The 71,821-nt window shown below is 40.1% G+C and overlaps 14 non-coding genes and 1 pseudogene across 14 annotated transcripts; 7 read left to right on the top strand and 8 right to left on the bottom strand.

The window, feature by feature from the left end:
- The first annotated feature begins 1,355 nt into the window (after positions 1 to 1,355).
- Positions 1,356 to 1,462, top strand: LOC123638978. Its single transcript, XR_006735548.1, has one exon. It is a non-coding gene; the product is annotated as a U6 spliceosomal RNA (small nuclear RNA).
- A 2,110-nt stretch (positions 1,463 to 3,572) lies between these two features.
- TRNAA-UGC lies at positions 3,573 to 3,644 on the top strand. The gene has a single exon. It is a non-coding gene; the product is annotated as a tRNA-Ala (tRNA).
- A 4,150-nt stretch (positions 3,645 to 7,794) lies between these two features.
- TRNAK-UUU lies at positions 7,795 to 7,867 on the bottom strand. Its single transcript has one exon. It is a non-coding gene; the product is annotated as a tRNA-Lys (tRNA).
- Positions 7,868 to 15,822: 7,955 nt separating this feature from the next.
- Positions 15,823 to 15,894, bottom strand: TRNAA-CGC. Its single transcript has one exon. It is a non-coding gene; the product is annotated as a tRNA-Ala (tRNA).
- Positions 15,895 to 16,942: 1,048 nt separating this feature from the next.
- TRNAA-AGC lies at positions 16,943 to 17,014 on the top strand. Its single transcript has one exon. It is a non-coding gene; the product is annotated as a tRNA-Ala (tRNA).
- A 2,026-nt stretch (positions 17,015 to 19,040) lies between these two features.
- On the bottom strand, positions 19,041 to 19,112 carry TRNAA-CGC. Its single transcript has one exon. It is a non-coding gene; the product is annotated as a tRNA-Ala (tRNA).
- Positions 19,113 to 22,425: 3,313 nt separating this feature from the next.
- Positions 22,426 to 22,497, bottom strand: TRNAA-UGC. Its single transcript has one exon. It is a non-coding gene; the product is annotated as a tRNA-Ala (tRNA).
- Positions 22,498 to 26,695: 4,198 nt separating this feature from the next.
- TRNAT-AGU lies at positions 26,696 to 26,769 on the bottom strand. Its single transcript has one exon. It is a non-coding gene; the product is annotated as a tRNA-Thr (tRNA).
- Positions 26,770 to 27,710: 941 nt separating this feature from the next.
- Positions 27,711 to 27,810, bottom strand: LOC123639026 (annotated as a pseudogene).
- Positions 27,811 to 36,312: 8,502 nt separating this feature from the next.
- Positions 36,313 to 36,384, bottom strand: TRNAA-AGC. Its single transcript has one exon. It is a non-coding gene; the product is annotated as a tRNA-Ala (tRNA).
- Positions 36,385 to 40,738: 4,354 nt separating this feature from the next.
- Positions 40,739 to 40,811, top strand: TRNAK-UUU. The gene has a single exon. It is a non-coding gene; the product is annotated as a tRNA-Lys (tRNA).
- A 7,579-nt stretch (positions 40,812 to 48,390) lies between these two features.
- Positions 48,391 to 48,462, top strand: TRNAA-CGC. Its single transcript has one exon. It is a non-coding gene; the product is annotated as a tRNA-Ala (tRNA).
- Positions 48,463 to 56,752: 8,290 nt separating this feature from the next.
- Positions 56,753 to 56,824, top strand: TRNAA-AGC. Its single transcript has one exon. It is a non-coding gene; the product is annotated as a tRNA-Ala (tRNA).
- A 3,747-nt stretch (positions 56,825 to 60,571) lies between these two features.
- TRNAT-CGU lies at positions 60,572 to 60,645 on the top strand. The gene has a single exon. It is a non-coding gene; the product is annotated as a tRNA-Thr (tRNA).
- A 711-nt stretch (positions 60,646 to 61,356) lies between these two features.
- TRNAA-UGC lies at positions 61,357 to 61,428 on the bottom strand. The gene has a single exon. It is a non-coding gene; the product is annotated as a tRNA-Ala (tRNA).
- Positions 61,429 to 71,821: the final 10,393 nt, after the last annotated feature.

Genomic DNA, 71,821 nt, shown 5'->3' with positions numbered 1-71,821 from the left:
TTTTTATTTCGGTATCCAAGAAAGAACAAAAACAAGCACTTCTATATGTATTATTCTGTCAAGCATTCATGAAGGGACCTAGAATACTGAAAACGGAAAGCAAATGGACAGTAAAGTCATCAAGACTTAGGTGCTTATACCCCATTTTTCCTCATTAACTTCAACTCCTCACTTGAAATTCTGTGTTGGGGATAAGAGATTTGTGTGTGTGTGATTTTGAATATTTTTTTCTTTTCAAATTACTGTTTCAGTTTCACAGTGTCTGTTTTCCACAGACAACTCCTGGACACTATGTGAAGAGACAATAATCTACAATGCTCCAACCTCAGAACTGCATCAAGCTGCAAAATGAAAATTGGTACAAAATGAGAAGCAACATCAGGGTAGGGACATTGATTGTACAAGAACTGGGCATCAGACACTTTATCCACTGGGTCACCTAGACTTCCTCAACTCAGAAGTTTGTGTTTTATTTTATTAAGAAATATTTCACTGGACAAACAGTATCATTGAGTGCTTTGTTGCCAACAGAGTAACAATTCCTTTACATTCTATTGAGGTAGGAGGCGTAGGGTAATTACCAAGCATGATTTCTCTCCCATTCAATAGCTAAAAAATGAGGCCAATAATGACAATCTAAAAAGCAATGTTGTAAAGATCAAAGGAGATCATGCATATAAAGGCATTCTATCAAGTCCATTCATGGCATTGATCTTAATTACTAAGAGACAAATGCTCCATGTTCTCTGGCTCCGGGATTCTCCCAGAACAGCACCTAAATAGATAATGTCTTCTCTAGACAGTGTTGTTCAATGGAAAGATAATACAAGTCATAAATGAGAAACATTTTTGTAATTATACATTTTCAAGTAATCACATTAAAAAAGAAAAAGATAAGGCCGGGCACGGTGGCTCACGCTTGTAATCCTAGTACTCTGGGAGTGCAAGGCAGAAAGATCCTTTGAGCTCAGGAGTTCAAAACCAGCAAGAGCGAGACACCCCCCTCCCCCCGTCTCTACTAAAAAATAGAAGTAAATTAGCTGGAGAACTAAAAATATATAGAAAAAATTAGGCATGGTGGTCTATGCCTGTAGTCCCAGGTACTTGGAGGCTGAGACAGAAGGATTGCTTGAGCCCAGGAGTGTGAGGTTGCTGTGATGTGAGTTAGGCTGACGCCACGGCACCCTAGCCAAGGTGACAGAGCGGGACTCTGTCTCAAAAAAATAAATAAATAAAAAGGTAATATTAATTTTAACAATATATTTAAATCACTTCGTATTTCCAAAACATTATTTCAATAAATAATCAATCTTAAAATTATTAGTGAGATATTTTACATTTAAAAAGTCATATTAGTGCTCACTTCGGCACCACATATACTAAAATTGGAACGATACAAAGAAGATTAGCATGGCCCCTGCGCAAGGATGACACATAAGTTTGTGAAGTGTTCCATAAAAAATAAAAAGTCATATTACATCTTTGAAATCTGTTGTGTATTTTACACTTAGGCACATCTCAATTTGGACTAGGCAATTTCAAGGATTCAATAGCCAATATGGCTAATGGCAAATATATGGGGCAATGTGTGTTTAAACATGTACTTTATATATTTTTAGGTTTTCTGAACTGAGTCGGTATGAGATGAGTGTGTTCTGTCACCAAAATTAAATGATTAATTCCTCAGAGGAATCCTATGTTAAATGAACTCATCTTACAGCTTATGCACAAAAAGATGTTCCAATAGTATTGCTGGTAGATAGTCTAAATATTGCTACAGATATTTAATTTTTTTTTAATTCCCATTTTTATGAGGCAAAGAAGTATACCTTCTTATCATGAATTCCCAAGAATCCAATAGACATCCAGGTTTCTCCGAGTGTAACATAACATGATGGAGTGTTCTGCAAACTGTCCTAATATTGCTTTTACAGCATCAAATGGTTAAGATAATCATTCCCAGCATTAAGACGTGCACATGGATAGACAAGCAAGGGCACCCCATACGTAGAAAAATCGTCTTCCATGAAACCGGTGTCTGGTGCCAAAAAAGTTGGAGACCGCTGCTGTATAGGACTTGAAATGGAGGGCAAAAGATTGAAAATAAAGGCCAGATTTGTGTGTGACATTTCTCTAAGTCTCTCCTTCAGTGAAACCTATCACTCATTGTTTCCCATTTTTATTCTAAAAATCCCATGAGCCAATTGAAAGGACAAGTCTGCCATACAACTCATATTCTGCCAATTTCAAAAGGGATCAATGTTATTTTATGAATGTTGGCAAAGGTTCATATATGGGCAAACCAGAATGAGAAAAGAGTCAATGGCCACTAGGAATCTGGTGCCAGGAAATGGGTTTTCTTTTAATTTTCTTACGAGGTTCAAAGAACCCAGTCTTAATCATGATAAAAACCAGGGTTCAAGAACTGTGTAGGAGCAAACTTATTTGCTTGTTTTCTACAAGTAACACAAATTTAGTTTGTAATCTCAATCTCAAAGCATACCTTTTGGCCTTTATCCACTCTCTACGTATATGCCTGCTGATTACTCACAAATCCCAGGTTGGAGACCAGAGTAATTGCCTGAGTTGCCTATGTAACATCCTCACACAACTGTGCTACACTGATGTGCTGAATTTAACATGAGCAGAGCTAGCTCATTTTCTTTATCTCCCAATCTTTTTCTTTATCTCCCAATCTTCTTCTCATTCCCAAAAGAGTTGATAAAAAACCTCCCCATTTTTGCATGTCCTTCTGTTTGGTAATAGCATGTTTGTTTGTTTTTCTAAATAAATGCTTCAACCACTTATTTTTCCTTATCCCTTAAATCCTATTTATCTTCAGCCTCACTGTCATAATTCAACTCTTCTCTCTATCCCTGAAGCTGTTGTTCATTCACACCTTATGAATTTCTCTTTACAACGATTAGCACGGCTTCCTAAATTAGATAACTTAATCTGAGTGCCTAGATTAGAAAGAAAAGACCCTTATAATGAAATGCTGAATGTATCCTTCTCAGGTTTTCTTCTGACTTTGGCTGTCCTCCAAATCTGGCCTTTATTTTCAATCTTTTGCCCTCCGTTTCAAGTCCTATACAGCAGCGGTCTCCAACTTTTTTGGCACCAGACACCGGTTTCATGGAAGACGATTTTTCCACGTACGGGGTGGGAGGGAGGCGTGAGGGGGGAGGGCGGACCTCAGGCGGTGATGCCAGCGATGGGGAGCGGCTGTAAAGACAGATGAAGCTTTGCTTGCTCCCCCGCCGGTCACCTACTGCTATGCGCCCCCCCGCCCCCCCCACGGAGTTTCATGGAAAACAATTTTTCCACGGCGGAGGGGACGAGGGGCGGCGGCGCTCTGTGGCTTGGCCCCTGACAAGTCTGCGGCCAGGAGGTTGTGACCGCAGCTACACAGTACTCTAAAGAATCTGTATTTCCCATTGGTACCTGAACATCTGCCCAAAGTGTCTGCTGATGCTCCTTAATACTGACCAGTAGTGCCAGAAAGCTGACAGACCCAAAGCCTCAGAAAATAAGATTTCCACACAAATGCTAAAGTAAATGCCTTCAAGGAGGGGGGTGTAGCTCAGTGGTAGAGCGCATGCTTTGCATGCATGAGGCCCTGGGTTCGATCCCCAGCACCTCCAGGATTTTTTCACTTCGACTGTACTTGAGCCTATTTCTCGAGAAATATATATTTAGCTCTCCCGAATTTTTTCAATTTCTGCTCATATAGAAAGTAAAACTATAACCCAATGGATTGCCTTGAATTCTCTCCCATCTCCATGTTATGAGCCTCGACAACATCTAAGGTAATTAAGAAGGCAGATGGAAGAAGAAAAGGCGAGGGACTGGTGTGGGGGAGGAGACAGGGTCTCTTGAATCCAAACAAAAGCGTGCACATCCACAGTTCACGCTGGTTCTCATTTTGTACTACTATTAAAGAGACTGAAAGACAAAGAAAAAGAAGGGGGGAAAGTGCTCCGCGGACAGGTTCCTTTAGTTCTTTTTGTTTTCTGGGCCGAAGAACAGAGCGAAAGCATATGTCCACTGATTCTCCACCAGCCTCTCTCTGTCCACCTGCGCAGAGAGCGCAGCCGAAAGTTTGATCCGGCACTGAACAAGGACTCCTGTGGATCTTTAGTCGTTTTAGATGAGTGAGTGGCAGGACGCTGGACAACCGGACGAAGACTGTCGGGGAATTAGAGGTCTTTCAATACGAAAGTAGAAGAGATAAATACGGATCAACACATTCCTGATTGATATTCCATAAGATTTATTTCCTCAGTCACTTCATTTTCATCGTTAAAATGAAACATTGTCTGGAAACCTCTGTCAACAGCAAATGGAGGCCCCCATATGAAGAAGCAGGAAGAGAGTTTTCTGTCCCAACGGAAAACAGATGTAAATTAAAAGGTGAGTGGATTGCAGGTGTTTGGGGCACTTTCAACGGTAAAACAAACGAACAAACATTTCCTCTTTTGTTTCTTGCTTAAACCCATTATGTCTGCATTGTATGACAAGAAAGTGCTAGGAATTTCCGAACCACTGATGGCACCTTTTAAGGATTTACAATACTCTATGGTTTCAAAACTGCTGTTGTCTATGTACATATTTCCTGTTAAATCAGTGTCTTTTGGAGGCAACAGAATACAGTGATTGTTCCCTGTCCTCCGGTCTAACACTCTTTATCAGGCTGGGATGTCCTTATTTCTTGATTCCCTTGTCCAGTGAAAATATCCACAAAAGGCATTCAGAGGGATAATGTCTGGTGAAATCTGCTTAGGTGAAGATTGGCTATGTGCCCCGAAGCCAATTATGTATTTGTTTCAGGATGCATTTTTTTTTGAGGGAGGTAATGCAAATATTCCACGTATTTTCTATTTATTTTTTTCCTATTATCCACTTGTTCTCTCCAGGCACTTTAAGCAAACATTGTCATGTCAGCCAGAGTGGACACTGCACAGGAGACTAAGGGGTGGGAGGATTAGGGTGCTGTAAGCAGAATGCCAAATTCCAGATCCAACCTCAGATCTATTGAATCAGAATATCTGAGTGTGGGGCCCAGAGACCTGTTTTAATAAGTCCTCAGTGATGCTGTTGCTAAAGTTGAGAAGCACTAGTCTAAAAGTTTCAGGATATGCTCAGCTCCAGGTGTGTGCTGAGAAGGAAGCGTTGCTCCCAGGGTTCCCTGCCCATTCTCAATCAAGGACTCAAACCACCGAGGAAAGTGAGCAAGGTCTGTATTTGCCTTACATCAGGGATGGAGGTAGATTTCTCACCTCTTTGAGACCTGCAATATTTCAGGCAACTTTGGAGGTCACACAAAAGAGTCCTTGATTTTTCTGTGCAAGAACTCATAATGGACAACAGGAAACTCCTTCCAGCCTAAATACCTGAGGTCACATCAAGCTATTAATATTTGGTCCTTTCAATTTGAAACCCAGACTTGGAAGTTTCCAAGGCTCACCACAGATACTATATAGTCATTCTCTTTCTATCTGATGGGACCCTGACCTTGGCTGCCTCTCCAGCTCCCACCAATTCTGACAATTTTCTGGTCTAACATTAAGTTGTTAAAATCTACTCTATACATGCAATGCAATTAAAATATCTTCCCAGCATTAAGACAGGCTCATGCTACTGAAAGAGACTTCTTTGCAGTTAACAGACCATTCCTCTCCTTCCTTGGAAGAAAAATCCTGTCTAACCACCTTCTATGATACCTTTTCACATTTTTATCTTTCTCTCCACCTAAGCCCCTGCTGTATTTCCACTTCCAACTCTTGTAAGGGTCTTATATTGTATGGTAATCTTGGCTTTTCCCAATTCTTCATGCTTCCAAGAGCTGGATGTAGGCAATATAGAAACCCACTGCAAAAGCACTAGCGAGGTTCTCTAGAAAGAAATCTGAATTCCAGAGGCTTGCTCATGTGGAAGAAAGCCTAAGGTATTAGACTCATAGAGGTTCTGTTCCCAGCCCTGTAGGTTGAAATCCTGATACCCTACCGATTGACCTACTTATTATAAAAACAACGGAGTAGTCCTTCTGAAAACGACTTCAAGTTTAAAATATTCTGTTCCTGCCTTACCTTTCTTATTTTTCACGTGTTGTATTACAAGCTCAACAAGCTAAAAACACTCTCTCCTACCTATATTTGAGGTGCTGAAACCCAAAGACTCACGTGGATCCTGCTTTGGCGTTCAACACTTTCCCTCTTAAAAACACGTGGGGATTGGAAATACGTGGCTTCCCTGCCGGTCCCTCAGAAGCCACAACACCACCAGCATGAACTGAAAACTTAAACTTCACCGTACGCGTGCTCTCCAGTGCCCCAGCGACGAAAGGAGCAGCGAGACGCTTTCAGAGCCTCGGCAGTCTCGGGCAAAACGAAGGCTATCTTCTTGCGGGAAAGCGCTTTCAGCTCACTTCTTTTACAGGGAATGGGCCCACGTACTTACTGCGTACACAGGGTAAGCCCACGAGAGGGACACCCCGGCCGCTCCCCGTCTCTCCGCCACCCAAATCTCAGGCCAACGTTAAGCGCTCGCCCGCCCCCTCCTCCTGCTCCACGTCCCCCCCGGCCGCGGCAGCCACGCCCCCCGCCGCGTCTCAGCTTCCCTCTCCTTAGCGCTCGCCACGTCGTGATCCTTCTTTCCACTTTACCTACTAACTCCTCCCCTGGTATTAAAGGTCCCAAGTATCTCAGCTTATTTACGTGCGCGTCTCTAAGGCCCTGTCAAATCTGGCTGATTTTCAGCATCAACGGAAGGGTGTGAGAGGGGTGAGGAGCTTTTAAACAATGTCAATTCCTGGCTCTCCCGATCGGAGGTGATGTGCGTTTCCCTCCACGCTAGACCTGAGCTGGCTGTCTCACCAAGCCCTTTCCTTCCAGAGACAATGGGGTCTGAAGAACTGACTTGGTAAACAGTGAGTTCGTTTCGCAGGTGGTACTTGTTCTCCTGCCCCATCCTTCGTTTTCTGAGTCTCAGAACTAGAGCCACAGCGTCCCCGAGACGAAAATCTGCGCTTGCCCAGGCGTCGGCGACGCTAACCACTGGGGGCGACTCATACTCAAGGGTCTTCACTTGTAAGTACTGTGAATCCCACCTCTTTCTTATTCCTAGCCTAGACCTACATCCCCTGAGGCTGCGCTCACACTTCTGTTTTTGTATCCACCTACATTACTTTCTGTGTGACAGCCTTGGAAGGCAGAGGGAAAAGAAGTTGAAGGAAGGAGCAAATTCTCTTAGTTTGCTTTTCTCTGAGAATGTCTTGCTTTCTTCTTCAGTCCTCAAGGACATTTTCTCTGGATAGAATATTCTCAATCAACAACTCTTTTCTTTCAGTACTTGAAAAATGTGCCCTTCTTTCTGACCCGTATGGTTTCTGATGAGATTATCTACTGTCATTCAAATTGTTTTTCCTTATAGGCATGGTGTTGTATCTCTTTTGCTACTTTCAAGATCTTTTTCTTTGTTTTTAGAGTACAGAAGTTTTGACTGACTTTTTCAGTCAATATCCTTCACTGATGAAGGAGAATTTCTTCCAAAAACTACATAAAAATCCAAATCTCCATGTCAGCGGTCTGTACCGAGTTCCAGACTTGAGTAGTCTGCTGTTTGGAAAACAACTTCCCCAGGGTTTCCCTACGAGTTGGTAACTTCATCACGGAAATCAATCCAAGTGCCTAAGGTGCAAAGTAAGAATAGTTTCAATCCTTGTACAAGCAACTATATGAACTTCCTGTAGTTAATCAGTGAAAATTATCTGGGATAAAAAGCCACTCTTCTAACTGCCTTAACAGGGGCTTGAACCCTGGACCCTCAGATTAAAAGTCTGATGCTCTACCGACTGAGCTATCCAGACCTCCGTTTTAAAGTGTTTGTTGAGATTTCTAGGTTCCTGCATTCGGCCAATTCGTTTTATGTTTAATGTTCTGCTTTGCAAATCGCATCCCTTGAATTCTCACTGCGAACAGGATTTTGTTTGAAAGAGATATTATAACTACTAGGAATATTTTCCTTCCCTCTTCCTTGTCTCCCTTCTCTAGGTTTTCAGAACGAGAGGTGCAATGTCTCCTAGACCAAGCATTGCAGAGTTACTTAAGATACACCGGGTTTCATTCCCGCCAAGTACCTGCACCTAAGTTTCTTGAGTCAACATTTGAGCTACTTCTGTGGCATCCCTCAGTATTGCCTTGTACGTTTTTCTGGCAGCATTTGTAGGAAGAGGGGAAGAGAGATGAAGGAGGAAGAAGTTGAAGACGCAAGAGAACTTCCATAATGGGTTCCTTTCTGTTGGCATTCCTTTGACAAGCGGACCTCAGAGCTGGCTGACCAGAGACGGAAAGCCATGCGGGAACAATGTCTTTTGGTCTAGTATTCTGTGTCGCTTTTGCTACTATTACCACAGTCTGAAGGTTTCAGAAAGAGTGTTGTTAAACACAGCAAACCTTGTTCTGCCAGATATTTATTCTCCACAGACAAGGCGATAATTCCTCACCGACCTTTTCTTAATAACTATGCAAGGGATTGCAGCAGAGTGGACTTAGCAAGAAACGGGACCTGGGTTTAATTTTCTGCATCTCCGTGTTTGCTCTCCTGAAAGATGTAACTCCACAATCAAGTCTGAACCACTCCTTCATTTTCTCTCTTCTGCTCCTCCTGTTCTTCCTCCTCATTCTCCTTTTTCTCTTTCTCCTTCATGTCTTTACTCACTGTTCATCGCTCACATCCAAAGGAAAAGTGGTGCTTTTAGTACTCAGCCATTCCAATTCCATGGGCCAGCACAGGAACTATTAGATAGAATGAGGCAACAAAGATGTATTTTACTGAATCTCTCCTCAACCAGTGGCAACAAATATAACAACTCCATATTACCAGCATATGCTCTTTCAATTCCAATTAAAGTATTATTAAGGAGTAAGTAAGAAAAAAGGGACAAAAAGAAAGAAAAAACAAAAAAGTGGACCACAGATAATTTTCTATCCCTGTTTTCTCAGCTGTGCTTGTATCAAAGAGCAAGCAAGTGACAGGCTGAGTAGAAAACCTGTACTCACTGATTTTTCTTTATCCTTTCCTTTCATTGTAGCCCTCCCCAAACACACACACACACACACGTACGGGCACTCTCGAGTGCCAATAACCATACTATGAGGGCTGCAGATCTCAGTTCTTCCTGTGTGAGTAAATGTTTTCTATCACATTTCATGGGAAATGCTGTGTTTTCCAAATTACAAAGTTGAGAATAGTATTAGGGTCATGCATTATAGTTTTTTGTATAAAGTGGCTAAAATAGGTAAACTGGGAGATTCTTCATCTGAAGGTCTACAACATCTCCCAATTTGATCAAGGGCTTGGCAGGTCCTCTGGTTTAGTCAAAATGAATGAATGAATGAATGAATGAATACTATTCCTTCAAAGCTCAATTACAGAAGCCTCTCACTATAGACACCCTCCTTCCTCCATTTCCTCAAGTAAAATTATCTAGATAGACTGATGTAGGGAGAATAAGAATGTCATGCTTTCAAATCTTCCTTGGATTCCTCACAAAATACTTTTGTTCAAAATATTTAAACATTTTAAAGAAATCTTGCCTAGAACACATCAGATAAAAATTAAAAAAGAAGCCACTGGAGAAAGCATTAAATGGCTTTGGAGAAAAACAGCATCATCAGTATAAACAAAAGTTTATATGATGTTTAAAAGCTATTTAATAGCTATTTAGTATTATACTTTCAAAGCTCTCTGCCAGTTCTTCCTGTTGAATCATAGCATTCTTCCCAAGAAAAAAATTTTGATGGTTTTGCTCAGTTCGCCAATCTTATTAACTGCTGCCTATCTCAGCCGGTGAGCTTTTTCCTCTCCCAAACGGAACAAAAAATACCAGCTTATTTGAATTTGATGGCTTTTGAGGTTTTGATCTTCTATTTTGCGGGCATATAATCCACTAGTAAGGAGGTGTGGAACCAAAACTGAGAACAATCTCAAAACACATAAATAAGCTTGAGATTCTGTTGAAACATTAGCCCTAGTGGGGCACCCCCAACTGGAGGCATTCCACCCAATGTGGAATTTGATTCTTCAGCATTGACTAGAGCCGATAGTCTCCCCAAACTGGATCAAACCAGGGACTGTTATTCAATCTAATGCTTCTCATATAACCCACTTCAGAAAAGGAAGGGACTTAACTAAATCAGTTTCATAGGAAACAGCAGAAGGCATTTCCTTGGTCTAACCAGACTCATTTGGTCCAGCCCCAGCACTAGCCTCCGGTGATCTCAAACATGGATAATTATCTTGATAAATTAAAGTCACATTAGGATATACCATCCAGAATATGGCCTAAAACAGTTCTTGAGTTTTGACCTAAACCTGGAGAAAATCCTGTGCAGGGGATTCAGGAACAAATGGAGAAGTTCGGGTGTGAAGGAAAGATTAATTTCTCTGGGGAAAGAAGACAGTGCTGGGCACAGGCACGGGGGAAAAAAAGTATTGTTTTTTTCTTCCCAGTAACTCATCACTTCCAAGAAACCAAGACGATGGGAAAACTGAGAGAATCTGCAATTGGTTAACTTTAGGAATTTGTGAATTTCTTATCTTTCTTATACTACCAATATACGGGGCTTAGTTAGGAGGAGAGTGCCACAAAACATCACCCTGGGTTGTCTTGTGGATCATTCCAAAGGCTATCTTAGGGCACATGACATTTAGGCAAAATACCTGAGATTTTTTTGGACAAGGGGGAGGTTTTGTGTGAGCTTACAGACTTTTCACCCTAAAAGAATCACCATCATATCTTTGGGATGGAAAAGATCAAAACATATCAAACTCCAATGCTCCCTCACACTGACACGCCCACTCCTTCATTGCAGACTTTGGCTCATATTCCTCTACCTGAACTTGTGTCATCATTATTAGAGACTCAGACAAGAGAGGCTTCAAAGAATTACTCACTTCTGATCATTTCATAGTTTATTAATTCTAAGTAATTGCTGTCAGGGATTTCAGATGGAATTTTATTGCCTCCCATATCCCTTGCACGTTCTTTTTTTTTTTTTTTAATGGTTAAAGCTTCCGGATGTTCTCCTACTACACTTCAGTCTTCAGGTTGGAACTAAGCTCTGCAAGGCATCTTATTCCCAATCAAGAAGATAGAGAGCTCAAGTCCCCTCATGGTTGCATGTTTTTGGTTTGGAAAGTTCCTTTGACGTCTAAGATTGGTTCGAGGAGTCTAGAAACCTGAAATAAGTGAAAGGTGGCATTACTATTAAATTTTTAAAAATCTGTGTACAGAGTAATTACAAATAACCTGCACTTTATCATTAGCATGTCATCACTAAAAAATAAAATACTGATGTACAGATGCATTTCACTGATGTTGTAATAGTTCTGGTTATTTTGGCTCACAGTCTTGCTCTATTGGACTGATGGTAGCCAGTGAAAGGATGTGAGGAATAGAACAGCTCACTGTAAAATTATAGCTAGATAGGAGGAATACATTCTAATGTTGTATACCATGGTAGGGTGACTATAATTAACAATAATATACAGTTTCAAATAGCTAAAAGGAGGATATTTACTGTTCCTAACACAAAGAAATTATAATTATTTGAGATGATAGATATGCTAATTTCCCTGATCTGATCACTATATATGCATCGAAGTATCACTATGTACCCCATACATATGTACAATTATTATATGTCAGTTACAAAATAAAATAATTTTAAAAACTAAAAATGAAAGAAAAAGAAATGCCCACTGCAAAGGTCCTGAAGAGTTTCTCTGGAGAAAGCTGGGTTTCAAAGGGCTTCTATTAGAAATATGCTTGAACTGGCACTTGAAATCTGCCCCCTCACAGTGAAAGTCTCATGCTTATTAACTGAACTATCTGGGTTCAGGAATCCAACTTTTTCTAGGAATTTATTCAAAGCTAATCAGTTGTTTATTTTCTAACTGTTCTATTATTTGCCTTGCATTATGACCAAAGGACACCAATATTTGAGAAACTCAGACCAAAGCTGCTGGTGGCTTCCCCTTCTATATTGAAGATTGTTAGGAGAACTGAGCAAACCTATAACCAGTAAAGAGATTGAGTCAGTAATCAAAAACTTCCCAAAAGAAAAGTCCAGGACCAGATGGCTCCCCGTTATTTCTTTTTCCTCTGATCTATTTTAAAAGCTTGAGGCCAGCCCAGTGGCTCACACCTGTAATCCTAGCACTCTGGGAGGCTGAGGCGGGTGGATTGTTTGAGCTCAGAAGTTTGAGACCAGCCTGAGCAAAAGCGAGACCCCATCTCTACTAAAAAAAAAAAAAAATAGAAAGAAATTATATGACAACTAAAAGTATATATACAAAAAATTAGCCGGGCATGGTGGCACATGCCTGTAGTCCCAGCTACTCGGGAGGCTGAGGCAGGAGGATTGCTTGAGCCCAGGAGTTTGAGGTTGCTGTGAGCTAAGCTGATGCCACAGCACTCTAGCCTGGGCAACAGAGTGAGACTCTGTCTCAAAAAAAAAAAAAAAAAGAAAGAAAGAAAAAAGAAAAAAAAGAAAAGCTTGAGAATCAGAAGCTCAGAAATAGGTTTGTGCTGAGAAAACAGGAGCTGCTTTGGGGACTTTGTGTCATTTTGCAGTCAAGGAACCAAGGAAAAAAAGTGTCACATCAACCAAAAGGGGACTATAAGGCTTAATTTGTTTGGTTGTTCCTCATCTCTCTTGCTCAGCAATATTTTGGGTGACACTGGGAATTACCTAAAATAAAGCACAGCTTTTCTATAGGTTAACCTGCTTGCATTCTAGGGGCATCCACTAACCAAAACGATCAGGGATTTATTCTTCACAGCAAGGATTGTCCTACCAAGCCATATCAGTGCGTAGGGCACTCAATTTATACTTGCAGTTTGGAAGTCACCAAGTTCCACTCCAGGCTCCAAGAAGAATAATTTTACCTTTTCAGAGGGAATTGGTCCTTACCACCTCTCATCATCCTACCTATGTGCAGATACTCTCTCCTCCAGAGCCATACACTTAATTAAAATCTCCAGGTAATAGGCCGGGCATGGTGGCTCACGCCTGTAATCCTAGCACTCTGGGAGGCCAAGGCGGGAGAATCGCTCGAGGGTGGGATTTCGAGACCAGCCTCTGAGCAAGAGTGAGATCCCTGTCTCTACTAAAAATAGGAATAAATGATCTGGACTGCTAAAAATATATAGAAAAAATTAGCTGGACATGGTGGCACATGCCTGTAGTTCCAGCTACTTGGGAGGCTGAGGCAGAAGGATTGCTTGAGCCCAGGAGTTTGAGGTTGCTGTGAGCTATGCTCACGCCATGGAACACTAGCCTGGGCAACAGAGCGAGACTCTGTCTCAAAAAAAAAAAAAAAAATCTCCTGGTAATGGACTTCATTTTATTAAATAAAGTGTAAGGATCCAATGGCTACACAAGCTCAGAGACTTGGGGATCTGCCTATGAACATGCCCTTCTTTTTGATATTTTCCAAACCTCCAAAATTAAATGCTCATCAACTTTCCCCTCTTAACACCTTGCCTTTCTCTTCATCTCTTGTTAATGTTTTGTTTATCCATTTGACAGTAGGGCAGAGAATAAGGTGGCTTGAATGAATAGCTGTCCAACAGAGTTGCAAATCTGTTATATCTGACTTTCACCATTCAAAATCTTGCTCGCCAGATCCCCACTGAGACAGGAGAGCATGTACGTAGCAAAGTGCACTGCAAATATTGAATTATAGGGAAATGGAAAGTATCTACACCTAAACAGGATCGTGACTCTTAGATCCCCAGTCAGATGAAGTGATGCACTTACACCTGAGCTATTCGGGAGTATGATGGTGTTTCATTTGGTATCTATTAATATTCCAACCAAAAACGTTCATTCAACACTTGACATTTCTTCCTCATTCTTAGAGAAAGTCCAAACACGCGGAAAAAAAAAAAAATGTTGTTGACCGTATCTGAAATCACCAAGCACAAATCCGCGGGCGGATTCTGCTTTTAACCTCAACGATGCTTTCACACAGGAATAAGTACAACGTCGCCTTTCCAAAACCTCCAATATCGAGGCTACTGCTCCATAATTAACCCCACGCCCTCGAAAATACTCAGTTTCCGGCGACGGAAAGTGCACTGAGGCACCCTCAGAGTCACAGAATCTTGGGCAATACAAACCGTATCTTTTGGGGGGACGTACGCTTCGAAATCACCTACCCAGGAGGGAGAAGTCTTCCCTCTTTCTGTGTGCCTGGAGAAAGCGTGAGAGAGATGTGGCACTGGGTCGCTTTCTTCTGCTGCTCCTGTCCACAGCCTATCCGTCTTTAGAAAGCAAACCCAATTTCTCTTCCGTCTTCCCTTCTCCGCCTCCGCTACTGCTTCTCTCCACTCAGCTTCAACCCTCTCCCTACCAAGAGCCAGGACACTCTCCCTTGATTCCACTTCTCAGCTCATACCAGTTCCCAGCTACTTGCCTTTGTATTAATCGTATAGCTTTGGGACACCCGTCTTCTCCGCACTCTTCCCCTGCCCACCTTCGCCAGAAAGTTCAGAATTTTCAACAAAATTTGTATTTGGATTAATAGTCGCACCGAATTTTGGCTAACGGTGCGAAGTGTCTACTTTCTGCTCCCCAAGGACTGGTGAAATTTTCGGACTTGTCCAGGTGTAAGGAGGGTTTACAAAGACGAAATTTGTTTTTCAGGTTGTGCCCAGCTTCCTCTGTGTTTGCCTTGTTGCACAAAAAATTTGCTCTGAAAGAGACACTACAAAAACAGGAGCGTTCACCTTTCTCCTCTCTCTGTCTTCCTTTTTTATATTGTCTTCAAAACTAACCAGAGCAAAAGCGGGTAGACAAAGCCATTGTCACGTTTCCAAATCCAGATGTTGGATGAAAGGGCTTGCAAGAGTGTGCAAAATTGCCCCAGACACGTACTTGTTGCTCTTTGTTTTGGTTAAGTACTGTGAATTGATTACCCTTTTCTCTTTGTTTGATTTTCTTTGACAATTTTTAGACTTTATTGAGGTATAATTGATATATATATACACATACATATATATATATGCCCTGCACATGTTGAATATATACAATTTGATGAGTTTGAACACATGCATACATCAGTGATACTGTTACCACAATCAAGACAATTAACACATCTATCAACTCCAAATGTTTCTTTGTATCCCTGTATGTGTTTGTGCGTGTGTGTAGGAGGGATGGGTAAGAACACTTTAATATTAGATCTACCTTTTTGACAAATTTTTACATGTACAATACAGTATTGTTAATTATAGGCATTATGTTGCACAGCAGATCTCTAGAACTTATTCATTTTGTGTAACTGAAACTTTATACCTGTTGAGCAACAACTCCCCACTCCTCTTCCCTCCAGCCCCTGCAAACCACCATTCTAATCTCTGCTTCTATGAGTTTGACTATTTTAGATACTTCACATAAGTGGAATCATACAGTATTTGTCCTTCAGTGACTAGCTTATTTCACTTAGCATAATGTTCTCCAGGTTCATCCATGTTGTTGCAAATGGCAGAATTTCCTTTTTTAAAAAGGTTGACTAGTATTCCAATATATACATATATATATATATGTATATATATATGCTGCATTTTCTTTGTTCACTCATCTGTCAATGGATATTTGGGTTGTTTCCATACGTTGCTTACTGTGAATAGTGCTGCAGTGAACATGGGAATGCACATATTTCTCTGAGATCCTAATTTTAATTCTTTTGGATATATACCCAGAGAGTATTGCTCCTACTTAACCATAGTGGGGAACCCACAAAATATAAACTTGGAGGTGCTGGGGATTGAACCCAGGGCCTCGTGCATGCGAAGCACGCACTCTACCACTGAGCTACACCCCCTGAATTGCAGAAGAATATATCACAAAAGGTTAGATTGCTGGATCATATGGTGGTTTTTGTGTTTATCTTTTGAGGAACCTCCATACTGCTTCCCATAGTGGTTGTACCAGTTTACATTCTCACAAACAGTGTACAAGTGTTCCAGTTTCTCCACATCTTCACTAACACTTTTTTAAAATAATAATTATCCTAATAGATGTGAGGTGATATCTCCATGTGGCTTTGATTTGCATTTCCCTGATGGTTAGTGACGTTGAACACCTTCTCACATACTTAGGGGCTACTGCCCAACTTTGGAGAAATGTCTATTCGAGCCCTTTGCTCATTTTAAAATTGGGTTATTTGGATTTTGTTTTGTTTTGTTGCTATGGAGTTGTAGTAGTTTCTTATATTTTTTGGACATTAACCCCTTATTAGATAAATGGTTTGAAAATATTTTCTCCCGTTCCATAAGTTGGGTTGGCCTTTCACTCGGTTGACTCTTTTCTTTGTTAAGAAGTTTTTAGTTTGCTGTACTTCCAGTCTATTTTTGCTTTTTGTTGTCTGTGTGCTTTTGGTGTCATACCCAAGAAATCATTGCCTAAACCAAAGTCAAGACGCTTTCCCCCTATGTTTTCTTCTAGAAGTTTTGGGTCTTAAGTTCAAGTTTTTAATCCATTTTTGGATGATTTTTGTGTATTAACCTCTTATGTCCCCACCTGGATCTACATTTCCTCTGTAGCACTCACGGGACTTATCTTTGTATTCCTGGCACTCTCTTTTGTAATTTTTTGGCAGCTTCGCAGGCAGAGAAGGACAGGGAGACTCTGAAGACATAACAGAAGATTAAATCCTGGGATCCTTGCTCCAGGTGGGCTGGAAGTGACACAAAGACAGCTGGCTAAAAGGAGTCCTTGAAAAAGACACGACTGTGGGAGGATCCAAAGGTCTTTCTGTTTAGAACACATTTCTCTTCCTGGCTGAGTCGAGGCAAGATCCAATTCAACTTCAGAAATAGAAATTCAATATAATCAATTTCAATCTTTCGTGATACATTCCTTTGTAGCTCGGGGGTGTAGCTCAGTGGTAGAGCGTGTGCTTAGCATGCACGAGGCCCTGGGTTCAATCCCCAGCACTTCCAAGTTCACATTTTGTGGGTTCCCCACTATGGTTAAGTAGGAGCAATTTTGTCTCAGACTTTTCGGTTTGTGTATACCCCAACTTGTGTTTTGCCCACTTACAGTGAAGGTAGATTGTTTGGTGCTTACTCATTTGTATTATAGGCCCTGATACTCCTTGGGCCTCCCAACCTGATTGATTCAGCACAATAAAGCCATTTACGGAAATAAAAGAAGCTGCTTATGCAGGATCACCTGAGGGTGAAGCAACAAGCATGCCAGCCATAGACCTTTCTCCTTTGCTGCCCTTTCTGAGTACTATTAAGAAGCAGGGAAGAAAAAAACGGAAAGAAAAGGGGAAAAAAAGTCCCTTGGAAAAATTTCTTTAGATTTCTTCCCTTCACTCCTTCCCCCTTCCTCAACCCCAGCCATACCTGTATCAATGAACAGACTGCAGACTTAGGAGAAAAATTTCTTTCTCGTTTTCCTTTCCCCATTCGCTCCTGTATTTCCACCACACATAGAATCTTGGCCGGCAATAGGTCGGTCCAATCACCAGTCATTGGAGCGCTGTGATTCCAGCTTTCTCTGGATGAACCAATGTTCAGGATGCTGTCCAAGGGAAAGTTCTTTCTTGAGAAACTTGAGAAAGTTCGAAAATCCAAAGTTGAGAAAATTATTTTCACAGATGGAAAGAGCGGCTAGTCGCGCTCAAAGCCATGTCAGTCTCAGGCAAAAAGTGTTGTGCCTTTCTGTGGGACAAAAGCTTTTAGTCCACTTCCCTTAGAAGGAAGAGACCTGGTTTTCTGCATCCAAAGAGCAGCAGAGGAGACAGGCAATGCGAAAGCCTCTGGGATCATCCAAACCATACACCTCCAAGCTCCAAGCTCTCTTTTGCCCTCTCTTCTAGTTCCTCTTCCGCGATCACCGCTCTCCTCCTGCGTCCCCCCTCATTTTCTTCACCACCTCAGTGTCACCTTCACCTCCACTCCCTCTCGCCCCCTTCATCTGGTTCCACTCCTTCTTCCTACCTAAATTTTCCTCAGCAGCTCAGCTCATTTCAGTTTTTATAGCTCCGCTTTCTATTAACAGGTCAGCGTTCTCAAGCGTGCATGATAATCACTTGGGATGGGGAGCGTTTCAGTTATAAAGACCCCTATCTTTCCCCACATCCGGTGATTCTTAGTTCACCAGGGAGCTGTAAGATGCAAACCGGTATAGGTAAGAAGTTCTGGTGTGTGGCGGGGGAGTGGTTCCCGGGTTCAGGTACCAGGCATTTGCGTCTAAAACCTTTTAACTCTTTATTAGAAAGTCTGCTGTGTTACTCACCACGTTACTTTTAAATGTCGTCTTGCCTCTAGGAGCCCGTCTTAGCGACTTGCCAGCGCCAACTGAGCCTCACTTGGTTAATTTGAGCAAGGGTGGGTATGGGAGACGACGAGCTGAGGAGGTACCAAGAAGTTGATATATAATTTATTCCTATATTCAGGAAGATACAGATTTCGCACAGGTAAGTAAAATATTAGAATAAAAATTAAAAGTAAAAGAGAAAACACAATGATTTAGGATTACCTCCTAAAATTTATGTGTACATATTTGGACACCCCGTTTACAGCGCTCGCGGTAAGGGGAACCGGGAGAAGAGAGACGTAAGGAAACCAGTGGGAAGATTTCTCTGCTTCTCCGCCTTAGACTATCCAGTGTTCATAAAACTAATGAGACGCAAGGCAAAATTTCGCGGAGCCGCGAATTTTTTTCTTATTTTTCTTTCTTCCACCGTGCTTTGTAGTGATAACGCCAAGTACAACCCAAAGTGACTGGGGTCGGTTACTGTGGCTGCAGACTTCGTGATTCCAGTGGGGGAGATCCTCGTGGGTGGTTCCGTTTCTTTTCTTCTTTCATCTTTCTTCCTTCTATAAAAGCCCACACCTTGGGTGGCACTAAGGCTCATGGAGTAGAAATGGCATATTAAAGGCAATTCATTAGACAGTCTTCTCTTTAGATAGGAGTAAGGGAAAAGCGACGGGAGAAAAAAAAGAAAAGACACAGTAGAGGAGCCGAGGGTCGAACCCGGGGCCTCGCACATGCGAGGCACGCGCTCTACCACTGAGCTACACCCCCTCATACTTGCTATAGTTCTGGGGTTAATCTACAAAATATCACTTTTGTTTTCGGTTCGTTGCTTTTATTTTTTGTTGATTGGAAAAATTCCACCACTTGTGAAATTACTAAAGTGAACTAGTGGCTTCACTAAGATGCTAAGATTATAGCCGGAATGACACAGTTTGTGATCTTTGGACTTTCCCACTCTTTTTACCCTGCTCCAGGGTCCACTCACAAACAGACTGCGTTACTTTTTCTGAAAGTTACTTTCCTTCACCAGGAAAAATCACAAATTCCCAACACAAATCTTCAGCAATACCGACTCAAATGAAATGCTCTTCAGTCCAGAGGCAGCCGCAGGCCTTAGTTGAACTGGTGGGTTGAACTTCACACCATGCTGGGTCGCATACCCTGCCAACACCCACTTTCCAGCTGACTCTCAATCCTGGTTCATGCGCCACAAGTTCTGAGGTTGTCCTCAGTTCTGGTTCCACACCCCCATCTCTGATCTTCGCTTGAGGATTATGTTCACGAAGGATTTCGGGGGTGGCGACGGTGGCGGGGAAACACATCTCTAAAGTTTCATTAACTTTAATCAGCTGACATTTGTCCAAACTAGGGGAATAAACAGGGCAATAGCCAACGCAGGGCGGTGAAGCAAGGATGGGGGACCAAGCAAAGCTATCACAACGGGAAAGCCTGCTATCGATAGATACAGATACTTGAAAACATAAAGCCAAAGAGCCCTGGAAATGTTCGGAGTGCTATCAAAGAGTTAAAAAATGGGAGGAAATTTTGGATAACACATAGCAGATAGGGTTGGCTTGGCCAGCTGGGGAAAGACGGAGGTAATGGCTGTTCTCTTACCCGTAGATGACGTCCGCAAAGTCTGAAGTCTTGTTTTTTTGTTTTTTTGGTTTTTTTGTTGTTGTTGTTGTTGTTTTTTTGCGTCCTTCCTTTTGCTCTCTCTTTGCTGTGACAGTGGGTCCAGTCGTCATCCGTGGTGTATGTATCTTGCCCTGTAAACCTATATCTTGCTCTTGCTCTGTAATCCCATCTTTCTCTCTTCAATAAACCTCATTTTCGTGCTTGCCTAAAAGAAAAAAAAAGAGTCTGAAGTCTTATGGTGCTTCTTTATTAGGATCTTTTTATGCTATTGACGACAGGATAATATTTCAGGAAGGTTTTCACTGAACATAAGTGTTGACTAATGAAAGCAGGAAAGATTGAAGGCGAAAGATTGAAGGAAGGCAATTCCGATTCTTCTTATTTTAGTCCTCTGAAAAGAGTGTGTATGGGTGACCTACTGCGCAAAGAATTCTTTTTGATGTAAACTAAAGACTTTTCAAATCACAGAGAAGGATCCCTGATTTTGGTCTACACCTTTAGTCTAGAGCTCTTCCAACTGAGCTATGTTGGCCACACATCTACTTTCATAGACAATAATAATTTCTCTATTTTTTGAATTTGGAAAGCACAGCATTCCTTGAGAGATGTCATTTCCTTGTCCCCTCACCTTGAATAAATTGGGATTGATATTTTACCATCTTTGGTAGTGGAAGGAAAGAAAATTAGTGAGTAGGTTTTTTGCTCCTCAGTCTAATCTTGTAATTGGCACAGGTACAGCTGGGAATACAAAAAAAAAAAAAAAAAAATCTCATAACAAAAATCAGCTATGAGCCTCTTTTCCCTTCCTTTCTATCTTTTTTTCTTTCCTGTTTCTTTGTGAACGGTGAAGTGGAATCAAAAGAGCATGGGCTCGCTCTCTCATTTCTTCTTGTATTTGTGCTGATGCAGTAAGGCTGGTAGGTGCCAGGGCTATGGAATTGACATAGATCAGTTCAAAGGCAATCTGTTGGGTGATGGATTTACTTTGGATGTGAGCAGGGAGAAAAGGCGATTTAAAAAAATTTAAAAATAGGGGAAACTTGGACATATTACTGAAGTACAGCATGGATGGGGAAAGAGAAAAGCAATAATGGAGTTCAAGATTACCCAGACTCTCCTGCATGCTTAGCCTGTGCTCTACCATTGAGCTACACAATCAGGTAGACTCTGTACTTCAGTAAATCTTCTATAACCCATGATCATCCTGATTTTCAGGTATTCTAGGACCTGATAGTAGGACAAAGTCTACTGTATTTAGCTTTACTATTTCAGAATATCCTAGACTGGATCTTTTTTTTGCATCTATGCCATGAGAAGGATAAGTGAATGCTAGATTAAAAGGTACCATTCCTCCTTCCCACTCCTGTTAGTCCACTCCAATCTCTGCTGACCAGCAGGCTACCAGAGTATCAGATCCATTCCACCAACAGGGACAGTCTCAGATTGGAATATGTTCTGTCTCTACTTGTCTTTCTTTCAACTTCCTTCACCTCTGCCTACAAAACTTCAGCAAGACACAAAAGACAGTGCAAAAAATATGAAGCAGAGTTGCAAGTGTGTTGACTCAGAGAATTTAGGTCAAAATGGGGAGAAAAGATAGAAGAGAATTAATTAAGAATATTTGAAGGGAAATGAAGTAAGACAACACGAGTAACTTTAGTGCTGGTCTGGAAATTTAAACATAAATTCAGAAAAGCTGGTGCTAAATGAAGAGTGGTGAGCGTACTTCATAAACAGGCACTGTCTAAGAACCCTGGACACCTATCAGTGGATGCTGAAGCCCTGAAGCAGGAGACCACAAAAGGAAAGAGAGGAGAGAAAAAAAGACCTCTCTACCACTTGAATTTATCTGAAAACCTAGTGTTTCCCACCACAGAAAATGAACATCACTTTGTCTCCAAATATAAAGTGGGTTGGTGGTGGGGCATTCTTTACTTTTTCTTTTTTCAGGTGTCCCACACAATAAACAAGAGTCCTTGTTAAAATTCATGTGTTCTATTCCAAGTATGTGATAAAAATTTATGAACTGTCTTGTGTCCAAGGCATTTGATTTGCAGTCTAAAGTATTTTTCCAGGGATGCTTGGAAAACCATACTAATTTTTCCCACTGATTGTGTCTTTAGGATTAGTTATTATGGGTAAAGAAATTGTACATGGGTTTCTTATTTTATTTCCTCTTCATTTCTGTTTCTTAGGTAGTATTGTAGAAAGGTAGTCCAGATGAAAAGTCTAGTTAATTCAATGGTATTAGTGGTGTTGCATAAGCATTTTTTTCTTTCCTTTGTTTCTTTCCTCTGCTAAAGCAGCAATCACGCTTACTTTCCATGTGAACAAAAAAATGTAACTAAAGGCAGAAGAAGAGCAGGAGCGCTGATTCCAGTTACTGAAGATAACGTGTGGTGTAATTCACACACTTGGGAAAGTAGAAAAAGCAGTACACTTATGGAGGTACTGGGCATTGAACCCAGGACCTCATGCATGCAAAGCACATGCTCTACCACTGAGCTACACCCCCACATGTTAGAATCCTTTCTTCTTCTTTTTTTTTGAAATATATTATTATTAATAGAAACTATGATGCCCATTTTCTGTAGTCTTTGGAAAGTGTTCTTTTTTGTCAGTAGAAAGTTCATTCTGTTAACTTTTTTATTTTTCAATTTCTAAACTGTATCTTTTTTTTCCCCCACTATACTCTGAGGATAATTGAATTCTAGACCAAATTGCCTTTCTCACCAGTAATCTACAAGTAAAGACCAGGCTATCTTCCCTGAAAACCTAGGAATCACCTTGACATCCCATATACAAAATGTAAAATAATTCTCTCTTATTTCCAATAGAGTTGTTTCCCTCCAATCTATATCTTGAGAAATGCCTTCACCCTACAGCTGGCAAGTTGAGAGAGAGAGAGAGAGAGAGAGAGAGAGAGAGAGAGAGAGAGAAATGTTTATGGGTTTAACTCCCTTCCCACTCCTCCCTACCTCTTCATACAGCAACCAGTGAGCTACTTCCCGCCATTATAGACAAGTTTGCATCTTTGAGAGTTTTAGATAAATGGGATTATATAGTATTTACTCTTTTTTGTCTTGTTTCTTTCATCCATTATAACTTTTGCATGTGTCTATAGTTCATTCCATTTTATGCTAAATTAAATTCCATGGTATGAGTACACCACAATTTATTTATACATTCAACTGTTGATAGACATTTAGGTTGTTTCCAGTTATTGGCTATTACAAATATAAGTGATAAGAACATTTGTGTGCAAGTCTTTCTATGGGCATATAGTTCCTATTCTCTTGGGTAAACACTTAGGAGTTGAATAGTTGGATCCTGTGGTTGGTATATATTTAACTTTTTAAGAAACTACCAAATTGTTCTCAAAGTTATACTGTTTTACATTCCCACCAGCATTGTATAAAAGTTCCATTTCCTCTGTATTTTTGTCAACACTTGGTATGGTTGTTTTTTTAATTTTAGCCCCTCTAGTAGCTGTGCATTGGTATATTATTGTGGTTTTAATTTATATTTTCCTAAGAACTAATGATGTTGAATATCCTTTCATGTACTTATTTGCCATTCTTATATCTTTGATGAAGTGTCTGCTAAAATATTTGCCTATTTTTAAATTGGGATTTCTTATTGTTGACTTTTTGGAAGTTCTTTACATAGTTTAGATGCAGATCCTTTATCAGCTATATGTTTGCATATGTTGTCTCCCAGTCTGTTACTTGTCTTTTCATTCTCTTTAACCACGTTTGCACAGAGCAGAATTTAAAAAATTTTGATGGGGTCCAAGTTATAACATTTTATGCTTTTATTGTCATAGCCACAAATTATTTGTCTCACTCAGGATCACAAAGATGTTTTCTTCTATTTACATTTAATTATATGATCCAATTTTAGTAGATGCTTTAGTCTTTATAGTATACATTTTAATAAAAAGATCACACCCTAGCTTCAAGTGATACTATATTACTTTGTGTATAGATAAGGATGTTACAACACTATACCTCCATTTCTCCTCTCCCAGAGTTTGTACTATCATTATCAAACATTTAACTTCTCCATATGTTATAACTTCACCATATGTTGTTATTATTTGTACTCTAAACAACAGTCTCTGACAATTAAACAGATATAAATAACAGCAAAATAAAAACCCCTTATATTTACTACATCATTACCATTTCCAGTGTTCTTCATTTTTTGTGTGTAGATGCACATTTCCTTGCATAGAGTCAGATAAGCTTAATTTTTTTCTTCAGTACATTGAAGATATTGGTCCACTGTCTTCTCTCTTGTATTATTTCCAATGACTTGGGGTAAATTGAGGAGAAAAATCCTTTCCTAATCCTAGCAAAGGAAAGATGGTCAACGTTTTACAATGGCCTTAACTCTTTAATTGTTTGTCTTTAGCCATCTTCTCATATTCTCCTTTTCTCTTCTGTCTCTATTTCATTTGGAAAAAAATAGAGATTGACCACAAAAGTTGGGGGTTTCTTTCTTTCATTTTCTTTTTTTTTCATTTGGACACATTAGCAATGTGTCCAATTAGCAATGATTTTCTGCTCCACACTTGATCAAAAACAATCGTGAAATGTTCTGTGACAAATCCCATAATGTGGTAAACAAAAGAAAACAAAACGCTATCAATTCAAAAGAGAGAAACTTATCCACCCTAGGTGAATTATATGCAAGGAAAAGAGTATTAATATAACTATCTTTCAACAATTGTGTACACTTTTCAAGTTAGGCTGGGGATGTCCTAGGAGCAGATGCATTGTCACTTGTTCTGCCATTCAGTAACCTTTCCCTACGTGCAGCAATTAAACAAGATCCAGTTCAGTGATTTCAAAAATAGTGGGGTTTATCTCCATTGACTTTCTCCTGCTAACTATCATGTTTTGAAAGCTAGAGTTACTGACAGTAATATTTCAAGATGTATCTCCAAGAAAGCTTGGTTATCGTAAGTGTTGCTCAGCGGTAGAATGCATACTTAAAATGTGTGCTGCCTTGGTTTCATTTCCTGAAAACTTCATTTCTGTTCTTTAGCTATTCATTAACGCCCACCCGTTCTTTTCTCACACTTTCTCTACTTACATATATGATCCAATGGACTCCTTTTAGTGCTGCCCTATTTGTGCTCCATAAATTTCTGCACCACCCAGTGCAAAAAACAAAACAAAACAAAACAAACAAACAAACAAAACTATGACATTGAGTAGTTTAAAGAGGATAAAAGAGGATTAGCGACTCACTCGAAATCATCACCAGGAGACAAAAACCTGACCACAAATTAACTTTGGGTTCCACTTCTCAGCATCTTTGAAGATTATGACAGACCAAAAGAAGGGAAAAATAAAGGACCACACATTTTTCTTTAGTTTTCTTAATAGTCTGAGATGTGTCTAGCACAACCAACAGGGTGTGGAAGAGCAGAAAGATTTCCTTTGAATCCCTATCACCTCTCTTCTGTCTCCCTCCTCCACCTATCCACCCTCTACTGCCAGGAATTGGATTCAATCAGCATACATAGGAGACAGTAGATTCCAAATCTTTCTGGGTGGGTAAATACAATGAACAGTTAGCAGCACTTAGGAAATCTGAAACCTTCTAAAACCGAAAAGTTGAAAACAATCGAAGTATGCAAAATAAAATGGAAGAAAGAGAGACCTTGGCACACCTGAGATAGCTCAGTTGGGAGAACACTAAGCTGAAAATCTAAAGGTCTCTGGTTCAATCCTGAATTTTCGTAGTTGTTGCTTTTGCGGCTAGGCTAGGGATAGAGACCCTAATAATCTCTCTCTTTACCTCTGTCGTCTATGAAATTCCAAAATGATTGTATCTTTGAATTTATTTTTGTAATTCGTGTTCGATGGAACAACGGAGCATGGCACCTGAGGAAAAAAAATACACGCTATTGCGTGTCTCTCTTTCCTTAATTGTGCATATATATAAAGTAATTGTGATGGCCCATGAATTTTGATGTTGTGCAAAATAAAGATGAACTGTAAAATTCATGATGATAACTTACAATGTTAATTTTTCTTAATTAAAATGACATTAAATAGCAAGTAAAAAATACCATGACAGGCTGAGAAAGAGAGAGAGAGAGAGAGAGAGCGCAACAGAGAAAGAAAGGAAAACGCTTTATATTTTAGTACACTTAATGACACCTTTCCTCAGAGTTTTGGGTAAGGGACCCCGTATTTTCATCTTGCACTGGGCCTGTACATTATGTAGCCTGCCTTCATCAATATTAAATAGACATTCATAGAATGCGTCACAAATTTCTGGGATTGAAGTCATCCAACCCCCGACTCATCTCCCTTCACACCTATAGTTGCATTATTGCCAGAGTAAAATCCATGCCCACAGTCTATATTCCCTCTCCAAACTTCAATTCGTTGTTCTTAACTCTATATGAGATAACATTGCACGGAAAATCCCAATGAAAGGTGCGGTTTGTATTTAAAAAACAAAACAAAAAAATTTGGGTAGTATACTATAATCACAGTTCTGATCTTTGCTTTTTTCATACAGTCCTGCGTTGGGTGGATGTACCAAAATCAGTTCCATTTTGTTTCCAAAGCCTTTGAATGCTGCCTGTTATGTCCAAACTCAGAGGTGGAGGATGGCCGATGGTAGAAAAAACCGGCAAAACAGTCAAGTTTTGAGAAGGAACTGTTCACAAACCCAGGACTTAACCAGTAAGGCCCCGCTGGGATTCGAACCCAGGATCTCCTGTTTACTAGACAGGTGCTTTAACCAACTAAGCCACGGAGCCCACAAGAACCATTCTTATTGTTTCATTATCAGGCAATACTTTAATATTTGTGGTGTATTTCAGAATTTTCTTTCATTTATTAAAAAAATTCCTTTCTTGGACTTTCATTCTCTTGGCCTTTGAGCTCAGAACCACGCAGTGAATAACAACTTTGACCCAGGCACTGATTCACCAGTCTTTTTCTCTTGCTCTTCATAACCTCTCTGTATTTGGCTTGGAGCCTCCATACTGCCTCACGGAATCTGAAGCGGAGGGAAAAATTCAAGCAAGGTAAAAAGGGAAGAGGTTATGAGCAGATATTTTCATTTCAGGCTCATTTTAGGCTTTCTAAGGCATTTGACTTAATGTTTAGAATGTGAATCTGTGACAGAAACAAGGATCACTGGCTCTTCTTTTGAAAGTCAAACACTAGAAGTGAGCTCAAGCAGTTCTTGTGACTTGCACAAGTTTGAAAAGAAAGAAAAATGACTGATGAAGAAGGAACTAATACCCGTAATGACTTTTTCTATGGGACATTTTAGCTCTGATTCTGGACTCATTAAGAGATGGAAGACAAGGAAGAGAGGAGGGAGGAAAACAGAGTGCTTCTCAGCGTTAGTGTTTTTATCATCCTTTTTGCATAGAACTTTCTCTACAGTGAGAAGAATGCAAAAGATTTACAGATTAGGACAAGAACTACCAAATGAATTAGTGGAATATATATATGCCCCAAAGTAGTTGGTGGGTTTCTGTAGCTCAATTGATAAGTGTTCAGCTTGTTAATGGTAGGAGTAAGGTTCGAGTCCCGGTCACCAGTTCCCACTTGTGGATTCTGAAGTCCTGCCTGCTATTAGAGTTCCTCTGGGTGTTTGTAGTGGCATCTTCTACCATAGGTGAATAAATTATTGCCTGCAAGCAAAGCTTGATTTTTACACAGGAAACACACACACACACACACACACACACATATGGAATGCTTCATGAATTTGCATATCATCCTTGCCCAGGGGCCAGGTAAATGTCTGTATCGTTCCAATTTTCGTATGTACGCTGCCAAAGCGAGCACGGATTTTTACATTTTAAAAGATTGAAAAAATAAAACAAAGAATTGTATTTTGTGACACGTGAAATTTATAAGAAATGAAAATGTAAATGTTCATATATAAAGTTTTATTTGAACACAGCCACCTCATTCATTTATGTATTGTCTATGTCTTCTTCCGGGCTACAACAGAGTAGATGCAACAAAGATGGTATGTGGAGCTCTTTTTCCTTAGCATTGCTGCTGTGCGCATTGTAAATCGCAGTGACTCAGTGATAGTTCCACAACCTTTTCAGTATCACAGGCATCTCTGTACCATAACATTTTATTATTTTTTAATTATCAGTACACACACATGTCAAAGCAATAAAATCAGACTCCTACTATCAACTCTTATTATTGAATTTTGAATTCGTCAAGCAACATAACACCATCAGACTCATCCTGCTCAACACGTATTCTCAGCAGAAGGAACCTCAACTCAACTCTCCACTACCCAGAATCGAACTGTGGACCCTTGTATCTACCAATCTGCCACCCTCCCAATTAAGCCATCTTGCCTGCTTCAACCCAGGCTTTTTCTTCTGCTCCCCTTTCAATACTTCGATTGTTTTCAACTTCTCTTTTCTTAGAAAGTTTCGCATTTCTTCAGTGTTGCTAATTGTCCAGTGTGCTCATCCATGCAGAAAGATTTGAAATCTATTATCTTCCACGTATGCTGGTTGAATCCAATTCCTGGCAGTGTGAGATGAATAGATGGAGGAGGGAGACAGAAGAGAGGTGGTGGGTGGGATTCAGTGGAAAGCTACTCTGCTCCTCCGATTCTTGTCAGTTGAGGCAGATACAGCTCAGAAAGTTTAGGACAGGTAGAAGGAGAAAGAAGTTTTTCTGCACTCTTGTTGCTTCTTTCGTTTTAGAATACAAACAGGGCAGAACAAGGCTGCAAGTCTTTGTGGTGAATAAGCCTCTCCTGTCTCTTCAGCTCACAACTGGGATTGTTGACTACTTATTTTCTGTCTTTTAAGAGAAGGTAAAGAGTCAAGAAAGTGGCTTGCTTCTTTGGTGAGGATGATCTCTCCTATACTTGTCATTAGGGAGAGCTTCATGGTTTCTGACCAGTGCAGTTCATAGGGCCCCCTAAGTCACGTAGCCAGACCTGCCTTTCATTACTGGAAAATCCTGAGTTCTCCATCCCAAAGGAGCAACATCGCTTTTTCCAAAGCACTAAAGCAAGTTTGCTTTTTCAAATGTTCCAGCCTCCTAATTTTAAACATTTCTGCAAATCCAGGAATGAACCCTCTTGAACTGATTCCTGATGCTACCTTGAGGTATAGGAAAGATGAAGTGGAGGTATGGTTAAGTGTTTAAAGAGATTCCTGTCAAATCAAGGTGATTTTCCTGCTCTCAGAACTCTCCTTCTTCCCACTGAGTTTCTGTGGAATACAAGACTGTAGGTAACATGGCAGTGAATGTTCAGAGTGGCTGGAGAGAGTGGGTGAATAACAAAAATGTCCACAAATAACTTTGATGGGAGGGGCATTGGGAAGGTATCGGTCAAAGGATACAAAATTTCATTTAGGAGGAGAAATAAGTTTAAGAAATCTATAGCAATATATCCTATTAAAAATGTGAAGAGATTTTAAGTGTTGTCATTACAAAATAACTACTCGAATTAATGCATTTGTTTATCAGCTCGATTTACCCATTCCACAAGGCACATATATTTCAAAACATCATGTTATACATGATAAATACATACAATTTTCTCAATTTAAATACAATGTTTAAAAAATAAATGTATGTGACAGTACGTAAAAAATAACTTTGAATAAACAAGCATGAATAGTCTCCTTGTATACCATAATAATTAAAAAAGTTATCACAGATGTGTAGGGGAACTAAGAATTAAAGTTAGCACAGCTGTGTAAGGGAACCGAGAATTACGGACAGAAAATGTGGATATTTTCATTGAAAATTACAGAGGACCCTCATCCTAGGAGGAAAATCCCCACTGGAAGTGCTAGGAACTAAACCCATGGCCTCATGCATGCTAAGCATGCACTCTACCACTGAGCTACACCCCCAGTGTTTGTATTCTACTTCATGAATATTTTAATGATATCTTTGTATCTGCCCATGCATTTTGAGAATCTGAAATTTAGTACAAAGAATCTCTGTATATAGCTGTTTCTGAAACCTCTGAATCGCATTCTGTTTCACAGCTACATCAAGAGAAGGGTAGCTTAATGCCAGACAGAAAGTCACCATTGCTAGGATCTATCTGCTCTTGTCAGTCCACCCCAAAGTTGGCTTCTGAGAAGATGCTTGAAGGACACTTCCATTCCTCCACCTGAGAACATCCCAAGACACAGCAATCTCTAGCAACTTGAAGATTTCTCTTGAGCGACACTTCTCTGTAAAGTTTTGTCCCTTGGAATCATGTTAATGCTTTATATAGTCAAATTTGAAAGCAAAATCAACAAGGTTAGAGAAGTACTTTAAACTTGAATACAAATATAAAAAATAAAATTATTTTAAATGATAATATAATCTAACAAATTTAAAAAGAACTAAATGTTTTAGTTCCATTGTAAATGTTTTGCACAGCGTTGTGATCTTATAATTGCATTTTAGACACCAAAAATACTGCAAACAAATCCCCCTGCAGTAGAACAGAGGAGATGTTACACTGGTTTGCAGCTCTTCTTACTCCTTGTAAGGCTGGTGGCAGTCACCCCTCCCTTCCATAATGAAAAAGAAGAAGCCCCTCCTATTCCTCAATACCCGTCCTAAAGCTGAAACAAAGAAATTCCTCACTCTTCCCGCGGAAACTTTCCCTCTGGAAAAACTCCCATCCCCCAGCCCTAAAAAACATATATAAGCCTACCCACACTTCTGGGCGGGGTGGCTTCTCTTGTCCCACTCCGTGGGTTCTGTAAGGCTTGCCCGCATCCCTCTCTTGGGACTCGTTACCCCCACCCGGGAGCACCCCAATAAAGCCTCTTTACTTATCCCTTTCAACTCTGCTCGTCTTTCTTTCTCTGGCACAGGCCACTCCAAAAAACCTTACATTTGGTGCTGAAACCCGGGAGGGTACTTTGACTTTCAGCTGCGCCGCCCCTCCCGTGGACTCCAGTCTTAAAACCTTATACTCCTGTTAAGCCAAAACACACATGTGAAGAGATTAGGAAAGCACAAATTTCTTCAGGAAAAAGCTAGGTTTTTACTAAGCTTCTGTTAGAACTAAGTGAAGGAAACAAACAAACAGAAAACACTAACAGGGTTGGAAAAGGGACTCGAACACAGGACCATCATATTGAAAGTTTAATTTTCTAACTATTTAGGAATAAAGATGTTTTGACCTTCAAAATCTCTTCAATTAAAAAATATTTGGTTACTGCCTGACCTATATTTTTCATGCTTTCTTTTGCCTTACAAGTCCAGTGTCCTTATAGTCATTCCCAGCCAAAACTTAGGTACCCAAGCTCAAAACTGCCAGCAGATCCCACTTCTCATTCAAACGGGTCCTACCACAGCTACAATGGGGTTGCATGCGCAGTAGCTTTCCTGCTGTTCTCTTTGAAGCCACCAATGCCAGTGGCTACTTTGCAAAAAACAAAAATTCAACTATATGCATGCCTTCCAATGTGCTCAGTTTGTCTATCTTCATTTATTGATATATTAGAAGTTTTAACAACTTCATCCTAGACCAAAAGATTAACTGAATTACTAGGCATGGGTGAAGGTCAGAGTACCCCAACCTTTTCTCTGAGGTTGGAAATTGGGGACTTCCAAACTGAAGCTTAAATTGAGAACCCAGTGGCCAAAACAGGTCAATGTGACACTTGGATTAAAGATCTAAAACCCCATGTATTTTGGCTAGAGTGGGATCTCATAAGTTCATTCACAGAAAAATCTGGGGCCATTTTGTGTGACTGTCAATGTTTCCTAAAATACTGGTGGACTAGAAATCTTAAGAAACCACAAATTGGACATGTGTGGAAAGATATCTCTCTGTCTTTCTCTCTGTCTGTCTCTCTCTCTGTGCCATGGCTCTGCTACTTGAATGGACAGGAAGTCCTGGGAGCAGCTCCTTCTTCCCCAGCACACACCAAGCATTGATCATCTGCTTCTCAGGCTTCTAGAGTATGGTGGAAGAAAAGCTGAGAAAACAAAACAAAAATGTGGCTCATGTTTTTAGTATGAATAATCTTTCCTTTAATTGACATTACCTGAAAGTCTTATATTCGTCATTATAGAGGATATATATTGTTTTCTTTTCCAAACTAGAGAAATTGGGGGTGGGTATTTCTACTTTGTTGTTGTTTTATGCACTTTAACTTACTGATTTCAAACTTTTCCCAAATCCAGAGTTGAGTGCTCTTAAATTGAACCATAATGTCTTTTCCAGATGAGTGATAGATGAGGCATATCTACTACCAAGTGTAAGAAAGCTTGAGTTTTGAAGGCATTGAAATTAAGTGGGTTTCCCAAAAGCAAGTTGGAATCCTGCTCAAAGAAATTGAGGTCAAGTTCTGACTGTGGCCAATATGACACTGAATGTTTAGTGTAACTGGAGATAACAAGTGGATAATAGTGATAACAATGAGTTGCATTAAATGAGTACATCATCCCCGTAATAAACCAATCCCTTAAGGGGAGAAATAGTTGGCCACAAAGCTCATAGCCAACACGTAGCAGAGCAAGTTTCAAAGCCAGGCAGATTTCCTCTACAGCCCCATATTTTTTCTTTGGAGATAGGAATCCTGAAGTCAAAAGGCAGCTTGGAAAAGAGTGACTTTTGGATTTATTTCTCTTTGAAAATGTCAGTATTACTCATGGGGAGAGAGGTGCTCCTACATGATTTCTCAATGTTGAACAGTTTTCAATTCTCATCCAATCTTTCAGTCTATAATTCTAGGTGTCCATTAGGAGCTTTGAAATCTCATCATCTAGTTCAGAGCCAAATAATGTTTGCTGAATATTTGGCAAGAGGTTGGTAAGGAAAAGGTAGCACTTGTCCTCAATCATTCTCAGGATTTGTAATATGGATGTGTCTCAGGTTGAATTTATCTTATTAAAAACTCTTGAAAACCAGAGACAAAGATACAAACTTTCCAACTCATATTAGAGGTTAGCAGAACTTTTGCACCATTTTTCTTTTATACTCCTTGCTTGTCAATCAGCCGAAGACATTTGGAACAAGATCTAAGAATGCAGCCATTGAGTTAAAAACAAAAAGAATTTCCTTCTTGGGCTGGAAAGTGAAGAGAGGCTGCCAGGTGAAAAGGAAAGAGTGAAGTTATCAGACAGAAATTGCTTTCCCCTGGCTAATTTATCAGAAAAGATTTATATTCCTATTGATATCTTTGAAGCCATAATAGCTTTGAAAACCTTTCAAAATGTGTATCAGTGGACCAGCAATATTGAGGAGTATGTGAGTAATGAAAAGCACAGTAATTATATTGAAGAAGAGGGAAGAAAAGCAGAGGAAGTGACTGCTCTTTTACTAGACTGTAAAGGTTCCAGGCCACTTGTGAAATAGCTTTTTCTTTCTTTTTTTTTTTTTTTTGAGACAGAGTCTCACTTTGTTGCCCGGGCTAGAGTGAGTGCCGTGGCGTCAGCCTAGCTCACAGCAACCTCAAACTCCTGGGCTTAAGTGATCCTGCTGCCTCAGCCTCCCGAGTACCTGGGACTACAGGCATGTGCCACCATGCCCGGCTAATTTTTTCTATGTATATTTTTAGTTGTCCAGGTAATTTATTTCTATTTTTAGTAGAGACAGGGTCTCGCTCAGGCTGGTCTCAAACTCCTGAGCTCAAACGATCCACCGCCTCGGCCTCCCAGAAGGCTAGGATTACAGGCGTGAGCCACCGCGCCCGGCCTGCTTTTTCTTGTTAATGGATAATATCCATTTTTACACAAAAATACTTTCCTTCTCCATATGTTGTCCTTTGTTTGATGATAACTGATATTTGCAAAAAAAGATTTTATTTATATTTTTAAAAAGAAGAAAAAAAATGGGATGAGTGAGGAAATACAGAAAATTGGGTGGTATGAAATACTTTAGCATGTGTAGGCTATCTAATTCATTCAAAGCAGATTTGTTTCATTTCTCTCATTTATCATTTTGAGAGGTACTCCAGTTCATTGAAAACCATTGTTCTGCTATCCAGTGTCCATCCTAGAAGTTGGATGTCACCAACTTCAGCTATCCAGTCACCTAGAAGGGGTTGTTATCTACTTCCATCTGTTTGCATTGTTAGAACAAACTTTTGATGGCAGTCAGTGTGAGGACTGAGGTGAAGGAGGAGAAGAGTAGAAAAAGCAATGAGACAATGCTTGTCTGCCTTCTCATATATTTATTGGTACTTTTCTGGTTTTGATAACCATATTATGATCACATAAGATGTCAAGATTAGAAGACAGTGAATACCCAGAATTCCAAGTTGGCATTTGTCGTACCAATGAAGAAGAAACTCTCAGATTTCATAAGAAGGGAGCTGCCAGGCTGAATACAGATGTGGGATTTCACCCCTAAAGGCATTGTTGAAGCATTTCAAAGAGGTTACAACAAATATTACAGCAAATATGGCAATGTGAAGAAAGGGAGCATGGAGTTTCTATGGCCCTGGCAGCTTATGTGTTTTTTAGCTACTGCCATTCTTACAAAGAATTCAAACATGAATAGCTAGCTATGAACATACCACTGAAAAGAAAGCCAGTATAGAGGAAGAGGAAGTACCGTATATTCCTGACTGTGACTTTGTTTGTCCTGGCACCTGTCCCTGAGGAACGTGATCTTCGCTGAGTTGTTTCATATTCTAATTGAGAATGAATGCCCAAGATAACCAGTATATATACCAAAATTAGAAAAAGATTAGATGAAGCTAGGTGGGGGATATGATAACTCTCCGTATTTGTTTTATAACTTTTCTGTAAACCTAAAATTAGTTCTAAATTTAAAAGCTTAACAACTACACTGGAAATGATGAGAACTAAAGAAGAAATCTCATGAGCCTCTTGTTTTTTTTTCTATTTTTCTCTTCAATAGCAGTGAAAAATAGAAGGCAAAGTGAAGAGCCTTGTTAATGTGGTGGGACATTTGTTGTCTTGATGTCAGAAGAACTTGTGTAAATCAGTTCTATTATTACTCCCTATCTTCTTTCTTCCATGAAGACAACCCCTCAGATGGTGCCAAGACTCACAGGATAAAAATGGGGTAATATTACATGCAATCCATTGAGCCATATGTTTACTTTTCATGTTAGCAGGAAATGACTGTATAACAAATTTTTAAAAATGAAGGAAGACAGCTCAGTTGGTGTGCATTGAAGTGTGGTTTGCAGACAGCTGAGAAAAAAGAAACCTTGAAGTTCCAAGTGGGATTACCTAAAGGATGCTGAGTAACCCAGGCAAATCCATTTGTTTTTTTGTGGGCCCCCTGTCCATGTGAACAATTTGATTGAAAAATGTTTTACAAAATTTATGTGATCTTGTGAGATTTTGTAATTTATTGATAAAGATTTAGAACAATGGGTACTTACATACGTACTTGTTTATTGCCTAATCAGTACCCTAGAAAATTTTTCATAGTATTTAGGCACCATCTCATCCTTGTCAGGTGGCTGACTTCTCCCTGTGTCCTCACATAGCAGAGAGAGCTATAAGTTCTAGTGGAGCAGGGCTCCACCCTTACGATCTCATTAAATCTTAATCACTTCCTTAAAGGCCCTATGTGTAATACAAACATCATGCACAGCGAAATAGGCCAGACACAAAAGGACAAATCCTGTGTGGGTTCACTCATAGGAGCAGATCCAGAAGCAATGTTCTGAGTTCTAAGGTCTTCAGAAGAACATGCCACATACTCTTGATATGGTTTTGCTTTTCTTGCCCCTAATGATTTTGCTAGCTGTAAAGGTGTAAATTCATATGTGGGATGGGAAAGATTTCTCACACAAAGATTAGGATATAAAGATGTAAAGAGTTTATTTTGCTTTCTTAGAAAGAGAAAGAGAGAAAAGGGAGAGAGAAAAAAGAGAGAAAGAAAAGAAAGAAGGTAAAGAGGGGCAGAGAGAGAGAGAGAGAGAGAGAGAGAGAAGAGAAGGAGAGGGAGGCCACAGCATTTGAAGGAAGACAGTCCCGGTCTGTCACCCTGGCTAGAGTGCTGTGGCGTCAGCCTAGCTCACAGCAACCTCAACTCCTGGGCTCAAGCGATTCTCCTGCCTCAGCCTCCGAGTAGCTGGGACTACAGGCGCTTGTCACCACGCCCGGCTTTTTTCTATTTTTAGTAAAGACGGGGTCCCTCTCTTGCTCAGGCTGCCCTCCTTTCTTTATTAAGTGGAGAACTTTCACCTTTTCACTTGAAGAAAGCACTTTATGGCTTCTTTTTGGCATACCTGAAATGCCAGCATAATTACTCTTGTGTTTTATGGGGCCACTAAGAAAAAAAGCTGAAATTATTTGTACACAAACAGCATTACAGCAGTAGCCAAGGCGGCATCTGAGAGACCTACACGTGGAGGTGCCGGGGATTGAACCCAGGGCCTCGTGCATGCTAAGCACGCGCTCTACCACTGAGCTACACCCCCTACGGTAAAGCTTCGCATATTTTCTATAACCAGTTATCATTATTGTTTGCCAGTGTTCCACGACTTAAGCTGAGATTGGAGTCCATTCTGTTCAGTTCTACTGTTTCTGAAATCAAGTTGCATTCTGGACCGAAAGCTCCCGTCAGAGCTAATGCGATCTTTCATAACTAGCGGACTCCATGGACTACTCCCAGCAAACTTCCCAAATGGCAGTTTGGGTCCACCACTAAGAATCCCAGGATGAAATATTTTCTTAAATTACCAATCTCCTTCCTTTCTGTCTACAGTGTTTCCAGAAAACGTAAACTGTAGCGCCGGGAAATACAAAGACCAGTACCAGCAGAGCTGCTCAGGAAATGTAGGTGCAGATGAGGAAACACTGAAATGGAATTAATTCACAATACTTGCTTAGAAAGAAGAGCTTATACAGCGTGGATACGCTGGACAAAAGACTGACTTCCAGCGAGGGATGGGGCGGATGAGGCAAGATTTCATCATGCTATTCAGAACAGTGAAATTTAAAATTTATGTATCATAGCACTTTGGGAGGCCGAGGTGGGTGGATCGCTGGAGCTCAGGAGTTCGAGACCAGCCTGAGCAAGTAGAGACCCCCGTCTCTACTAAAAATAGAAAGAAATTATCTGAACAACTAAAAAAAAAAAAAAATATATATATATATATATATATATATATATATATATATATATATATATATAAATTAGCTGGGCATGGTGGCGCATGCCTGTAGTCCCAGCTACTCGGGAGCCTGAGGCAGGAGGATCGCTTGAGCCCAGGAGTTGGAGGTTGCTGTGAGCTAGGCTGACGCCAAGGCACTCTAGCCAGGGTGACAGAGCGGGACTCCGCCTCAAAAAAAAAAAAAAAGTGGGAAGGTTCTAGAATCACAAGCGGTACTATTCAGATTACAATCCAGTTACTCTTATAATGAAGTCACTAAACAGTATCCAGATTCGCAGTTATGAAGATTGTGAAATTAAACCCAGTGGACTTTCATTTAACCAACTCTTAGATTAAAAAACAAAACCGAAAAATCCTCACAGGAAAGTAGTAAGAACATTTGATGAAAGAGCTAAGACCTGCAAGAGTTGGGGACATAGCTCAGTGGTAGAGTGCGTGCTTTGCATCTATGAGATCACAGGCCCTGCCCTCAGGGCCTCCAGTTCGTCTTCAACTAAAGTCACTCTTGTGTGCGTGATGGGGAGAACCTTTAAATCAACCCTAAACCTCAGTCTTCCCAAGGAACGGGCAGAGGCTGTAAAAACGAACTTCGAGAACACGATTTGAAGTTCAAAGGTTCAAAGGCAAATGCTATCAGCTGGTAGGAATAGCCTCGATTTTGAGGGAGGCCTACACTTTAAGTGTAAGGGGACTTTTGCTTGATGCTGGAGTTTGGCAGGGCAGTTATTCTGGTCAATAATAAATTGACTCTCTTTGGAGATTCACATGACATGTTATAGAAAACATTCAACCCTGCACACGCACCAGGGCAAATAATATCACAAGAAATTAGCAAGTAATTAGTTAAAATTCCTTCCCGTCTACATTTCTTACAACATTCTTGTTTGTAGAACTGTGAAATCATAAAGGGGAATACGTAAATTAACGGAGCTTCTACCCAACAGGACCAATGGTGTAATAGATAATCCATCTGGCTACAGATCAGAAGATTCCAGGTTTGAATCCTGGCTGCTCGGTGTGTGCCTATCTAACCTCTACGCTGGATGTAAAGTGCACCATTCTGGGGGTGAGCTGGGTGAAAACTGCGGCTTCACCTTGGTAAGGTGTATCCGCCCTCTTGAGCCCTTTTGGCTGGGGGAAAAGCGCGGGCTCGCACGCACGCGAAAGATACCTGAGGTAGAAGATGGGGCCGAAGGAGTACTAAAACAAACATTGGCGATATAAACAAGGAGCAGAAAAAAATTATAGAACTCTGTGTTTCTAAGCATGGTTCTACGTTCGGTAAATGTACCCAAATCATTTCCATTTCTGTTTCCTTTTGGGTGCTAGTTTGTGTATCAAAGGGGTATGAAAACTGTAAAAGCTAACTTTTACAAAAGGCAGCAGAGCTTGTTTTGTGTGTAGAAATAAACAACAAGATCTCTGTTTAGTCTCTCAAAGGCTTGGGAGACCAGACAGGAGTGAGCTTCTTTTCCCTCTTACTCTTAAAACTTCACTAAAATACACATGGAGACTCCTTATGGCCTCAGGTAACTCAAGGCAGTGGGCAGTGTCAGGAGAGATAAAAAGTTTCCAAAGAGTGCTGGGATTCTGGCCCCATAGTCCCTGAAAGGATCCATATTCTGGACATTCTGAACTTTTCCCAGGGAAAGGAAATAGCTAATACCTAGGGCCTCCAAATTCCAACTCTGTCCATGACATGACCAGTTTGCCTCAAGTGGCTTCTGTTTGAACCTACAGATTTGTCACTCCTCTGGTCTGTCTCCATAGTACCATAAGTTTCCCACACCATCATAGTGGGGGCCTTGCAAGTGCACTGCTCCTGATTGCCAAAGTAGAAAACGCAGGGGGGTAGGTACAAACAAGAGGACCCTAACAGTTGCCTCCAGAAATTTAGGCCTAGAGGAAAGAGAAGACAAAATACCACTTCAGCTACAAAAGGAAAAGCAGCAAGTGTCTGCCACAGAAAATCACTGTTCTGGCACTGTTTGAACACGATGAATTTGAAACATCTATGATGCAGTTTTATGCAGATGCCTGCTAAGCACTGTTGCCCCTGAGTCTGGATTTCTGCAGAGAGCTTGCGACTGGAGATCTGGATTTTCTTGAGAGTGTGCAGAAGGCCCTTGAAGTGAGGATAGCAGAAGCCTGAAAAGGAATTATGGACTTTGGAGGCATTGATGCGTATTTCTGGAAAACAGAAGAATGGTTTACCCTTAGACTGATTTTAGACTCTGGGAATCTTCAGATATTTTCCTACCTGTCAGCTTGCTGCAAGGCCCGCCTCTCAGCTGACTTTCCAGTGGGCACTTCCATTCCATCCAGGGAAAGTCCCAGGAACAGAGCATTTTCTTGCATCTTCAAATTGCCCCTTTCCCCAACTTTCTCCTCCTCTGCCTACAAGGCTGCCTGAAAGATAACACAGGTAATGGGGAAAAATTCAAAGAAGATAAGTTTAATGCTGCCTAGGGAGATTTAGGTCCTTATGGAGGAGATAAGACAGAAGCGAAAAGAATTCACCAAACCTGGCATGAAATGCAAAGCGACAGTGTATGTCTAGCAAACCTGGGGTAGCAACTCCGTCCGGATCTGCAGCTGCTTTTCCTGTCGCTGAAGTTCTGATTTGAAAGACAGTAGGAGGGGTAGAGAGGAAGGAGAATGCTACAGTCGGATACATAGCGTTTTCAGACGGAATTCTCTCTGGAATGAGGAGAAGGTAAGGGAGACGTGTGGCCTGGGACCCTGTCTATAAAACGAACTAACATTTTGTATGCCTAGAGAGCTTCTCAAATGTCATCTGACGCTGAGCGCAACGGATCCACGCTTTTAACCTTTCGCCACTAATTTTGTGTGATAGTCAACTCACATGTGAGTTTTGGATGAAGACTGAAAGTATAGTCTAGATGGGACCGACCGGACAGGAATTTATATCATTTGGAAAGTCCCCACGTTCTAAATCTGACAGGTTTGGGAACTCCTGGCCTACAAAGTCGAGAACCCAGGAACTGGGATGGAGTGGGCCGAGTTCTTGGGAAGGACCTCACCCAGGAGGAGTCAGCGTGGACCAGAAGAGAAAGAAGGGTGAAGGGACGGGCGACTGAGGAGAGGGATGAGGCGAGGTTGGGGTTAGCGAAGTGGGGAGAAGAGAATTTGAATGTGGATCTGTAAGCACGTATAGAATTTGGATGCATGAGTAGGCAGGACGTTTCCAAGCTCTACATCTTTTCTCTGCCTCCTGTAGGTAGGAGAAAATATTGGAGTCCAGTGTGTTTTAAGGGAAGTGGGCCGAAAACCTCTTGTTCCAAAGGAAGATGTTCCTCCTTTTTACTCAAACTCTGTTGTCTTTTGAGAGTGTTTGGGGGCCGTTTCCACAGCTGGGCTCTTCAGAACGCACCCGTGTGTTTGGGTTTTTATTTGAGGTGCAGTAGCTGTTGGTATTGGTGGCTTTTGAAAGAGCCACAGGGAAGCAAAATGGTTGTGATGGGAGTAGGTTGGTGAATGTAGAAGTGGGGTCTGCTGGCTGCTTTTGGCTTGAGTATATGAGGTATGTGGGCAGGTGATTAATTTTTAACATACTGTCTTGGAATAGAAAACTGAAATTGACAATAACCGAATGTATTCACTTTTAATAGTCTGTCAAAGACAGTCACACTCATGAGCCCGAATAGCTCAGTTGGTAGAGCATCAGACTTTTAATCTGAGGGTCCAGGGTTCAAGTCCCTGTTCGGGCGTTAGATCCTAACCCTCAGCTCTGTTGAGTTTTATACACCGGAAGACTTTTAAATTCAGCTTTCTCCTTTCTGGGCATTGGAATTTCAGTTGTTAGAGAGGGAGGTAATTAGTGACTGAAAAGATCAATTTGAGATACCAGACAGAGGATTCCGGGATTCAGTGTGGAGGCGAAATTTAAGAGGATTCCGGGATTCAGTGTGGAGGTGAAATTTAAGAGATTGGGATTTTGCTTGAAAAAGAGAACAGTACACCCATCCTCAAAAAATAAATGCAGCCTCCCTGCTAGTGTAGATGATAGTTCTTTTTACCAAGCTACGGGAAAAGAACGCTCTTCTGCTTGTCAATAGATCGGTTTTTTTGCTTTGCAGGTATTAGATGGGACCAGAAGGGAGGAGGAACTTGGGTTTGAGTGTGATTAGTTTAAGATGCCTACAAACTTAAGATGCAGTCTTGTGAAGGTATTTGACAAATACAGTACCACAGCACTGAGACTGCAACTCTGTTTTTTCATTTGGGTTTTTTGTGGTTTTTGTTTGTTTGTTTGTTTGAGACACAGTCTCCCTTTGTTGTCCTGAGTAGAATGCTGTGGCGTCAGCCTAGCTCACAGCAACCTTAAACTCCTGGGCTCAAGCGATCCTCCTGCCTCAGCCTCCAGAATAGCTGTGACTACAGGTATGCACCATGATGCCCGGCTAATTTTTCTATTTTTAGTAGAGACAGGGTCTCACTCTTGCTCAGGTTTGTCTCAAATTCCTCAGCCAGCTCAAGCCATCCTCCCGCTTTGGCCTCCCAGAGTGCTAGGATTACAGGCACGAGCCACCGCCCCCGCCGAGACTGTAACTCCGAATGAATGTGTGATTCCTATTAATTAGGCAGATACAGAAGAGAACAACAGTAGGTAGAGTGAAAATTGAAAAGGACTCATTGTGGTTTGAAGATTGGGAGCTCATTGTGATAAGCTAAAGTGATTTTGGCTCTGGATTCATTCTGGATAGCATAACATTGCTGGAACTTCCTTAGAAATAAGAGCAAATGATTAGAAATCCAGGTGAGGTTATTGCTATCTCCTTTTTTGCCTTCATCTGCCCTTATGAGACTCTTTTCATGTTCACAAAAATCCTATGAAATAGTTTTTGAACTTGGGAGGACCTCATTTTTCTGGCAAAACTTGTTTCTCAGTTGGTGCAAAAGTCTCATCAGACTGCTAGAATGTGAGAATGGGAAACAGAGAAGGGACAGATCTTACTAACGGAGAGAATTAAGATGGTGTCATACCCAAAGGGTATATGTGTGGGGTGGGGGGTTGGGCTGATTTTAATTTGATGTCTTGGTGTAAAACACAGCTAGGATGATGTCTAGTGTAACCAGTAAATGACTACTGTGTATTGTGACTGGAGCAAACTGTATTCTAGTGGACTCTTACATATTTCCAAGATGAAGGATTTTTTCCTGTTGGCTTCTAGCTATACCAAAATTACTTCATGAATTTTTGTGTCAAGGCCCAGTCTTTTTTTGTACAGCATTATAGGAGCATCTATTTAATGGAAAGCTGTAGAAATAACTCTTAAGTTACAGAATTTTCTGAGGAACCCAACATTTTACTCAGAAGACAGAACATAATCATGCTCAACATACTGTATTCAGAAAACCCCAAAACACATGTAGAATATGTCTAACCTGTCTATGTTCTGAAGGAAACTAGAAGCCAATGAGTGCTGTTTTGGAAGGAGTCCCAGAGAAGGCATGTTGGACTATCATGTGAGTGTGTTGGAATATCATTGTACACACCACCATGATATTATTTGATATTATTGTTAAGGGCCAAAAGCTTCAAGACTACTGACTATTATAATTTTTGGCCATATAATGTTAAAGGCTAAAATTTTAGTATTATCAAAGCTATTTCTGTAATGTCACAGTGTGAATTTTGTGCTGAAAAATCATTAACCTGCTATCTCGCTTCTGTAAAACTGCTTGCTAAAGACAGTGCCCCAAGTGTGGGAATACAACACCCATGTTCTGCATGACCAAGCCCTAAACTGTCCAGATCCTGTTGCACCAGGACACGACAATGATGTAATGCTGCTTTTTGCCCCTGCAATCATGCTTGTTCTGCCCCAATGATTTTTCACTCACGATAAAAGCTTTCTGCTTCAAAAGCTCAATGCTGCTCTTTGTGCCACTGCCTTTGCCGATGGTGCAGGGAGTAGTCGCTGGCCCGCTAATAAAGACTCCTAATTTGTCTCAATTTGGTCTTTAAGTGATTGTTTCTCGCGTCTCAGACCATAACAATTATAAAAACCCTTTTACATGGTCCTATTTGACAGATATGGAAAGAGTAATGCAATATGTTCCAAAATTTGTCTGATGTCATCAACTTTTAAATGGCATTCAGTTATAAACCCAGATTACAGGACTGCAATCATGAGTTCTTCTCTCATAACATCATATTATACTCACACATACCCATACACAATTTAATGGTTCCCTTTTATTTCAGCTTTTGTATTAGATCACAAAGACACAGAGACAGGGAATAAATATTATATAAAATTATTAGGGTTTTTTTCCAAAAATGTTACCTTTTCAGTTCAGGACCATTGCAGGTATGCGCATTTTATTTGTTTAATGACATTTCAACTTTTCATTTAGCGTCTTTGACAAAAGAATTTCCACTACAAGTAGTTCCTATTACTTTTGCAATTTGGAATAAAAAGGACCAGAAGTGGCCGGGCGCGGTGGCTCACGCCTGTAATCCTAGCACTCTGGGAGGCCGAGGCGGGTAGATCCTTTGGGCTCAGGAGTTCGAGACCAGCCTGAGCAAGAGTGAGACCCCGTCTCTACTAAAAATAGAAAGAAATTATCTGTCCAACTACAATATATATATAGAAAAAATTAGCCGGGCATGGTGGCACATGCCTGTAGTCCCAGCTACTCAGGAGGCTGAGGCAGTAGGATCGTTTAAGCCCAGGAGTTTGAGGTTGCTGTGAGCTAGGCTGACGCCACGGCACTCACTCTAGCCCGGTCAACAAAGTGAGACTCTGTCTCAAAAAAAAAAAAAAAAAAAAAAAAAAAAGGACCAGAAGAAATAGAGCATTCATGAGGGAACTAGAACCAAGGAATATGTTGCCTTTTCACTTAGGATATGTGACCATCCTGTACCACGTGCTCTCACTTCCTTTATACAGTGGGCTGTGGAACAGATAACTTTGTTACTTGCTTTAGCAATCTAATTTTGTCAAGAATCTCTTACAATAGGGTAATATTTGCCAATATTGAAGGAAAAAATAAGACATTTTCTAAAATATCTGTAAACTATTATCTATAGTAATGAACTGGGGAGAGAAAAGAAGGAAATATAGTTCTTCAAAGTTACTCTCCCCTAAATCAATGGTCATGGTGGAAAACCTGAGATAAAAACTATGTTTATCATAAGAAATTATATTTATCAACTTTGTGATAATTTACTCAATATTTACTTTCTCATTGGACTTTTTAAGGAAAATATTTGAAAACCTGTCTCCTACTTATTTACCAGTCAGAGAAAATAAATTTGGTGATATTAGCAAACACACACACACACACACACACACACACACACACATACACACACATACCCATAGATAACATTATGTATTATGGTTTATATATAAGCTATATGTACACACACATACATAATCGCCCACTATGAGGTATCATTCTTCCATACACTTTCCACAGATCATCTAATTTAATTCTAACAATAGTCATGAATAAATACTGAACTCAAGATTAAAATCAGATTTTGTCTTCCTTTAGAAGCTATCCTCCCCAATACTATTAACACTATAACTGATGTTAAAAGTCACTTCTTAAAATTGATATTCATTCCTATTGTTATATATGTCATTTTAGAAAAATAGCAAGGGCAGAAAATTTCTTTAGCATGATAAATTATGTACATTTAAAGCCATGGTCATTATCTTACTTAAAAGAATAATTTGTTTACTTAAAGTTAGGACCAACAGCAATGATATAAGAAAAAAAATTACCATCAATATTTTAAAAATATAAGGGAAAGTATTACATTTATATTCTGATAAAATGATTTCAAGAAAAAATAGAAGCAACAAAAATTCATATTAAAAAATTTCATACTAAGGCTAAGTAGGAAATAAATATATACCAGTGTATTAGTTATCTGTTGTGACATAATAAATTACTGTCTTTTATGAGTTGGTCTCTGAAGTTGGGCAACTCCTCTGCCTCATTCTAATCACTTATAAAAACAGAATTACACATTAAAACTATACAGATTATGAAGCAAGATTGGTCATCAGTTGATATTAATACTAAAACTATTAATAAATAGTGGATACATGGGAATTAATTATAATGTTTTGCTCTTTTGTGTGTTGAAATATTCTACAATGAAGAAGAAAAGAAAAAACTACACTGATTGACTCACATAAGAAGAAATAAACAATCTGAATAGGACTATATGTATTAGAGAAATTGAATCAACAATCAATAACCTTCTAAAACAGAAAGCATTAGGATCAGGTCGGTTCACTGGTGAATTCTAAAAATCATTTTAGGAAGAAATTGTACTGATTCTTTCAATCCTTTCCAAAAGGTAGAAGCAGAAGAAATACTTCCCAATTCATTCTGGGAGGCCAGCATTATCCTAATACCAAAACCAGACAAAGGCATTACAAGAAGGGAAAGCTACAGACCAATATCTCTTATGATCATATACACTAAAATCCTCAACAAAATATTAGCAAATTGAATGCACAATGTATAATAGGAGATTGGGAGGGGGGAAAGGGGCATGTGGAAACTCTCTGTACTCTGTTCAATTTTGCTGTGAACCTTAAAGTGCTCTAAAAAATTAAGGTTAGTTTTTTAAAGTAAATTAACAATACTAAGTTCATTTTCTCTGTTGTGTCATATTCTAATTTAATGCACTAAAGTGGTACACCTGTTTCAATCATCTCCTGGAAGAGCCAGATTTTTTTCTCACATTATTCAGTGATAATAACATCTTTCCCCCATGGGAACACCTGGCAACATGAAGTTTCAGTGTAGGTGGTTGTGCGATTTTCAGTAGTCTCTGCACCTTCACCACTCATTAAAAAGACAATAATGAAGTGGGTTTATGTTTTTGAAGGAAGTCACTGTGAAAGCATAGGGAGTGAAAGACATTCAAATACCTTAATTATCTCCTAAGCAGCCAGGGCTGAGGTTTGGACATGAATTATGACCCCTTTTGCAGGAGCTTTTTTCACCATCTAGAAGTGAGTTCCTTAGTAGTAGCTAAGCAATACTAGATCTCTCACATTTTTTATGAGGACAGACAGCTTTATGGACTTCCCAATTCATTCTATGGGGCCAGTCGTAGTCACCTGGACTCAACATACAACTGGAGGCTCTTTCCTTTGCCTTCTGCCTCTTCCATTGATAGGCAGCTGGCATAGTCAGCAGATGTAATGGCACACCTTCCATGTCACCTTCTTGAGATCACTTTTCCTTTTTTTTTTTTTAAATAGTCTTTGTTTTTTTTTAGAGTAGTTTTAGATTCACAGCAAAACTAAGTGGAAAGTACAGAAATTTCCTGTATATCCCGAACCCCACACATACACAGCCTCCTCCACCATCAATATCCTGCAACAGAGTGGTACATTTGTTATGATTAATAAACATACATTGACACATCATTATCACCCAAAGTCCACGGTTTACATTAGGAGTCACTTTTGCTGTTGTACAATTGATGGGTTTTGACAAATGTACAGTGACATATATCCACCATTGTAGTATCATACAGAGTATTTTCACTGCCCTAAAAATCCTCTGTGCTCCACCTATTCGTCTTTTCCCCTTAACCCTTGAAAACCACTGATCTTTTTACTGTCTCAATAGTTCTGGTTTTTCCAGAACATCACATAGTTGGAATCATTCAGTACAATTGGCTTTTCTGATTGGTTTCTTTCACTTAGTAAAATGTATTTAAGTTTCCTCTGTGTCTTTTCATGGCTTGAGAGCTCACTTCTTTTTAGCACTGAATACTATCCTGTTGTCTGTATGTACCAAAGTTTATTTATCCATTTACCTACTGAAAGACATCTTGGTTGTTTCCAAGTTTGGCAATTATGAATAAAGCTGTTATGCACGTCCGTGTGCAGGTTTTTGTGTAGACATGATTTCAACTCCTCTAGATATATACTAAAGAGCTTGATTGCTGTATCATATGGTAAGAGTATGTTTAGCTTTGTAAGAAACTGCCAAACTGTCTTCGAAAGTGGTTGTATCATCTGGCATTCACACTAGCAATGACTCAAGAGTTCCTGTTGTTCCACATCCTCATCAGCATTTGGTGTTGTCAGTGTTGTGGATTTGGGCCATTCTAACAGGTGTGTGCAGTATCTTATTGTTTTAACTTGCATTTCCTTGATGACACAGGATGTGGAGCATCTTTTCATATGCTTATTTGCCATCTATGGATCTTCTTTGGTGAGTTTGTTCATATTCTTTGTCTATTTAATCGGGTTGTTTGCTTTCTTATTGTTTTGTTTTAAGAGTTCTTTGTATATTTTGGGCACCAGTCCTTTACCAGATATGTGTTTTGGAAATCTGTTCTCCCAGTCTGTGGCTTGTCTTCTCATTCTCTTGAAAGTGTCTTCCACAGAGCCGACTCTTTAAATTTTAGTGAAGTCCACCTTAGCAATCCCTTCTTTCATGGATCGTGCCTTTGGTGGTATCATTTTACTTTTGAAGAGTCGCTGTTCTCTGCTTTATAACTTCTGAAGCAAGAGGCAGACGTTTGTGCGGGCGGCTGCTCCCGCGAGGTGTGAGGGCAGAGTTGCACTTTCAGTGGGTCGTGGCGGCGCCGCTGCAGCTGCAGCAGCTCTAGGCCTGCGCGGATCCCGGGTACAGCTGTTTCGTCCAAGTTCATTCTTCAGCGCAGCAGCCTGCGGACTCAGGGGAGATGAGTAAAGAGAAGCTGATGCGTGGATCAGGAAAAGGGGGAAACAAGCAAATGCACCTTCTTAAATCTAGTATTCTTCGTGAAGCCAGAGTTCCCAGATAAAGCGGATAAATCTCCGGCGTCAGGTGGGCTAGATGGTAAGTACGGCCTGAGCCATTGCCCGTGAGGAAAGATTAGGGCAGGATTCTCACGTTTTCATCTATCTGGACGATTTCTTCTCCAAACCGGGTCAAGTGGGGGCGACAGCTTCAAAGATGCATTTGACCATTCAACCGACTCACCTGCAAGGAATTTGGGTCTCGGCTAGCAGAAAAATTTTCAAAGCGACCTGAACAATCCCTTAATGCTTTCCGTCTGGGATTCGATTGAGCCAACAGCAGAACCAATTGTGCTAAAGCTATAAAATTCTACTCTGCTCTCAGTAACGATAGGAGCTGGATGTTGTCGGTGTGTCCTGAAGGGAATCTGCCTGAGTGTAATCTGGCTGAGGCTTTAGGTGGAATTCATCCTCAGGGCAAACCATTCCCCAGTTGAGTGCAAAATAGTAATATGAACAGTTTGGAGTTTTTAAGAGGACAGTAATTCTACAACCTCGTCGTGCCATGTCAGGGGATGTAGCTCAGTGGTAGAGCGCATGCTTCGCATGTATGAGGCCCCGGGTTCGATCCCCGGCATCTCCAAGCAGGTTTTCCAACGTTCCTTTTGTTTAATTCAGCCTCTGGTCCAGATAATTATTTAATATATATATTTTAGTCCTTTCTCATTTTTGTTATTATCATTTTTTTTAAATCGAGCAATTTCCTGTTTTGTTTATTTCTCTTCCATTTGGTTAACTAGCCACCGCCATATTTTCTGGAAATTTTCCTGAGGTGTTTTATCATGCAGTGAGCAATACAAAGCCAAAGAGACAATTCAGAAGCAAATTCATTCTATGAATGCATCCAGGAAGAGAGCTACATATCAAAGAATGCTTTAAACTCAATTAAATGAGGCTCCATCTATTTCCACTTTCTAGTGGAAAACAATTAGTAAAACTAAAATGTCTGGTAGTAATTTTTTTGCAGGGGCCTGAGGTAGGGTGGGGAAGGGGAAAGTAGCATGCCTTGTTAGTATTGAGGTGAGAGTTGCATGTAAGTACTCAAGAGACCACCCTAGGACCATAAGATCATGTGGATCCTGTGCTGCACTTACTAGCCTACTTACCAATTTCTCACTGGATCTTTGGCCTTACTCAAGATTTCTGTGCAAGAGAGCTTATCACAGTCCAGTGCAGGAGGTTTGGGAAAGTAGTGAAGGTTGGAAATAACCTGTGCAAATGGAAGGCAGAATTAGATTTCCTGTCAACCCTGAAAACCCGAAGGAGGTTGCATCCTGGGCAACTGTAAGTAGATTAATTTTAGGCTTATGTGACTTCTGTGTTGTACTTATGTTCATTACTTAATTCAGTTGAGTAATTTGGAATATTGATAGTAAATTTACTTTATTGTTTCTGTTCTCATTAAGAAGTACACTAAAAATGGTGTAACGGGGTAAAGGTCTGCAAAGGGGCAAAAAAATGTTTTACAAGTTATTTCTCTAAAACTCCCACCCTTTTTGGGAATTAAAACCTGCACTCTTTCTCAAGGCCAGTAATCAAAGGGGCAGAAAAATGTTCTTTGCTGTTTGTTTCTTAGTATCTTGAACCACATGAGATGGCTTAACAGAATTGTCACAAGATCATAGTCAGTGGAGATAAGGGCTATGGAAACCGACCTGTGACACCTGTGGTCATATAGACCTAAGCCCATGCCCCCAAAAAACTCTTTTAAAAAGTCCTGTTTTTCTGCTTAAAGGCAGAGTGGTGGTCTTTTGAGAAGCTAGTATGCTGCCCTTCTCATTTGCCAGCAAATTATTAAACTTCTCTTCCCTTTTCCTCAGACCACTTGTCCTCATTCTTTGTTCTCACTGATTCAGCCTCTGGGACAAGTACCAAACTTTTGTTACCAATGATAAGATGCATTTCTCTGCCACTGTTAAGAAGAAATCCAATAATTTATTTAATAAACACTTGTTGGGTGCTTCCTCTGTGTTACTATGTAACTGTGCTAACTTCGGAGGTACAACTGAAAGTCAAGTGAGGAAGAGACAATATATAAGCAATATTTGTTACTCTGTGTCATAATTACCATAGTGGAGGTTTGCAAAAGGTAACACTGGAACACAGAAGAGAATAGGATCAACTGTCCCTGAGAAGGTAGATCAGGTAAAGTTGAACAAAAGAAGAGATACTTGTGATGTGTGTTAAAGAATGAGTGGGATATTTTACAGCTGGAAATGAGGATCACAGTGTTATTCTAGTAATAATAAACATCATGCATGTGGATAATTGTCCAACACACAATTTAGGTAGTCACATATAGCTGGATCATAGGATCCGACAGGGAAACTGCAAGAGATGATATGGGAGATATAGGAATATATAGCTTATAAAGGGTTTTGAACTGTGTATCATCAGTGTTTTGGGTTCCAAAAACCAAACAATGAATATGATTAACTTGAGTGGAAAGAATATCTAGTTGGCCAGGTTTAAAATCAATGTCAGTAGCTTCAGAAAGCAAGAATCTGACTCTAAAAATGTCAAATTCCCTAAAAATGATTAAAAAGTTCAACCAACAAAAGAAAAAAAAAAAGGTTCCCAATGATAGCACCTTTATGTATGCTTTCCTAGAGTACTCAGTAGGCAATGAGAAGACAATGAAATACTACAAACAAGAGATTATCACAATCAGATTTGAATTTTACAAAGTTAGTTCTCTAAATAATGTAGAAAATGGATTGGGAATAGTGGTGAAATGAGATGAAAACAAGACTAGTTGAGATATTATTGAATGAGTCCAGATGAGTTGCTATCAGGATTTTTACTGAGAATAAGTTTCAGAACATACAGACCTGTCCTATGACCCTTTCTTAGGAACCGGAGTAAGAGTAAGCAGTGGCTTGAACTTCCCAGTGGCCTGAACTGTAGGTACCACTGACTTTTTCCAAGAGATGGAGATCCAACTGGATCCACCTCAAGGATGAAGCTAAATTCTAAGAGCTTTGTCTTTCCCAATCTCTTAATTTCTCCATTAACCACTTCTTCTCACCCATTTTTCACTTCTAATAGGATCTTTTGGACCATGGAGAATGTTTAATTTACTTAAAAGAAATTTGATCCGCTAGACTTACCGTCTCACATTGCTGCAATCCCAATTCACCACTCTAGGTTTACGCCCCTTTAAATTTCTACCTACACTTTCATCTCCATACTTCTTTGTCCTGCCGTTTCAATGATGTAAACCTGCAATTTGTCTCTCCTGTATATTTCAACTCTGCCTTTTGTAACTCATGCTTCCACTATCCTCAACAACTTTTCCAAATGTTCCTGCATTAACTTAAATCTGGATCCAAATAGCAATGACTTAAATAGCAATCATGTTGCTTTTTAAGGTACAAACTACACATTCTCTAACCTCAGGTTGCTTTTCTCCTCCTCCACTCACTTGGAATAAAAGCAAAGAGGCCAGGCAACAACTGCACCCTCTTCTGGAGTGGGTCCAGGAGGCAGTTCTGTATTCACCATCCCCTCCTGCATAAGGATTCAACTTGGTATCATCTTCAGAGAGGAGAGAAGGAGCAAGATTAGTGAAATTAGCATGGCCTTTGTCAGTTTGGGTCTGGACAGGACTTTATGGAAGTTCAGTCCAACCTTTCAATTTAAAGGCAAGGAAACTTAAGCACAGAGAAGGGACATGATTTATCTGTTACCTTCAAAGCTGTTTCACTTTCCTTCTGTGTTTCACTAACAGAATTTACAGTGGATACTTTAAAAATTCTTAACTTTCTTGAGACACCTGATCCTACTTTTTGTCCCTTCAGCTGATGACTTTGCCCTCTACTTCAAAATGCCATCAAATGAAAAGCTTTGTTAACTTTCTTAATTAACTTATTAATGTACTTACATGTGTATCTATCCTTTTTTCATTTTTGTTTGCTAAAATGAAAAAATATCCCTTGTTTCAGTGCTACACAAGCTTTAATGGCACACGAAATCACCTGTGAATTTTGCTAAAATATAAATTCTATAGGTCTGGGGTGAGGCCTGAGATCCTACATTTATAACTAACTCCCAAGTGATGCCAATGCTTCTGGTCTTTACGTTACACTTTTAGTGGCAAGATCTTAACCCACCTAGTCCTCCAACTGTCCTCAGACCATCATGTCCTGCTTTTACAAGGACCTTGCTCTATTAATTATTCTTACTCATTTATATGTTTACCCCTCCCTCTCTATAGTTTCCTTTCATTACTATTTAAAATGATTCAAGTTTCTTCCATATTAAAAATCTCCCCTGGCTCCATGTATGCATACAGCCACCATGTTTTCTCTTTCCTTCCAATTCCAGCCACATTTCTTGAAATAGCATCTCTGCTCTGTGTCTCCATTCCTCATCTCACTCTCACTCTGAATATGTCCTTGACTCCAAGAGTTCAGTGAAATGACCTTACCAGAATCACCAATGATTCTCCTTTGTCTCTAAATCTAATGAACATATTAGTTTTCACTTTATTAGACTTATTTTAGTATTTGACACTAATGAGCATTCCGTTGAAATAATCTTCCCTTGTTTTTCAAAGGTAACACATTGTATTGATTTCACCTCAGTTATTTTTAAGACCTTTTTTGTTGTTGTTAAGTGTGGGTGTTTTTTAAGATATCAAAATTAGGCATTCTTTCCTCAGACTCTACACATCCTTCCTAAGCATTCATATGTTTCATAATTGCTACAAATAGCCTCTATGTACTGTTATTTCTCAATATACATATATAGTCTCTATCACTCTGACAAGTGTCAAATCCATACAGCCTATAGCACATCTCCACTTTATTATTTTATAGGCACCTTGTCTTTTTCCTCCCACACATATCTAATCAACTACCAAGGACACTCAATGCTACCCGCTACTCTCTCTCAAAACCATACAACAGTTTCCCACTCACTCTAGTTTGCATTTCCAGCAATTCTTTAAACTTATTGTAAATATCCATAAGTCAACTTCCCTTCTCCCCTTGTGATGGACTTTTCTGGCAAGGATCTCAATCTTGGTTAAAACTAATAATGCACTTAGCCATGCTAGTGCATGAGAAGCCAAAGTTTTCTAGAGATAACCATCCACACATGCTTATGACACTGATTTTATTATAAATTCACAGCAGTAAACATTAAGTGGGCAGCCAATGCTGCCTGGTAATCCTAATATTGTTGCCTAGTGAATTTGCCTTCCCTCTCTTAATAATGACCATTTCTCATCTTACTTTCTCTCTTAAAATTTCCTACATTTTCTCCTTCCACCTTTCTTATTTTTATTTTTGTTTTTCATTTTTTTGAGACAGAGTCTCACTCTGTTGCCCTGGCTAGAATGCCATGGCATCAGCCTAACTCACAGCAACCTCAAACTCCTAGGCTCAAGCGATCCTCCTGCTTCAGCCTCCCAAGTACTTGGGACTACAGGCATGCGCCACCATGCCCTGCTAATTTTTTTTCTATATATATTTTTAGTTGTTCATATAATTTCTTTCTATTTTTGGTAGAGACGGGGTCTTGCTCTTGCTCTTGCTCAGGCTGGTCTCAAACTCCTGAGCTTAAACAATCCTCCCCCCTCGGCCTCCCAGAGTGCTAGGATTACAGGTGTGAGCCACCACGCCTGGTTCCCTCCACCTTTTATACTCAGTTGATTCCCTAACTTCATTTGTCATTGAAAAAAAATTAGAAGCAACCAGGTAGAAAGCTCCTCATCTTCCCATTATGTACATCTATAAAGATACAACCTATTTTTCAGTTGTTACTGTGGGCAAAGTATATTAACTTCTTTGGACAGTTGCACTTGTGTTCTTGATCCTACTCTGTCTTGAGTTCCGAAGAGATTTTCTCTTGTAATTATTTATTTTCTTTCATACCTCATCAGTTTCTCCCTGAATAATTATGTGTTCTCATACCTTTTGCCCCCAAAATGAAACAAAGCTAAATAAAAACAAAAAACAAAGGAAAAAAGCAAAGCGAAACAAAGCAAAACTTCAAAGATTATCTCCCTCCAGATACTACTTCATGTCTCTGCTCTTTTTTTTTTTATTAATAGATTTTATTTTGGGGGAAGTTTTAGGTTTACAGGAAAAAAATTGAGCAGAAAGTATAGAAAGCTCCCACACACCACCTCACATCCCTCCACAATTTCCCCTGTTATTAATATCCCATATTAGTGTGGTATATTTGTTATAATTGATGAGCCAATATTAATACATTCTTATTAACTAAAGTTCATAGTTCATGTTAGGGTTCATTCTTGGTGTCATGCATTCTGTGGGTTTTGACAAATGTATAATGACATGTACCATTACAGTGTTGTACAGAATATCCTGTGTTCCACATATTCATCAATCCCCCACCCTCACCCCTGGTGACCACTAATCTTTTCACTGTCTTCACAGTTTTGCCTTTCTTCAGAATGTCATATGCTTTAATCTGCAGTCCGCAATCCGTGGGCTGTGGAACAGTACCAGTCTGTGGCCTGATAGGAACTGGGCACACAGCAAGAGGTGAGCGGTGGGAGTGAGCAAAGCTTCATCTATATTTATAGCTGCTCCCCATCACTGGCATCACTGCCTGAGCTTTGCTTCCTGTCAGATCAGTGGCAGCATTAAATTCTCATAGGAGTGCAAACCCTACTATAAACTGTACATTGGAAGGATCTAGATTGTGTGCTCCTTATGAAAATCTAATGTCTGATGATCTGAGGTGGAGCTGAGGCAGTGGTGCTAGCACTGGGGAGTAGCTGCAAATGTAGTAAATGTAATAGGTTTGAATCATCTCAAAACCACCCTGGTCCATGGAAAAATTATCTTCCATGAAACCATTCCTTGGTGCCAAACAGGTTGGGGACAACTGCTTTAAATCATAAAGTATGTAGCCCTTTCAGATTAGTTTCTTTTACTTAGAAATATGTATTTTAAAAAAACAAGAAATAGTATTTTAGTTTCTTGCATATCTTTTCATGGCTTGATAGCACATTTCTTTTTAGCACTGAATAATAGTCCACTGCCTGGATGTATCACAGTTTGTTTATCCATTCACCTACTGAAGGACATCTTGGTTGCTTCCAAGTTTTGGCAATTATGAATAAAGTAATGATAAACATCTGTGTGCAGGTTTTTATGTGGACATAAGTTCTCAGCTCATGTGCTTAGAGTATGTTTTATATGATGAGAGCAATGGATGAGAGTTCCTGTTGCTTCACATCCTCATCAGCATTTGGTGGTGTTAATGTATTGGATTTCAGACATTCTAATAGGTTGTAGTTGTATCTTGTTTTAATTTTCAAGTCCCAAATGACAAATTATATTGAGCATCTTTTCATGTGCTTATTTTCCATCTGTATATCTTCTATGTTGGGTATCAGTTCAGATCTTTTGTTTGTTTTCTTATTATTGAATATTAAGAGTTCTTTGTATATTTTGCATACCATTTCTTTATTAGTAAGTAGAAGAAAACAAACTCAATTTCTCCTTTTATATTCCCATAATACAGATCACTTCTGTGACCTCTGGTCACCAAAATATGTATGCTCCTTGCCTTCCAAGTACATACTGGGGTCTGGAGGGGTTAATTATGTGAATGTCAGAGCTGGGAAAGATAGTTAGGACTATTACTTCTATTTTTCTATTAGCAATGAGGAAGCTTTTCAGAAAGTATTGGGATTATTATATGTTTTTTCCTCTTTTAACCCCCTAATGTATTGGATTACATTACTGCATTTTATAATAACATGCATTCCTTTAATAAACCCCATATTTTAGTCAGTTCAGGATGCTGTAACAGAGTACCACAGTCTGGGTGGCTTAAACAACATTTTCTTTTTGTGTGTGTGTACCAATCACACAGAAAACAACAAACATTTATTTCTCTTAGTTCTGGAGGCCGAAAGTCCAAATAGGGTGAGAATTGCTGGTGTCATCCTGTCAAGCCACTTTTCTAGCCTCCTGTCTACCTTGCTCCCTCTCCCAACTCCAGCGGTTCTGAACACGTCCACACCTCCACAGTCTAACCTCATTTCTACTTGGCGTTCCTATCCACCCTTCCAGATTTGCTCACAGGTCACCGTACCCGAGGACTTCTTGAACCCTGTAGGGACGGATAAAGTCTTCTGTTTGGCCCCTCGGTGAGAAAGGGGTCCGACATCCAGAGAACCACTCGCTCTGCAGAAAATAAAGCCCCACAGAAGCGGAGATTTAGCCTCGGTCTCAGAAGTAACGCGTTTCTAACTTCATTCCTAGCTCTTTGTTCGATCAGAGCAAGATCTGAGGATTCCTATTCTTTGGTTTTGATTTGTATCCTCTAAATAAATGTGGATCAAGAGGCCACGGGAGGCAATCCGACGTCTTTACCTTTTAACCCAACCGGTTGCTAAAAGAGTGGAACGAGTTTATTTTTGTAATAGCAATCTCTCTACTGGCTCCTTGTTTTCTAAGAAAAGGTGCACGGCGGTTTTCTGGAGTCAGGGAATAGGATGCAGAGATGGGGACAAGAATTGGGAGCAATTCAGTAGTTTCTACTGAATTAGGCCCTTGCAAAGCATTTTCTATCTTTCCTGGAAGTAACCTTCCTTTGTCCCGAGGATCTTTTTTAAAAAAATGGAAAACACGCAGCAACGGAGAGCCTGGAAGGATGTGTCTTCCTGAGATTTCTTACTTCGGTCTGTTCTTATTAGTTACCGAATGTCTGCAAGTTGCAGATTAATAAAAATTCCTTGGTGATAGAGTCCTACAAGAAGGGAAGATGAAAATTTTAACACATGTTTACAAAAGAGCAAATATATTAATAAATCTTAAAAACTGAAGTGGAGTAAATTTCTGTTTTATTTTATGAAGACAGTTTAGAAATAGCGTTTGTGTAGTAGTGGGGATGTAGCTCAGTGGTAGAGCGCATGCTTAGCATGCATGAGGTCCCGGGTTCGATCCCCAGCATCTCCAGTGTTTTGCATTTCCCCCTTCAGAAACGTCTTTCTTCTACGTTACACTCACAAGCCTTTGTGTAGAATCCGAAAATTAATCCCCTTGTCCCCAGGTATTAATAGCTTGCTCCGGTTGAAGTAATACTTGTAGCTCTTTCTCTTTTAAAATTTTATACCTCTCTGTCCTCAGCAGGGTTTACATATGGTTATCCACAAAGAGGAAAAGCAAGGGTGACTTTGGACCCTGTTCCATAAAATAATTATTGACATTTATCCATATAAACTCTAATTAGAAGATTTGTGAACTAATTAATATTTTCACTTAGTTTTGGTGCTGAGGTTTGGGGTGGAGGATGGGGCTGTAGGCTGAGCTCCTGTCTCAGGTTTTACATTTGGATGCTCAATGAGAGAAAGATGGATTTCTCCAGAAGCTCGCTGGAAAGAAAGTGCACTCTTCCCAGGCCTAGGGCTCTGAAAGTATCAGGTAAATTTAGCTTCTCCAAATGAGGCAGTTGTTTCAGAAATCATACACAAAGGAGTGAAATAGAAGCATTTCGACAGAGACGTGGTTTTCCTTCAGTGATTGCATTTTGCCAGTGAGTTCATAGCGTTCGCCCTGTTGTGTGGACTTGATCTCTTCTACACTTACCTCTCTTGAAATCTCTAAATTTGCCTCGCTGATTCTAAAACTATTCACTTCAATTTTCCCTCTCAAAAAAAAAAAAAAAATCTACTTCTCTTTCTAAAGCTGGCGCTATTTTACCATGTACGTGGGTAGGGACTTTTCGGCTAGCTCCTTTGTGCATTTTTAGGAAGGTCTAGCTCCCTTTGGGAATGCACCATTTATCGTGTCTCCATGCTTTAGTTTCAACTTCCAATTTGTGACACCCTGTCATATTAGCAAGTAAAGGAAGTTCAGAAAACAGTTTTTCTATGATTTTGTCTTTTATCTCAGCCAGGCCTCCAGCAACGCCAGTCATAGACAGCCTCTGCCTGGCTGTCTTTAAGAGCTTGCAGACATGACCAAGGAGAATGTACCAAGTTCTTTAAAAATAGTAATGACTACCATCCTTTATGTCAGACTCTAATGCTTTGGTCTGTCAGCTAACTGTGGATTCCCAGTGCTTGTGCTGCCTGGATGAGAAAAAACACAAAATTAATGTATAGGTCTTAGAATGGGCCTGTGTGGTGCCCTGAAGCTTATATAATCCTCTTATGTAAAATTTTATCTTTCAAAATATTGCCAGTTCTTTAAGGGAAGCAATGATTCCCACATTTATGAAGAAAGAAAAATTGCTTTAAGAAGGAACCACCATGCCCAGCCTATATTTTATCTATTTTTTGTTATTGTTGTCCGAGTGGGTGGATTTTCCTCAGAGATATCTCCAAGAATAGATTTTCAAAAGTTGAAAATCCTTACACAGGCATGCATTGCATAACAATGAGGATACGTTTTGAAAAATGCATTCTTAGGCAGTTTTGTCATTGTGCAAACAGCTTCAGTGTACTTACACAAACCTAGATGGTACAGCCCACTGTACACCTACACTAGATGATAGCCTACTGCTCCTAGGCTACAAATGGGTATAGGATATTACTGTACTGAATACTGTAGGCAATTGCAACACAAGGGTATTTGTGTATCTAAGCATATCTAAACATAGAAAAGGCACAGTAAGAATACAGTATAAAAGATAAAAGATGGAACATCTGTATAGGGCAATTACCATGAATGGAGCTTGCAGGACTGGAAGTTGCTCTGGGTGAGTGAGTCAGTGAGTGGTAAGTGCAAGTGAAGGCCCTAGGACATTACTGTACATTACTGTACACTTTATAAACACTGTACACTTAGGCTAAACTAACTTCATAAAATTATTTTTCCTTCTTCAATAATAAGTTAACCTTGGCTTACTGTAACTTTTTTTTTTTTTTTTTTTTTGAAACAGAGTCTCACTCTATTGCCCAGGCTAGAGTGCCCTGGCATCAACCTAGCTCACAGCAGCCTCAAACTCCTGGGCTCAAGCAATCCTTCTGCCTCAGCCTCCCGAGCAGCTGGGACTACAGGCATGCACCACCATGACCGGCTAAGTTTTTCTATATATATTTTTAGTTGTCCAGCTAATTTATTTCTATTTTTAGTAGAGATGGGGTCTTGCTCTTTCTCAGGCTGGTCTTGAACTCCTGAGCTGAAGCGATCCTCCCACCTCGGCTTCCCAGAGAGCTAGGATTACAAGCGTGAGCAACCGCGCCCGGCCTTTATTCTATCTTCGAACTCAATTTTTTGTTCAGCTCTTTAATTAGGGATATGAACCTCTCACTTTTAAAATAAGTTCATTTTGTTAAGTTTGTGGAAAAACTTAGGAAACAATCTAATTGCATTTGGGGGACTGAAATTTATGCAATCCTTATCATAAACAATTCAACTATTTAGAAATCAGAAACGCCATGATTCCTGGTCTGTTATAATTTTTGGGGGGTGCTTTCCAAACGCAGTAAAAATACAGTAACTGTAAATGGAGTAATAGTGTAATTCTAATCGTAGCAGTTTGTTAATATAGATTAAACTAAAAAGTGACTATCCTGATTAACAAGAAAGTAAGGTTATATTCACTACGAAAACATTCTGAGTGGCACAGAAAATGACAATGCCCCAACATTTGACTCAAGAGAAGAATTAAGAAAGACTTTGGAATTCAAGGGCCGTACCAGGCCAAGAGTCTCTTCCAGCCATTACCTGGTTCAGTAACGAGTTCTGGAGTCCTCCCCAGTGCCTTTTTACAAGGCAGTGGAAGCCGGGTAGATGTGCAGTTGCACTTGCTTATTCCCTTACTGTATGCCCCAGCCTTAGTTCTAAATTAAAGGCAGAAAACTAGGATCGTTGACAGTTTAAGAATGAATGTTAATTTGGGGATTTTTTTCAATCAATTCACATTTGTTTAGCTTCTACAATGTGAGGATCCATGAGGAAGACATTAGAGAACATCTCTTGAAGAATCAAAATGAGGAAGGCAGGATAGAGAAGGAGGAATTTCCCTGTCTGGTGACGCCTCCCTCCAATGCCTACAAGTTTTGGTTTCCACGTGTGCATCTTTCTAGGAGGTGCGGGAACAAAGGCCATTCCCTCAGGGAGGGAAAGGCTCTTTGGATTTGAATCATAAAACCGTTAAGTGTGCTCTAACCAAGCCGCCTTCTTGCTGTGGTCTACTTTCTCAAGAGGAGTAAGATCTGACAGGTGTTCGGAGAATCGGAACGTGTTAGAAGGTTTTGATTGTTTTTCAGAGCGCAAGTGTGTTATCTTCTAATAGCCAGAAATGTCATCAATGTGATGAAAGTTCTAACTGATCTATTTGCTAGAAAAGCCTTTCACTCCACTTTTAGAATATCCGATCACTTGACGATTCTAAATTACCACAATGTAATGGGATGTAAAAACTGTTCTCGCTACACCTTGCGATAGATGCCCGTTCCTCCGCAGTGAACACTTGGTTCCTCCGCAGTGAACACTTGCTTCCTCTCCCGTCTTTCCCATTCCGTGGTTTTATCTGCTCAATGGACACACTGACGCTGTTCTAATACATTTTCTGATTGTGTTTAGTGTGGGTATGTTTTGTTGGGCTTGAAGGAAGTCTTATTCCAACAGTCTCTTTCGGAGTCTGCCTTTGCGATGAAGTACATCTATTAAAAAAAAAAAAAAAAGTACACAATAACTTTTCACCTAATCGAGTACAATTTTGGTTAAAAAAGAATGCAGAAAAATCGTGCAGCCGGCTCTGTGGCTTAATTGGCTAAAGCGCCTGTCTCGTAAACAGGAGATCCTGGGTTCGAGTCCCAGCAGGGCCTCAGCAGAAGTCCCTTTCAAGTGGGAGTGACTGTTTTGGCAGTTCATTCTAATTTTCAGTCCAAAATAATCTTTAATTGTAATATCCTAATTTTCAGTTTAAAATCATCTTCTATTACGATATCAAATCTCTCCAACCTTTTCTCATTCCACCTGCATTCTCAGAGACTGTCAGTCTCTCTGAAGTTCTTTCACACAGCTAAACCGGGATTTAACTGTACTTGGTGGTTCAAGATCAATTATGGTTAGAGAATTTCTAAAATAAAATTGTAAAACTTTTAATTCAAACCATCAAAAACTATATTCTGCTGGTTTCTCAAACTCCAAGCAGCCTTGCTAAAATTATACATAGGTGAAAAATGGTTGCAATTTATTGAACACTTACTGTTAATAAATTGCATTTTATGTATTTTCTTACATACCCTTAATCTCTAGAATACTCTCTAAAGAAAGTATTATTATGCACATTTTACAAATCCATTAAGTATCAGAAAGAAGTAAAGTAACTTGCTCAAATCTCACAGGCAATAAATAACCAAGCTATGACTTCCAGCAGTGTATTTGTCTCTTACTACTGGAAGATGAAGTCTGACTTAGGTGCTTGAAGTTCAAATTGCTCAGAAATATTTACTGTGCTAAAAGCCAAATGTGTCTGTTTACCAAAACTCAGCATTGGGAATGCAGTGTCTGGTGGAAACGTGAGAATAAATGCGTGGAGATGCCGGGGATTGAACCCGGGACCTCATGCATGCAAAGCATGTGCTCTACCACTGAGCTACATCCCCCAACATTGAGCTCTTCTTCTTACCACACAAGGATTTTTCTTTATGTATACTGTATTTGGTCACCTTTCCCCTAAAATGTTTTATATGGTTTATTATGCAGGAATTGTGTGAATTTTACGGGTCTTGAAGGTAAGAAAGAAGATTTATGTAAATCAGGGTTACTAAAGCCTTTAGATTCTACTGAAATTGACCAGGTCCAGCTCAGAACATGGAGTTGTAAAATTGGCTTTTATCCCAGCAAGACTGTGAATATAAGTCATTCAGATCAAGAGCCATTTGGAATCGCCAGCATCAGAAAAAAGGGAACTATAGATGGTTACAGCAAACCACTGGGAAATTTCCTGAAAAGTCTAACTGTAAACAGGAGCAAATTCAGCTGAGTAGAGGACTGGGATAGATTCAACTTGCAAGGCCCAGGTAGTCTCAGGTTCTGGGCTTGAAATTATCCACAGTCAATGCATGTCTAACCTTCAGTCTGGTCTGAGAGGGAAAATCTGACTCCGTAGCTTGGGTAAGTAAACCTGAATCTGTTGAATAAAAAGTGTAAGAGAGATGCTGAAGTTTTATATATAAATCTGGGTTATAACACTTTCGAAATAGGTTTTAGAGTAAGGCAGTGGATCTCAAAGTGTGGTCTTTGTATCAGCAGCACCTAGGATCTTGCTAAAAATACAAATTCTCTGGGCCCATCCCAGACCTCTAAGTCAAGAACTCTGAGGGTAGGGCTCAATAATCTGTGTTTTTGTGAGTCCCAAAAGTGATTCTGTTACATGCTAAAGTTTGAGAACCACTAGTGTAAGGTATTGATAAAATGACATTACTATATCATTTTCCAACAATAAGACAGTACTAAGGTGTTTCCAGCATGTTAAAGATAAAATAATTTAGGCCGGGCGCGGTGGCTCACGCCTGTAATCCTAGCACTCTGGGAGGCCGAGGCGGTGGATCGTTTGAGCTCAGGAGTTTGAGACCAGCCTGAGCGAGACCCCTTCTCTACTAAAAATAGAAATAAATTAGCTGGACAACTAAAAATATATATAGAAAAAAATTAGCCAGGCATGGTGGCGCATGCCTGTAGTCCCAGCTACTCGGGAGGCTGAGGCAGTAGGATCGCTTAAGCCCAGGAGTTTGAGGTTGCTGTGAGCTAGGCTGACACCACGGCACTCACTCTAGCCCAGGCAACAGTGAGACTCTGTCTCAAAAGAAAAAGAAAAAAATAATAATTTGATGTAATACACCTGAATTTTTATAGCTGTACATTAAAACAATATTTAAATTGGTGAGTGAGATCTAAGTTTTTTATTTAGATATTTTATATGTTGTGAAAATAGTATGTGACTAATTTTAAATGCTAATTAAAAAAAAATAATGAATTGTATATTAGACAAAGTACAACCAGCAGATAATTCTCTTGATACTTGAAAGCCCTTGAACATTAAAGAATCTATCCACTGCTAAGCCATATCAAGAAAAGAGGAAAATAAAGATGAGTAAAAACAGTTTTGGACTTTCAGTTTCAGATTCCACATGTAAGGAACTTGGAAGTTGACACTCTGTCCTAACAAGTAAAAAGCTGAAGGGACTGAAAACTCAACAACTTTTCTTAGATCGGTAAGAGAAGAGAAGTCACAAGGCAAACTGCTGTCCCCCAAATTGGAAAGACAGACGGTAGATGCAGAGATTTACAACATTCTGGAGCTCAAAGTTTGGTGGAAACCATTGCATAGGCAGGAAAATCTGAACTGTAATTGAAGAATTGCTGGAGGCTAGGTGTGGACATGTCTGAGAGTTAAAAACTCCAGGAGGACCCAATCATAGTGAGGGCCCCCACACTTCAGTGTGTTTAACCTTCAGGAGATTGACCAGATTCTCATAGTAAATATCGGAGAAAAGCCCCTTGTGCTTCTGTGGGTGGGGGGGAATGGACCATTTTGAATACAGCCTATTCTTCTTAACAAGGTCTGCTCTTAGGAGAAACTAGTTAATCAGAGCCTGTTGTGGTTTTATCAGATCCTAACTGATCTGGGGGTGGGAACCCAACCCCGGCCAGCTTTACCCTTTCATGAGGTAGAAGGGAAATACCCAACTCCAGCCCACTCCAGTCATCCTGTCCACCTAAGGGAGAAGGAAAAAAACCTGAGAAATGCTTGTATGATTCACGGGCACAGGTTCACTAAAAGACAGACCTCATCACAGGACTGCAGAATACTTCCTCTTCGCCTACTTCTTGCTTCCTAAAGGCCTATTTACAGCAGTTCCTTTTACCTACTGTATCATGTTGGGCTATCAAGAAAAAATTACAAGGGAAAATACAGTTTGAAGATGGAGAGCAAACATCCCAGACATGGCAGGAAGTTGGAATTAACAGGGAATTTAAAACAACTATGATTAATAAGCTAAGAGTGCTAATAAATAAAATAGAAGGCATACAAGAACAGATGGGCAATGTAAACAGAGAGATGGAAATTTTAAGAAAGAACCAAAAAGAGAAGCTAGAGATCAAAAACACCATAACAGAAATGAAGAATGCTGTTAATGGGGCTTATCAGTAAATTGGGCAGGCTGAGAAAAGAATCTTTGAGCTTGAGGGTATGTCAATAGAAACTTCCAAATCTGAAAAGCAAAGAGAAGATTAAAAAAACAAAACAAAACAGATAACAACTAAGTATATGAAAAGATGCTCCATATTACAGGTCATCAGGGAAATATGAGTTAAAACAACTATAAGATACCATACACACCTATTAGAATGACCAAAATCCAGAACAGAGATAGCAACAAATGCTGTTGAGGATGTCAAGCAACAGGAACTCTCATTAATTGCTGGTGGAAACACAAAATGGCACCAACATATTTTAGGAAATGGTGAACACACTGCCTAAGGCCTTCCCAAGGTTTTGGAAGGAGCAGGCACAAGCAAACTGGATCCTTAGCATAGGATTTTATCTGTCAACTTGGTTTCCTCTGGGGGGAAAAACAAAACAAAACCTCTGGAATTCCCTATCCATACTCTCATCAGGCGATTTTAGCTCAGGAATTAATACAGGGATCTGAGCAGGAGAGGAACAAGAGACCCCAGGAGTTATTCACATGTTCGCTGCCCTTACCAGGTGTCGTTAGTAGTGCAGGCTCCATATTTGAGACAATCCCACGAGGATAAATCAGGTAAGGACTTTCTCTAGCAGGGCAAAGGGGAGGGGATGCACGTGGCTGACAGTTGTCCCGGGATCAAAGGAGCATCACCAATAGAACCAAAGAAGCTGGGGGAACTTTCAGCACCACTGCAAACTTATGCCAGAGGGGCGGCCTCTGGCGTGGGCTCCAGAAGGATCCTGCCCATTGGGCGGGGGAGAGGGTGTTGCGCTGGATCTGGCTTATCTGAAACAACCCTTGCACCGCCTCCCAAGCCTAACCACTCCCCACACCGGGGCCAAGCTCTCAGCTCTCACGCCCTGCTGAGAGACCCAGGGCGGATTACATCGGCAGGCAAGATGCTCCAAGGACCAGGCTGGGGAACGGGTACTGAGGCAGGAGAGAAACAGGAAGCGAAGTGGTGGCTCCGCTGGAAGAGAGACAACAGCCCCCCAGGCACACCCCCAAGAGCAACCTCACAGCCGAGGAGCGAGGAGCGAGGAGCCAAGGGTCTCCCAACCCGGGGCGTTCCTCCTCTCTTGGGGTTTCTAAGATACTATTTCTGCCCCGGCCTGAAGGTGTAGAGGATGGAATTTGGACTAAGAGGAAGGCGGAGCTGTGTTCTGGCTGCGGCCACCGACAACCAGGAGAGCTCCAAGCGCTCATGGAGGCGGGGGAAGGAGGGCATAGCAGAGTTCACCTATCTGCACGTTAGCTTGGGGACAAAGGAGAGCGATGGCTGTGGTCCCCAACACAGCTGGACTCAGAAGGGACCTGCGATTTGTACGCAGCCAGAGAATCAGAGACGATCCGAAGTGCGGAGCAGTTTTCACTGCACAGCACACGGGACTACGCGGTAGACTGGGATTGACATCCCGAGAGACCACATAGACCACTCCGTTACCAATGCGCCCTGCGGCAACACCAGTGGGTGGCACGCCCGAGCCAGGGCACCCAGAGCTTCCCTCTACCCTGCGCAGTCTGCCCCGAAACTGAAACCACCGAAATCTCATTTTTCTGTAGATCTCTGCCAAATGTAAATTCTTGTAAAACCAGCTAACGCATTTCAGGCCCGCAGCTCCTGCCTTAGACGTGCTGGTCAACAAGGCCCTGCTATGAGCCAGCACAAATTGCTACCGGGTGTGTACCTCGGGCAAAGATGCTCCACTGGCGCCTGGAACTTTGACCAAAATGCAAGAAGCACAACCTCAAATTGGTCTTCGTGATAACTCTTAGCCTTGTGTTTACTTAACCAAATCTTCTCTTTCAAGATTCCTAGAGTCATCAATATCTGATCAAGTACGTGGTATACTTTCTGTTGAATGATGCAGTTACATATGCTTATCTTTGCAGAGCACTTGTCATACTATATTGAAATGATCTGTTTATATATTTTTGTATCTTTCCATCTCCCTCCCACACTTCATTGGGAGATTCTCTGTACTGTGAAATACATCCTGAATAGAGTACATCTGTAATTTATTTCTCACCGCCCCTTGAGTGGCTGCTGTGTGTCAGGTTCTACACTGGGAAAGCTTGATGAAAAATATAGTCACAGCCTTTGATGCTACCTTACTAGAGAAGGAAACAAACTTAACATAAATCTACATGTATACTCTGTACTAAATGATATTAAGGGAAAGTACAAGGCAGCTATGGATGGTATAACTCAGTAAGAATTTGTTAAACCGACCTAATTATACTTTTATGAATGTAGATTGAGAAAGCCAGCGAGATTATACAACTACCATACTGTTAAGGGAGAACTAAATTAGCAGTGAAAAGAAAAAAAGAAGTAACTGTCACACGTGAGGGTGTAGCTCAGTGGTAGAGTACATACTTTGTATGTGTGTGGTCTTGGGTTCAGTGCCCAGCATCTCCACTTTATTCTAGGAAGGTTGCCTTTGTTGGTGCTTTTAAAGCTCAGATGTGCTTAATGCCACAAAACAGTTAAATGTTACCAAAGTGTCTAAACAGTTATTTAAATCGTGTTAACTACATTAGAACTCCTTTAAGTTTGATCACATACTAACAAAATCAGGTTTACCTCGTTGTGACTCAAGGTGAATGAATCCACTCTCACCCCTTAGAATCTCTTCTTTTGTCATTTGGATCATCTCTCCTGTTAGCTTTGAGCTTTATTTCAGGAAATTTTGAGGTATTTACCTTAAGATATCTTTTCTGTTGTTCTTGTTACCCTGGTCTTTTCACCAACATGCTACCTTTTTATTGTATTTGGTTTTTTATTGATGTATCAATCTGTGTGCTTCCTGGCTCAATAGGATAGCTACCTATACTGATTAGAATTTTGATCTTTGTAAGGACCTCATTTGTGAATGGTGAATTTAATTTATCGTTTTGTAAAACTTTTTTTTTTTTTTTTTTGAGACAGAGTCTCACTCTGTTGCCCATACTAGAGTGCTGTGGCGTCAGCCTAGCTCACAGCAACCTCAAACTCCTAGGCTCAAGAGATCCTACTGCCTCAGCCTCCCGAGTAGCTGGGACTACAGGCACGTGCCACCGTGCCCGGCTAATTTTTTTCTGTATATATTTTTAGATGTCCATATAATTTCTTTCTATTTTTAGTAGAAACGGGGTCTCGCTTTTGCTCAGGCTGGTCTCCAACTCCTGACCTTGAGCGATCCACCTTCCTTGGCCTCCCAGAGTGCTAGGATTACAGGCGTGAGCCACCGTGCCTGGCCTAAAACATTTTTTTACTCTATGTTCTGTCTTATATTCTAATATCACATGGTGAACATTTTCTCCTTTTTGATTCCAGCAAAGAAATTCCTCTATTTCAGTTATTGTCCTATAATTTTCTTTTCAATATATTACACTTGCTGTGGTGTACTAGCTATTGACCTAAGGGGTGAGAACTTGACAAATTGAAGACTGATACCACACTGACCATATATGCTTATGATTCTTCTTATGTTCTGCGACCTGTAAACAGTGAATATTTCCAAGTAATTTAAATGTACAATAGCTAAGTCAGTACTACCTTTCTTTATCTTATTTTGAAAAAGAAGTGCAGATGCTAAAATGAAGCCACATTGCTTTCAATGCTAGGACCTCTGGCTCCATTAGCTCTTTGGTGGTGGAGGGAGTAGGGTAAGGGAGAATAATGCATGGGTATGTATCCCATTCAGTAATTTGTCTTGCAGTAACACCATGATCTTTGCCATGATGAGCCATTTACTCTAACTTCTCTTCTTTTTGGTTTCTCTTTGAAGCCAACTGCTTTTAAATAATATATACCATAGAATATACATAAGCCAAAGTAGGATGGATTCACAATATAGGTTAGAACAGGCCTTCTTCAATTAGGGAAACTGGTTCTGAAAGGGAAAAAAGCTTCTTATGTAAGAGGAACTAAATACATAAACTTGCTCTGCATATTCATTCTACTCTGGTTGCCCTATTGATAGGCAAAGGAACTGTTATTGTGTTTGTTTGTTTGTTTGTTTATATTTTAGTGACAAAGTGTCTTGCTGTGTTGCCCAGGCTGGTCTAGAACTCCTGGGCTCAAGCAATCCTCTCACCTCACCCTCCCAAATAGCTGTGACCACAGGTGCATGCCACCACACCCTGTTGTTATGTTTTTATGATTGATATTTTGATCCTGGTTCTTCATAATAATTACTAATAATGATCCAGTTTTAATAGGAAATAATAATAAACAATTTTAATAAGAAATAATAACAATCCAAAACCTCTTTTTTCCTTATCAAGCACATAGTAAGTTAACTGCCATCATCATAATTTTTATCATCATAATTTTCATTGTCACTATCATTCACTGGCATGCAAGACTCTAACAAGGACAATCTCTAAGGTTAAAAAAAGTGAAAGCTAAATTTGATTAAATCAAAATTAAGAGATTTCTTTTTGTATTTTTATTTTTAATCTTTAGGTTTTTGTTGTTTTTGTTTTGAGACAAGGTCTTACTCCGCTGTCCAGGCTAGAGTGCAGTGGCATGATCATAGCTCACACTGTAACCTTGAATTGCAGGGCTCAAACAATCCTCCTGCATCAGCCTCCTGCATAGTCACAGGTGCTTGCCACCACCACAGATTAATTTGGGATTATTTTTTAGAGATGGGGTCTCACTATGTTGCCCAGTCTGTGTTGAGGGTTAGGGTCTAGAGACATGAGAACCCCAGGAGTGGGACAGGACTTTGCCTAAGAGCAATCTACGGACGTGTCAGTTCACAGAACTAAAGCTGCTTGTCCTTAAGGGGGACATTCCACCAGTCAGGGATGTCTGCAAAGTGGACCCCACCTTGAGGCCTGAAAGCCATCCTCTGGATGTCTGAAAGCAGACCCAGACTAAGGGCCAAAGGCTAAGAGAATGATCAAAGGATGTCAGCCTGGCAAATAAGAGCAATTAGCTATTCTAAGCTCGAAGCTGTTCCTGCTTCTCTCCTGACCTCAAGTCTCAGTTGATGAGGAACTAAATAAGCAGAAAGAAGTGTATGCTCTCTTTATTCCCACTTAGTTATACGCTTTGCTGCTGACTTATGATTTTATCTTTAACCTGTGTATGCTTAGCTAGTTTATTCTTAACTTGGGGCAAGTGATTTTAATCTTGGAAAATTTTGTAACAGTTTGCTCATGTAGGAAGAATTGAGTAAGGGATCTTGTGATTCTTTGAGGGGCCTTGAAACTTAAACTCATGACTTGTGTATGTGAATCAGTGACTAATAATGATTGTTTGCTAAAAGAATAAATACTGATGTGGGACTTCACTCATGACTTCCTGGCTCACAGGAATGCTGGAGGACTCCTGATTTCCCCATCACTTTAATCTATACTTTGTCTCTGTTTCATTTATTTCCAATTTTCTGTGTGGTACCTGCCTGGCACCCATCTTGTTGGGAGGGTAGCGAACTCCCAGCAAGTCTGGTCTCAAACGCCTGAACTCAAGCGATCTTCCTGCCTCTGCCTTCCAAGTGCTGGGATTACAGGAATGAGCCATGGCACTTGGCTCATTGTAGTTTTGATTTGTATTTCCCTGATAATTAATGATGTTGAGCATCTTTTCGTGTACTTTTTGGCTGTTTATATGCCTTTTTTAGAGAAATGTCTGTTCAAGTCCTTTGCCCATTGTATAATTAGGTTATTCAGGTTTTTTTGTTTGTTTGTTTGTTTGCTATTGAGTTGTAGGAGTTCCTTATATTTTGAAATTAACCCCTTATCAGATATATAGTTGGCAAATATTTTCCTCCATTATGTAGGTTGCCTTTTTATTCTGTTGTTTCTTTTGCTATAATATTACTAAGATTTCTAACTTTTACTAGTTTCAATAGTGTAATGTGAAATTTCATTATTTAATTTTATGGTTCTCTGATTACTAATAAGTTTGAGCATTACTTCACATCCTTGTAAGCCCCTTATATCTCTTCTTTTTGTAAATGCTTGTTTATATCTTTTCCTCATCTCCTTATTTGACTTTCTACCTTTTCATTTTTGGTTTGCACTTCTGAGTAAAGTGTAGATTAGTACAGCCATCCTACAGAGAAATCTGCCTGGTCTTAGGCAATTATGTGAACACATTCTCTATGATCAAATGTGATTGGCACAAAAGATGCTCTGCCCTGATTTCCCTTCAGGAAAGAACTTGTTGCCCCAGATTCTGTGAGCATTCAGCAGATAGCCCACATCTGTCAGGCCCTTCAGGGGTTGTCTCAGTAGCAAAAAGCTGCCTGCCCCAAATCATGCCGTTTTTGAGGCAGTTCACATCAATGACTGAAGGAGTAGAAATAAGAAGACGCCAAAGTAGAGGATTCAGGCCATTTTAGCTTCAGAACTCCCCATGCCGTTAGGTGAGGCTGTTAGGCTTGCATCATAGTTTGATTTCTTCCTCTTCTCGACCTTGTGTCTACTCCCTGTTTTCCACAGATGTGTATCCCAAAGATATTCTCTAATAAACTCTCTCTCAAGATCTGCTTCACAGAGAATCTAATCTGTGACATTAAGCCACTACACAGGAGTATATGGGAAATTCTAAGACAAGTTTTACACATGTATAGGGACATGTGGGAAGATTTTTAGTGCAACATTTATTATATTCAGAGAGATTTAGAAGCAATCTAGTGTCCATCCCTGAAGGCATGGAGAGGTAAAATGTGATTGTTTGAGATATAGGGAAAAAAGTGTTTTTCCTTTACTCACACTCAATGTAACAGAAAATACTTTATCTCTGGTCAAATGTGAGTTTTTTCCCCACATTGATGAGTTCTCCAGTGGACACCAGCTGAGTGTCCTATAATTTAATTCATTTCTGACACTATCTACCTGGAGTTAAAGTAGGTTAGAGTAGCCACAGTTTAGGGGCTCAGTCCTATAAGACTGCCTCCCACTTCAGTTTTCAGTTGCAAGTCCCAGGTGGTGACCTGTACTTCTGACCAATAAGTTATAAATTAGGAGCTCTAATGATCCACTCCTTGAGTTTGATTAATTTGCTAGGGTGAGTCACAGAACTCAGAAAAACACTTTACTTACATTTACCTATTTATTATAAGGGATATTATAAAAAATACAGATGAGCAGCCAGATGGAAGAGAAACATAGGGCAAGGTATGAAGGAAAGGTGTAAAGTTTCCATGCCCCCTCCTGCTGTGCCACCCTCCAGGCATCTCCGTGTGTTCAGCAATCCAGAAGCTCTCCAAATTCTGCCCTTTTAAATTTTTATGGAGGCCTCATTATGTAGCCTGACTGATTAAGTCATTGGTCATTGGTGAGCAACTCAAATTTTAGCCCGTCTCCCCTTCCTGGAGGTTGAGGGGTAGGGCTGAAATTTCCAACCTTCTAATTACATGGATGGTACCCTTGAGAACCAGCCCCCATTCTGAGGCTATCCAGGAGCCCACCAAAGGATGCCTCTTTAGAACAAAAGATGCTCCTTTAACTCAAGAAATTACAAAGGTCAAAGGAGCTCTGTGTCAGGAACTGGGGTCAAAGACCAAATATTAGAACAAAAGATTCTCCTAGCATTCTACCTGGAAGGATTTCAGAAGCTCTATGTCAGAAACCAGAGGCAGAGACACATATATACATATATTTTTTATTTCACAATATCACAGTGATAGACTTACACCATGAATTACTCTGCATCTGTTAGAAACAGTGAAAAAGATATACACATAGCAACATATAAAACATCATGCTTATATTAAAGGGTAGGAAACATATTGGACTCTATAAATCATAGCACTTACATAAATTAAAAATATATGCACAAAAGCAACATAAGTTACAA

The sequence above is a fragment of the Lemur catta genome, chromosome 5 (genome assembly GCF_020740605.2).
Source record: "Lemur catta isolate mLemCat1 chromosome 5, mLemCat1.pri, whole genome shotgun sequence".
In the NCBI taxonomy this organism is placed as follows: Eukaryota; Metazoa; Chordata; class Mammalia; order Primates; family Lemuridae; genus Lemur; species Lemur catta.
Note: the sequence above shows the minus strand (reverse complement) of the source record. Positions and strands in the feature narration are given on the sequence as shown.